Source organism: Leptodactylus fuscus, chromosome 2, assembly GCF_031893055.1.
Source record: "Leptodactylus fuscus isolate aLepFus1 chromosome 2, aLepFus1.hap2, whole genome shotgun sequence".
Classification (NCBI taxonomy): Eukaryota; Metazoa; Chordata; class Amphibia; order Anura; family Leptodactylidae; genus Leptodactylus; species Leptodactylus fuscus.
In genome coordinates this window covers 22,581,855-22,653,943 of record NC_134266.1, presented here as the reverse complement: position 1 = coordinate 22,653,943, position 72,089 = coordinate 22,581,855, and the positions used below count along the sequence as shown (strand labels likewise).

Sequence of the window (72,089 nt, the reverse complement as noted above, 5' to 3'; positions counted from 1 at the left end):
TTTTGTGCCCATGATTATCAGCAAGGAGTCTTAAGTCAGAGCAAGATCGAGCTGGACCCTTAGGGTAAGTTCACACGGGGTTTTTTGGTCTGGAATCTGAGGCAGAGGCCACCTCAGATCCCGGATCAAAAAAACGGTAGCCGCGACTGAATGCCAGTGCACTGCACCGGCAACAAGTCGCGCACTCCGCTCCGGAATAGGCCCAATGAATGGGCCTAGTCAGGAAGAGGGAGTGTCTTCAGGCCAAATCACGAGGCGAAATGGTCTGAACAATGAGCATCTTGCTTCTTTTTCCGGGAGCCGGAACAAACGGCTCCCGGAAAAAAGACCTCGGCGGCTCCCATTGATTTCAATGGGAACCATCTGTTTGGTCAGGATTTTGAGGCGGACACGGCCTCAAAATCCTGACCAAAAAACCCTGTGTAAACTTACCCTCAGGGTCCATTCACATGGAGGAAAATGGTGAGGAATTTGATGTGTAATTTCAGTGCTGAAAAAAAAGCCTTCCATTGACTTCAACGGGTTCTTTTTGTCAATGGGAGGCTTTTTTCTGAATAGACCCTTAATTTTGTCAGCACCTACTGCGATCTCTACAATGGGGGGCAGTATCTGGGCGGCATCTGCTGCTTATTCTTGGGCAGAATCCACCCCCAAATCAGCGGTAAATTCCCACGTGTGAATGGCCCCTTATCTCTGGGTAATTGTAGGCCCAGGGGGGGTGCAGAAGCATATTTAAGAATTGTACTCTCCGGTGCTCCCTTGGGGTCACTTTGGTGGTCTTCCGCCCACTTTTGGCTTTCTGGATGATGTCACCGGTTTGCGGGTGACCAATTACGGGATAGTAGGGGCCACTTAGATGTCACGATGCTTAGACATAATTGTCATCATGTTGTCACATTGCACATTAGTGCTGAGGCAAAATCACAGGCCTCAGCCCTTGGTGACCTGCGACGTCACCAAGGAGGCCAAAGGACCTCAGGAGAGGTGAGGGAAGGTGAATATAAGTGTTTATTAACCCTCTGCACCTTCCCTGGGCCTCCACTTATTATAGTCTGTGCCTTAAGACACCTCAGAGTATAATAGGGATTTGGGGGGGGGGGGGGGGTGAACCCCAAAAGTTTTAAGTTCAGGTCAAATCAGTCCAAACAGGATTGGTCATCTCTACTTATAATATGGACCCAATGTGTGAGATACGAGTCGTGGCTGAATTTTGTTGAAAATACCATATTTCATATCAATTATCCATAAGATGTGAACAGGTCCCGGCATCGTCTACAACATCTACTATGGCTGACTTATGATTGCTCCTTGTGTCTGGAAGAACAAGTTCAGACATTGAAGACACAACCTCATTGAAGCTAACCATCGTGTTCTCCGATGCCTCATCCATTATGGATGAGATGTAGCGTCTGATTCCTGGATCAGAGTCCTCAGGTGTCAGCATCTCCGTAACCTGCCGCTTCAGCACTGCTACATATCTGCAGCCGTAATGACACGTCTCATAGATATCGCTGCTTTCATATCACTTCCCATCCTCGCTCTCTGAATTTTATATTTTTGCCATCAAACCGTGAGATTCGGGCACAGACCTCTGTAAAAAGGACAAATTCAATCTCCTGTCGTATGTTAAAAATTATTGTGAGCTATTATGTTAGATCTGTTTGTGGGAAAGCTGGGTGACAATCAACATGGTCACTGTTACACCTCCAACAGCATGGACGCCATCTATATTCTTTGGACTTGGCAGGCGATAAGCCAAGACTTTATACTTACAAGTGAAATTTTTTGGATTTTTTTTTTTTGAATTAACTATTTAACATCTTTTTGTACAGTGCGTAACGCCAGCGGGTACAGTAACTCCGCCTACTTGACCTTCAGTGTTGGGTGGGAGGCTGTGAATGACCATCCAAGGAGTGGGGAAATGTTGACTCTGACACCTTTTGCCAGATTTTTCGTTGTGTTTTTGCTGAAAAAAAATCCACGTTTCGGGTTAGCCCGTATAAGCTTATGAAAAGTCCTGGTTTTTTATCTTGTTTTTTTCCCCCCAAATTTCCTTCTTTTTTTTTCAGGTGTTTTCGTATACTTCTTCATAAGAAAAAAAACTTCAATGAATGCTAAGCAATACTGCTAAAAATAAATGAACTGCCGCTCATTTAGACATGTATACACGTGTCCGAGCGCGGCGCTTCAAAACAGAGCCCATTGATTTCAATGGGAAGTGCACGAATATTGGCATATACGCGCTTACACCGTTTGAAGGGGCCCTTAGGTGTCTACTATTGCAATATAAAATTATTAATACTGCAGTGGAAAAAAATCTAAGTACTGCGAAGGCCTTTTTTATTTTACTGCTTTGCCTCCCCCAAAAAGGTAATAATAATAAAAAAAAGCAATCAAACTGTCACATATTTTCCAAAAATGGTATAAAAAATACAACTTGCCCTGCAAAAAATGAGCCCTTACACAGCTCTGTACATGGAAAAAGAAGATGTATGCAAATATTTTTTTTTTAAATTGTTTATTTTTAAAGGTTTTAACAAGGAAAAAGTACAACAAGACCGATAAGCCAGTACCGGTTTAAAAACGGTCAAACACATTTTTTTTTTTCTTTTTAATGTAGATTGTGAGCCCCACATAGAGCTTACAATGTACATTTTTTCCCTATCAGTATGTTTTTTTTGGAGTATGGGATGGAAATCTACACAAATACAGGGAGAACATGCAAACTCCTTGCAGATGGTTTTCCTGCCCTTGTCGGGATTTGAACCAAGGACTCCAGCGCTGTAGGGCTGCAGTGCTAACCACTGAGCAGCCCCCCTCAAACACATCATTTGCACATTGAAAGTATAAAAAAGAAACCAGAAATAATAATAATAAAAAAACAAAAAAACGATATTAACAGACAAAGACAAGACGAGACAAGAAAACGGGAGGGGAAGAAACAACAAAGGGATACCATGAGATACCAGGGGTCAGCGTAATCACAAGGGCTGGGTGGCCCAAAACGTGTCCCACAAATTCCAAACAGTACGAAATTGCTCCTCCTCATTATTAAGCACAGCCGTCAGATATTCCAGAGATCGCGCATTCCTGATCCTGCGGTATAATTCTTCGAGAGATGGAGGGGCCGGCTGACGCCAGTGCTTAGCAATCAAGCACCTAGCAGAGGTGAGAAGAAACAAGAAGAGACGTAGGGCTGGCTTGCGCCGTTTAAGGGTGCGTTCACACGATATAAAATGGAGCAAAATTACAGGCACAAAATAACGCAGCGTATACGCTCGTAACTCCCATTGAAATCAAAGGGATCTTTTTGAGCGCGCAAACTCTGACACGCCGTATACGTGCCAGATCATGCTCCATTTTACATCGTGTGAACGCACCCTAACTGGGGTACGTCCTAGGAGAAAGAGGGAAACACACTCCTAAAACCTAAGAGATCCTGGACCTGGCATCAATAAGGGACAAGGGAGGGGCAGGACCAAAACAAATAAAAGATGTGTGCGGGGCGAGCAATGCCAGCAGCAGTCCGGGATAGACCTATCAAAGGAATGGAGGAGAGCTGGTGTGTGGTACCAATGCATCAGCATCTTAAACGAGTTTTCCGTATGGACAACGCAGCTCGAGGTCTTAGACCCTCTATTCCAGATAATGAATCAATAAGAGCACGAGATGGTTTGTCCATCCATATATGGATGTTTAGGCAAGACATCAGGAGTGGGATCAGATAGAAGGCGATATACAGTATATCAGAGACCAGCCCCTGCGTCCCGGTGCCAGCCTTACATAGTCTCTCAAACAGAGTAGGAACAGGCGCAACTGGACCCTGAAAGACAGAAGAGGCGAGGTGAGAAATCTGAACATACGTGAAGTCACTGGACCCAGGGAGGCCAAATCTAGACCGGAGCTCAGCAAATGGCAAGAGAGCGCGGGTCGTATAGTCGATGATATCCGCTAGCCGAAAAAGGCCAGCCTTCAGCCAAGGCCAAGCCACAGGCCCAGTGAGTCCAGGCGGAAAGTAAGGATGCAGGAGGAAGGTCGCCATGGACGAGCCAAAGGAGGAAATAGGAAAACGGGCCAGGGAGGTGCGCCAGACATCCCTAGTGAGCGCCATAGGACCCAATAAACTAGACCCAGGGAGTGAATATGGGTTAGACCAAATTAACGAGCTAGGATGGTGCGGAGCCAACCACAACGTCTCGATTTCCATCCATCTAGAATAGGCATGAAGGGCGGACCAAGCCGGAATCCTACGTAACTGGGCAGCCCAGTAATACAACACCAGGTTCGGAGAAGAAAGGCTACCCTGTGCTCTTGGCATCAGCATTAGACATTGTGAAAGCCTGTACCTCCCCCCGGCCCACACAAACCAAAGAAGTGAGCCCTGTAGTGCCCGAAGGTCCTTAAGAGGGACTGGAATCGGGAAGGTCTCGAACAAATAAAGTAATTTAGGCAACACAGTCATTTTAACTGCGGCTATGCGGCCGAAGACGGACAAAGGCAGACCCCGCCATCTGGCCAGGAGAGCCCGAACATGCCTATAAAGTGGAAGAAAATTTGTATGCAAATATTTTTATTGAAAAGCAAAAAATATCTAAATTTGGTGTTATCGTGATTGCACTGACACAGGTACAATTTTTTTTCCGCCTTCCCAGTGCATCATATAAAATATTAAATAGTTCCATTAGAAAGTGAAATTGATTCTACAAAAAATAAGCCCTCCTACAGTTCTGTAAATGGAAAAATTAATGGCAAATGTCATGGCTTTTCGCAGTAACGCCAAATCTCCCCCAGATGGTGGGGCCAGTAGTAGGAGATGGGTACCTAGATGAAATGAGAGGAATTAGAGATGGACGAACCGCTTCTGTTGACCTGAATAGCCCAATTTGTTTATTTTCTTTGTTTTTTGGGGATTTATCTCAGCAAACTAAAACAGCTGCTGTAACATGCTATGCGGTAAATTATTATACTCTGGGGTCTCTTCACATCCCAGAGTATAATAGGTGGAGACCCAAAGGAGGTTAAAATTAAAAAAAAAAAAATTCATACCCCCTCATCTTTTGTGTCTCCTTGCAACATCCGGTGCTCTCCTGGAGATGTCATGTGCCCAGAATCACCTCAGATTCATGTGATTGGACTACAGTGGTCACATGGGCACACTGAATGTCATGATTGCGCCTTAGTGGTGACCGATCCCTGTTCCTGAGGGGCCACTATGGGACATTATACTGTGTGGAGGGGTCACTATGGGACATTATACTGTGTGCAGGGGCCACTACGGAACATTATACGGTGTGGAGGGGCCACTAAGGGACATAATACTGTGTGGAGTGGCCACTATGGGGCATAATACTGTATGGAGGGGTCACTATGGGACATTATACTGTGTGCAGGGGCCACTACGGAACATTATACGGTGTGGAGGGGCCACTAAGGGACATAATACTGTGTGGAGTGGCCACTATGGGGCATAATACTGTATGGAGGGGTCACTATAGGACAATATACTGTGTGGAGGGGCCACTATGGGACATTAGATTGTGTGGTGGGGTCACTATGGGACATTATACTGTTTGGCCACTATGGGACATTATAATGCATGTAAATGGGGCATTATACACCGTGAGTGTCAGGAGTAAGGGCACTATGCCATGGAGGGGGGGTCCCCAAGTCAATAGTTTGCTATGGGGCCCAGTCTTTGCTAGTTACGCCCCTGTCTGCAACATAGGTCAAAGCAGGTGACAGAAAATAAGTGCAAGAGCAAGAACATGGTGCGGGTTATCTTACTGCTTGGCAGCAGCCTGGACAGCATAGGTGAAATAAAGGTCTAATGCCAGGATGGCGGTAGCAGGTGGCTGGCACTGTGACAGGGACCACTAGACTGACAGGTAATTATATAAACTGCACCAGGAGGGTAATACGGCATCTGCTCCCATCTCCAAAACCTTCATTGCACAAAGCTGTGAACTATAATGTTTCAGCTAATCTCCGGCTACGGCCCGGGCATGTCTCCCATCGTAGGTGGTGGTCTACAACTCACAAAATAATTACTGTGACTTTCCAGTACTAGAAGGACTTGTTCACACAGGCATATTGTACGTGACCTGTGTGAGGTCAGATCAAGGATTGTCAGTGTGAAAATCAATTACATTTGTTAAAGAGCTAAAAAGGAAAGTAGATTGTTAGAAAATTGTCGCTTGTTATTTTTTTCATGATCTTATCGGCACTATACTTTCTTACAATAGACTTTTACAGCTTTTGTATGTGTAATATATGACAGTATTGGGTGGCGATTATAAAATGGGAGGTGTGGGCCCTTGTTTGGTGCAATCTTTGGGACATATATGTGTAGGACCTGAAAAAGGACCTACAGATCCTGTTACTGATGAAGGACCTGCACAGATAGGATCACATGACATGTGCAGGTCCTGAAACCCAAGGATAGAACCTCAACCCATCACAGAGGAAGAGTATGTGAGCTGCTATGTAAGTGTATAGGGTTTGTATTTAAAGGGTCAACAGTGACGCCCTGGGTCCTCTTTTTTTAACCACTGAGCCGGAAGAAGCTCCTGGGCACCACTGGTCTGTACAGTAGCAGGGAGAACGGAGTCCCGGGGACAGGTGAGTATGTTTGTTTTTTTTAGGATTCACCTTCTCTTGCTTCCTGCTCCAGTACTAAAATGGACAACCCCTTTAAGTAGTCTGTATGGGGTTCTATATTAGCTTAGCCAAAGATGTCTCAGCAGCAGTTGTCAGGAGGACTTGTCATGGTGATATGGGCCAGATGGAGAAGAAAAGCCTTCAATGAGATAACACATCATCTGTGAGTCACTGGCTCTATAGAGGAGCTGACACCTCTCCTGACATGTCTGTATAATACAAAAATTCTCTGTAGTCCAGACCTAATGGACAACCACATGTCACCATTTCTTTGGTCAAGGGAACCCATTACTATCAGTGAGTTTTAGAAACTGCCAGTGGGTAGGGGCAAACCTTTTAACCATCTAGTTGTCAGAGAAACATGGTGGTCATTGTAGACCTGGCATGGAAGCCCCGGGGAAGAATGGTGGTCAAGTTTTGGGTAAACACCAGAACCTATGGTTGACTTAATCTTCTACTGGCAATATAGTGTTACTATCCGACTACTTCACATAGTCCTCATAAAGCTAACATTAAAGGGATTAACCTTGATATATCCTTAGCATGGATCAGCTGTTCAGAACAGTTCCAACACCCGTACTATACACTGTACAGAGTCGGAAGCAGTTGGCTCCTTGCCTTGTATGGTGGCCGGGATATCCTAATGGAGTCATCCAATAGGCCTATAGGATAGCATCATTTATAATACCTGGACAATTCCATTAAATCTTCTCCCTGTAATGACAATGAGAAGACTCTGCTTATCACATCCCTTTCTGTACAGCAAAGCAGCCAAATGAGCTACAGAAACCAAAAAGTGTGGATACATTGTGTCAACTTCAGTCAATAATTCAGGAATTTTTGAGTATGGTTATATGTATATAGATTCCAATTATTTTGTAATATTTTGCTAACATAATATATTTAGCGATCCGGTCAGTGACTAATATTACAATTTGTGGTTCACAGATTTTTTTATTATTCATTTTTTTTCCATGACATTAACGTGACCTTGGACATTTATAGCCAGTCTATACGAATATAGGCACTAGAAGTTCAGCCAAAGGCTAGAGGGTCCGCTCTGGCAACCATGGCTCCTTTTCAATGCCAAACTTTATTACTGTACCATTGGAAACCCCCAACTACATCTTCATCTAAAATAAATGTTTCAGATTCTCAAATGTGCTTTGATGCAAGACAAAAATGTCTATGATAAAAGCTGCAGCGTGTTAGAGGACATTGTGGTGACTCACGGAAATTTTCGGAGATTTGTAATCTTACCCACATACAGCGGGATAGAAAGGACACGAGGGTTATTAATACGGATAATCTACCTGCTCTAATTATAATATATGGATTAAACCACCCAAAAATAATGGAGGTGTCCAAAGGTCAAGTGAATGGGGATTCAGAGAAAAAGTTGCAGTTGACCCTGGTTCCTAATGTGTTCCAAAAAGCATGAGAAGCCCAGTGACATCCCTAGTCTGATCAGCGCTGGTGCCCTGAGCATTTTTTGTTTTGTTTATTCAAATCCGTTCAGCTATTCCACAGATATAAACCCTTTTAAAAGGAACCTATCAGGTTGATTTGGACACTAAACCACCCACAGGAACTTACGGAGCAGAGGCCTAGTGTCTCTATTCATCCTCTTATAAGGCAATCCGTGGCCTCATTAAAAATTTTAAAAGTTTTATACTCACGTATCGCATGTACTCTCCGAGCCGGTGCATTTCTACAGTGAAGTATATCTCAGCTTAAGGGCGCATGCGCCCGACCTCATGTGCAAGTGCAGTGAAGTTGGAGTGTACATGTCCGGCTTGATTGAAGAACAGCACAAACACTATGACCATGAGCACCAGAGATGAGTCCGATGAGTCTCACCTCTTTCAGTGCTGCCTGGATCCCTGCTGGTCTCTACCTAATTGTTCTCGATACACCAAAAATGCTGCTCAGCCAGTCACTGACTTAGGCTGTCACCTTGGCTCCTGGTGAGTGGTAATGTCCGATGTGCAAAGGAAACAGGAAGTAGAGACCATCCGGGAACCTGGACAGCATCAGATGGGGACCAGCAGGGATCAATGATTGCTTCCATTATTTTTATTACTAGAGATGAGCGAGTAGTACTCGATCGAGTAGGTATTCGATCGAACACTACGGTATTCGAAATACTCGTACTCGATCGAGTACCACTCGCTATTCGAATGTAAAAGTTTGATGCAGAACCAGCATTGACTGGCCGAATGCTATACAGTCGGCCAATCAACGCTGGTTCTTCTCCTACCTTTAGAAGTCTTCTCCGTGCAGCTTCCCAGCGGCGTCTTCCGGCTCTTCATTCACTCTGCCAGACATCGGGCCTGGGCAGAGCCGACTGTGCATGTCCGCTTGTAGTGCAGATGCCTGGCAGAGTGAATAGAGAGCTGGAAGATGCCGCGGGGAAGCTGCACAGAGAAAACTTCTCGGAGGATCCAGCCCGACCCTCACTCGTGGACTTGGTAAGTGTAATTTGATCGAACGTTGCCTACCCCTGAAACGAGCATTTTCCCCCCATAGACTATAATAGGGTTCAATATTCGATTCGAGTAGTCGAATATTGAGGGGCTACTCGAAACGAATATCGAACCTCGAACATTTTACTGTTCGCTCATCTCTATTTATTACCCATTCTGAGCCATATACAAACATTTTTCCCCAATTTACAGGAATATTCTTTGGCTACAACATAACATTTGTGCAGTATACGGCATGGCAAGTATGGCGGTATTCAGAAAATAGTAAGTGGGCTGCTTATTATTAAGTTTAATAACCTCAACCTATAAAACCCCAATTGTGGACATTTCCTTTAAAAAAACCTACATGTTACTGATGGAATTTTACATTAGACCAGGAGGTCACGTGTGAATTCCAGCCAGGGATCCTTCCCATACCCAGCATGACTCTTCCATCCCTAGAGCCGCAGTGAAGGTTCCCTTGTTTCTTGATTTCCATCTATAGAAAGTGTGATATTAAAAGTTATAGCAGATGAAACTTAAATATAAATCAATGATGGCTGCGGCTGATATTTTGGGCGTGTTGCTGAGTGATTTAGCGATGTTTCCTTACATGATAGTGGAGGGATTTCTAATATGGGTTCAGAGGTGAGAATGAGACCCATTTTATATTCCTCATCTAAACTTCTAAGAATGAAGTGTGAGTCTTGTTGGTGAAGTTGGAGAGCTATAAGTGGTGGAGCAGGTGTCCGGGGCTTGTGATTAATAAATCCTCCAGCAACCAAAATGGTCACAGTCCTATCTGACATATACAAGTGCAGCAAGTACAGGTCCGTGTAGATGTCACCTCCTGCAGTCAAGGACATTATAGTTATACGTAGACTCCTCTGATGTCCGCCCTTTAGGCTGAGGCTCCTTGTTGCGGAAACGCAGCTTTTTTTGTTGCGGTTTTTGGAGCCAAAGCCAGGACTGGAAGGGAGAAGTCTAAGAACTTCTTAAGCTCACCAAACAAAAAATGAGTCAGGCATAAAGAAATCACGAAAATCATCATTTAATATCGTGTAACTTCGCCTCTGGCCTTGATAACCACCTGGATTCGGTTAGGAAGTGAGTCCACAAATCCACCAAATCACACAATCGCACAAATCACACAATTCCACCAAATCACACAATCGCACAAATCCACCAAATCACAGACCCACCTCCGGCTTAAAGGAGTATTCCCACGTTGCATGCTCACCAGTCTTCACTGCTGTAAAATCTTCTTTCTTCCTGGTTTCTTGTGTCATTTGGTCACTGGGCGGGGTTTCACATGCAACCTGCCGTTTAGCTCCGCCCCCAAATTAGTGTGTAGCTCCGCCCACCACATAGTGTGATCCTATGGGGCGGTTGAAGGGCCTGTGATGTCATCAAAAGTCCTCAAACAACACTATATGCACAATATTGGACTATGAAGTACAGGCAAGAGAAACTCCATTTTGTGTTACATACAGAGACTGCCTGTCTCTGCCATCATGAACACAATTGAATTAGCTAGCCTGATAACTGGGAGAACAGAAGAAATGAAAGCAGCTCCTCTCCCCTATCTGAGAGCAGGAAGCTAGGTCACATGGTGCAGACACAGGAATAGCTAGAAACACAGGCTCGCTCCTGTGCACTTAGCTCCTCCTCCCTCCCCCCTGAGAACAGGCAGCTACATCACTTGACTTTTGAGCTGATAAGTCAAGGGCTGTGTCATCAATGAATTGAATAAAGTAAGATAGTGGACAAACAAAGCAGTTTTGCTGAAGCAATGTATTTAGGAAAAGTCTTACATCCACATTAACAAGCAGTATAGATAGGATCCTTGTGATGGGACAACCCCTTTAAACTTGACCTTGCACACATTCAGGATTAAATGCTTCATTTGGCCTTCAGTGCACTCCGCAACGTGCGTCAGTGGGGTAAAGGCAGACCACATTACAGTCCATGTTTGGTGATTTCTAGCCCATTGACGTCGTGCAGCATTATGTGCCTACGTGAGCAATGGCCTCTTGCGAGGTGAACGACACCAAATGTTCTTTGCATGCAGTTGCTGTCGGGTTTGGAAGCGTTTTTGATCCACAAGCCATGAAACTCGTCTCCGGCCCTCTCAGTTAGGATACTTTTCCAACCACATTTCTGTTATGTTTCGTGGCCTTGTGTATTACACCACTGCCTGTGGACAAGTTGAACAGCCCTCTGCGAAGCACCAACAATTCCAGCAACTGCACTCACTGTATGACCATGGGCACGGCCAAACACGATTGCCCCATTTTTGCCCCTCTGTCACATCCTTACATTTACCCATGTTTACGTACAATTACGGCTTGAAACAAACTATCTAACTGATTGCTACTGTCTCATGACCACGTAGATACAGTGCGCGCGCAGTTGAGGATGTGACTCAGCCGCTGCCCCATCTGTACAGGCTTAATGATTCAACTGTGCTTGGGCACTTGGGTGACTAATTTTTTGTCTGGTGAGCTTATATATTTCCCTTTCCTTTTGTAGCCATTCTGGGCTTTGGCTCTAAAAACCACAGCAAAATCTGCAACAAAAAAAGTTGCGTTTCCGCATTGTGGGTCCTCAGGCTCAATCTCATCTATATCGCAGCCAGTAAAGGATCGTAGGATTGCCTTTTGGTGTTTAGGAATAGAATATAGACCCTCAGTCAGTCGAGGTCCAGTGAGTGTCCATTTTTTTCCCCCCTGAAATTGCTGGACGAAAAAGTAGGACTTTGTTGTGTGTGACCTCAGATGGACACTGCAAAACAGATGTGACGCACTGAGACTTTGACGAAGATGTGAATATAGTCTTACCAACTATATAGTTAGGCATTGGTCCCACGCAGCCAACAAGCGTTAAGGGTAAACCATGGTGTTTTTTCAGAAAGTCTGCAGAGGAATTTCTTCTTTCATTATACCAATAGGGAAACTGCCAGCATTTCCCTAGGTATTATTGACATGCTGCGATTTCCAAAAACATATTTTTGTAAAAACTACAGTGTTTCACAGCATTCCCACCGCAAGTATTTTTCTGCAATTTTTGAATTGGAGTTCTTATGTTTTATAGATAGTTTCCTAGGAGCCCTAACAGTGTTATACACTATGTTTTATAGTGTATAAAACATAGTGGATACAGCTGTCAGGGCTCCTAGAAACCTATCTATAAAACATAGTGTATGACACTGTCAGGACTCCTAGGAACCTATCTATAAAACATAGTGTAGAACACTGTCAGGACTTCTAGGACCCTATCTATAAAACATAGTGTATAACACTGTCAGGGCTCCCAGGAACCTATCTATAAAACATAGTGTAGAACACTGTCAGGACTTCTAGGACCCTATCTATAAAACATAGTGTATAACACTGTCAGGGCTCCTAGGATCCTATCTATAAATCATAGTGTATAACACTGTCAGGGCTCATAGGAACCTATCTATTAAACATTGTGTATAACATTGTCAGGGCTCCTAGGAACCTATCTATTAAACATTGTGTATAACATTGTCAGGGCTCCTAGGAACCTATCTATAAAACATAGTGTATAACACTGTCAGGGCTCCTAGGAACCTATCTATAAAACATAGTGTAGAACACTGTCAGGGCTCTTAGGAACCTATCTATAAAACATAGTGTATAACACTGTCAGGGCTCCTAGGAACCTATCTATAAAACATAGTGTAGAACACTGTCAGGGCTCCTAGGAATCTATCTATAAAACATAGTGTAAAACACTGTCAGGGCTCCTAGGAACCTATCTATAAAACATAGTGTAGAACACTGTAAGGGCTCCTAGGAACCTATCTATAAAACATAGTGTATAACACTGTCAGGGCTCCTAGGAACCTATCTATAAAACATAGTGTAGAACACTGTCAGGGCTCTTAGGAACCTATCTATAAAACATAGTGTATAACACTGTCAGGGCTCCTAGGAACCTATCTATAAAACATAGTGTAGAACACTGTCAGGGCTCTTAGGAACCTATCTATAAAACATAGTGTATCACACTGTCAGGGCTCCTAGGAATCTATCTATAAAACATAGTGTAAAACACTGTCAGGGCTCCTAGGAACCTATCTATAAAACATAGTGTAGAACACTGTCAGGGCTCCTAGGAATCTATCTATTAAACATTGTGTATAACATTGTCAGGGCTCCTAGGAACCTATCTATAAAACATAGTGTATAACACTGTCAGGGCTCCTAGGAACCTATCTATAAAACATAGTGTATAACACTGTCAGGGCTCCTAGGAACCTATCTATAAAACATAGTGTAGAACACTGTCAGGGCTCCTAGGAATCTATCTATAAAACATAGTGTAAAACACTGTCAGGGCTCCTAGGAACCTATCTATAAAACATAGTGTAGAACACTGTCAGGGCTCCTAGGAATCTATCTATAAAACATAGTGTAAAACACTGTCAGGGCTCCTAGGAACCTATCTATAAAACATAGTGTAGAACACTGTCAGGGCTCCTAGGAACCTATCTATAAAACATAGTGTATAACACTGTCAGGGCTCCTAGGAACCTATCTATAAAATATAGTGTAGAACACTGTCAGGGCTCTTAGGAACCTATCTATAAAACATAGTGTATAACACTGTCAGGGCTCCTAGGAACCTATCTATAAAACATAGTGTAGAACACTGTCAGGGCTCTTAGGAACCTATCTATAAAACATAGTGTATCACACTGTCAGGGCTCCTAGGAATCTATCTATAAAACATAGTGTAAAACACTGTCAGGGCTCCTAGGAACCTATCTATAAAACATAGTGTATAACACTGTCAGGGCTCCTAGGAACCTATCTATAAAACATAGTGTAGAACACTGTCAGGGCTCCTAGGAATCTATCTATAAAACATAGTGTAAAACACTGTCAGGGCTCCTAGGAACCTATCTATAAAACATAGTGTATAACACTGTCAGGGCTCCTAGGAACCTATCTATAAAACATAGTGTATAACACTGTCAGGGCTCCTAGGAACCTATCTATAAAACATAGTGTAGAACACTGTCAGGGCTCCTAGGAATCTATCTATAAAACATAGTGTAAAACACTGTCAGGGCTCCTAGGAACCTATCTATAAAACATAGTGTAGAACACTGTCAGGGCTCCTAGGAACCTATCTATAAAACATAGTGTATAACACTGTCAGGGCTCCTAGGAACCTATCTATAAAACATAGTGTAGAACACTGTCAGGGCTCTTAGGAACCTATCTATAAAACATAGTGTATAACACTGTCAGGGCTCCTAGGAACCTATCTATAAAACATAGTGTAGAACACTGTCAGGGCTCTTAGGAACCTATCTATAAAACATAGTGTATCACACTGTCAGGGCTCCTAGGAATCTATCTATAAAACATAGTGTAAAACACTGTCAGGGCTCCTAGGAACCTATCTATAAAACATAGTGTAGAACACTGTCAGGGCTCCTAGGAATCTATCTATTAAACATTGTGTATAACATTGTCAGGGCTCCTAGGTACCTATCTATAAAACATAGTGTATAACACTGTCAGGGCTCCTAGGAACCTATCTATAAAACATAGTGTATAACACTGTCAGGGCTCCTAGGAACCTATCTATAAAACATAGTGTAGAACACTGTCAGGGCTCTTAGGAACCTATCTATAAAACATAGTGTATAACACTGTCAGGGCTCCTAGGAACCTATCTATAAAACATAGTGTAGAACACTGTCAGGGCTCCTAGGAATCTATCTATAAAACATAGTGTAAAACACTGTCAGGGCTCCTAGGAACCTATCTATAAAACATAGTGTAGAACACTGTCAGGGCTCCTAGGAACCTATCTATAAAACATAGTGTATCACACTGTCAGGGCTCCTAGGAATCTATCTATTAAACATTGTGTATAACATTGTCAGGGCTCCTAGGAACCTATCTATAAAACATAGTGTAAAACACTGTCAGGGCTCCTAGGAACCTATCTATAAAACATAGTGTAGAACACTGTCAGGGCTCCTAGGAATCTATCTATAAAACATAGTGTAAAACACTGTCAGGGCTCCTAGGAACCTATCTATAAAACATAGTGTAGAAAACTGTCAGGGCTCCTAGGAATCTATCTATAAAACATAGTGTATCACACTGTCAGGGCTCCTAGGAATCTATCTATTAAACATTGTGTATAACATTGTCAGGGCTCCTAGGAACCTATCTATAAAACATAGTGTAAAACACTGTCAGGGCTCCTAGGAACCTATCTATAAAACATAGTGTAGAACACTGTCAGGGCTCCTAGGAATCTATCTATAAAACATAGTGTAAAACACTGTCAGGGCTCCTAGGAACCTATCTATAAAACATAGTGTAGAAAACTGTCAGGGCTCCTAGGAATCTATCTATAAAACATAGTGTAAAACACTGTCAGGGCTCCTAGGAACCTATCTATAAAACATAGTGTAGAACACTGTCAGGGCTCCTAGGAACCTATCTATAAAACATAGTGTATAACACTGTCAGGGCTCCTAGGAACCTATCTATAAAATATAGTGTAGAACACTGTCAGGGCTCTTAGGAACCTATCTATAAAACATAGTGTAGAACACTGTCAGGGCTCCTAGGAATCTATCTATAAAACATAGTGTAAAACACTGTCAGGGCTCCTAGGAACCTATCTATAAAACATAGTGTAGAAAACTGTCAGGGCTCCTAGGAATCTATCTATAAAACATAGTGTATCACACTGTCAGGGCTCCTAGGAATCTATCTATTAAATATTGTGTATAACATTGTCAGGGCTCCTAGGAACCTATCTATAAAACATAGTGTAAAACACTGTCAGGGCTCCTAGGAACCTATCTATAAAACATAGTGTAGAACACTGTCAGGGCTCCTAGGAACCTATCTATAAAACATAGTGTATAACACTGTCAGGGCTCCTAGGAACCTATCTATAAAATATAGTGTAGAACACTGTCAGGGCTCTTAGGAACCTATCTATAAAACATAGTGTATAACACTGTCAGGGCTCCTAGGAACCTATCTATAAAACATAGTGTAGAACACTGTCAGGGCTCTTAGGAACCTATCTATAAAACATAGTGTATCACACTGTCAGGGCTCCTAGGAATCTATCTATAAAACATAGTGTAAAACACTGTCAGGGCTCCTAGGAACCTATCTATAAAACATAGTGTAGAACACTGTCAGGGCTCCTAGGAATCTATCTATTAAACATTGTGTATAACACTGTCAGGGCTCCTAGGAACCTATCTATAAAACATAGTGTATAACACTGTCAAGGCTCCTAGGAACCTATCTATAAAACATAGTGTATAACACTGTCAGGGCTCCTAGGAACCTATCTATAAAACATAGTGTAGAACACTGTCAGGGCTCTTAGGAACCTATCTATAAAACATAGTGTATAACACTGTCAGGGCTCCTAGGAACCTATCTATAAAACATAGTGTAGAACACTGTCAGGGCTCCTAGGAATCTATCTATAAAACATAGTGTAAAACACTGTCAGGGCTCCTAGGAACCTATCTATAAAACATAGTGTAGAACACTGTCAGGGCTCCTAGGAACCTATCTATAAAACATAGTGTATAACACTGTCAGGGCTCCTAGGAACCTATCTATAAAACATAGTGTAGAACACTGTCAGGGCTCTTAGGAACCTATCTATAAAACATAGTGTATAACACTGTCAGGGCTCCTAGGAACCTATCTATAAAACATAGTGTAGAACACTGTCAGGGCTCTTAGGAACCTATCTATAAAACATAGTGTATCACACTGTCAGGGCTCCTAGGAATCTATCTATAAAACATAGTGTAAAACACTGTCAGGGCTCCTAGGAACCTATCTATAAAACATAGTGTAGAACACTGTCAGGGCTCCTAGGAATCTATCTATTAAACATTGTGTATAACATTGTCAGGGCTCCTAGGAACCTATCTATAAAACATAGTGTATAACACTGTCAGGGCTCCTAGGAACCTATCTATAAAACATAGTGTATAACACTGTCAGGGCTCCTAGGAACCTATCTATAAAACATAGTGTAGAACACTGTCAGGGCTCCTAGGAATCTATCTATAAAACATAGTGTAAAACACTGTCAGGGCTCCTAGGAACCTATCTATAAAACATAGTGTAGAACACTGTCAGGGCTCCTAGGAATCTATCTATAAAACATAGTGTAAAACACTGTCAGGGCTCCTAGGAACCTATCTATAAAACATAGTGTAGAACACTGTCAGGGCTCCTAGGAACCTATCTATAAAACATAGTGTATAACACTGTCAGGGCTCCTAGGAACCTATCTATAAAATATAGTGTAGAACACTGTCAGGGCTCTTAGGAACCTATCTATAAAACATAGTGTATAACACTGTCAGGGCTCCTAGGAACCTATCTATAAAACATAGTGTAGAACACTGTCAGGGCTCTTAGGAACCTATCTATAAAACATAGTGTATCACACTGTCAGGGCTCCTAGGAATCTATCTATAAAACATAGTGTAAAACACTGTCAGGGCTCCTAGGAACCTATCTATAAAACATAGTGTATAACACTGTCAAGGCTCCTAGGAACCTATCTATAAAACATAGTGTATAACACTGTCAGGGCTCCTAGGAACCTATCTATAAAACATAGTGTAGAACACTGTCAGGGCTCTTAGGAACCTATCTATAAAACATAGTGTATAACACTGTCAGGGCTCCTAGGAACCTATCTATAAAACATAGTGTAGAACACTGTCAGGGCTCCTAGGAATCTATCTATAAAACATAGTGTAAAACACTGTCAGGGCTCCTAGGAACCTATCTATAAAACATAGTGTAGAACACTGTCAGGGCTCCTAGGAACCTATCTATAAAACATAGTGTATAACACTGTCAGGGCTCCTAGGAACCTATCTATAAAACATAGTGTAGAACACTGTCAGGGCTCTTAGGAACCTATCTATAAAACATAGTGTATAACACTGTCAGGGCTCCTAGGAACCTATCTATAAAACATAGTGTAGAACACTGTCAGGGCTCTTAGGAACCTATCTATAAAACATAGTGTATCACACTGTCAGGGCTCCTAGGAATCTATCTATAAAACATAGTGTAAAACACTGTCAGGGCTCCTAGGAACCTATCTATAAAACATAGTGTAGAACACTGTCAGGGCTCCTAGGAATCTATCTATTAAACATTGTGTATAACATTGTCAGGGCTCCTAGGTACCTATCTATAAAACATAGTGTATAACACTGTCAGGGCTCCTAGGAACCTATCTATAAAACATAGTGTATAACACTGTCAGGGCTCCTAGGAACCTATCTATAAAACATAGTGTAGAACACTGTCAGGGCTCTTAGGAACCTATCTATAAAACATAGTGTATAACACTGTCAGGGCTCCTAGGAACCTATCTATAAAACATAGTGTAGAACACTGTCAGGGCTCCTAGGAATCTATCTATAAAACATAGTGTAAAACACTGTCAGGGCTCCTAGGAACCTATCTATAAAACATAGTGTAGAACACTGTCAGGGCTCCTAGGAACCTATCTATAAAACATAGTGTATCACACTGTCAGGGCTCCTAGGAATCTATCTATTAAACATTGTGTATAACATTGTCAGGGCTCCTAGGAACCTATCTATAAAACATAGTGTAAAACACTGTCAGGGCTCCTAGGAACCTATCTATAAAACATAGTGTAGAACACTGTCAGGGCTCCTAGGAATCTATCTATAAAACATAGTGTAAAACACTGTCAGGGCTCCTAGGAACCTATCTATAAAACATAGTGTAGAAAACTGTCAGGGCTCCTAGGAATCTATCTATAAAACATAGTGTATCACACTGTCAGGGCTCCTAGGAATCTATCTATTAAACATTGTGTATAACATTGTCAGGGCTCCTAGGAACCTATCTATAAAACATAGTGTAAAACACTGTCAGGGCTCCTAGGAACCTATCTATAAAACATAGTGTAGAACACTGTCAGGGCTCCTAGGAATCTATCTATAAAACATAGTGTAAAACACTGTCAGGGCTCCTAGGAACCTATCTATAAAACATAGTGTAGAAAACTGTCAGGGCTCCTAGGAATCTATCTATAAAACATAGTGTAAAACACTGTCAGGGCTCCTAGGAACCTATCTATAAAACATAGTGTAGAACACTGTCAGGGCTCCTAGGAACCTATCTATAAAACATAGTGTATAACACTGTCAGGGCTCCTAGGAACCTATCTATAAAATATAGTGTAGAACACTGTCAGGGCTCTTAGGAACCTATCTATAAAACATAGTGTAGAACACTGTCAGGGCTCCTAGGAATCTATCTATAAAACATAGTGTAAAACACTGTCAGGGCTCCTAGGAACCTATCTATAAAACATAGTGTAGAAAACTGTCAGGGCTCCTAGGAATCTATCTATAAAACATAGTGTATCACACTGTCAGGGCTCCTAGGAATCTATCTATTAAATATTGTGTATAACATTGTCAGGGCTCCTAGGAACCTATCTATAAAACATAGTGTAAAACACTGTCAGGGCTCCTAGGAACCTATCTATAAAACATAGTGTAGAACACTGTCAGGGCTCCTAGGAACCTATCTATAAAACATAGTGTATAACACTGTCAGGGCTCCTAGGAACCTATCTATAAAATATAGTGTAGAACACTGTCAGGGCTCTTAGGAACCTATCTATAAAACATAGTGTATAACACTGTCAGGGCTCCTAGGAACCTATCTATAAAACATAGTGTAGAACACTGTCAGGGCTCTTAGGAACCTATCTATAAAACATAGTGTATCACACTGTCAGGGCTCCTAGGAATCTATCTATAAAACATAGTGTAAAACACTGTCAGGGCTCCTAGGAACCTATCTATAAAACATAGTGTAGAACACTGTCAGGGCTCCTAGGAATCTATCTATTAAACATTGTGTATAACACTGTCAGGGCTCCTAGGAACCTATCTATAAAACATAGTGTATAACACTGTCAAGGCTCCTAGGAACCTATCTATAAAACATAGTGTATAACACTGTCAGGGCTCCTAGGAACCTATCTATAAAACATAGTGTAGAACACTGTCAGGGCTCTTAGGAACCTATCTATAAAACATAGTGTATAACACTGTCAGGGCTCCTAGGAACCTATCTATAAAACATAGTGTAGAACACTGTCAGGGCTCCTAGGAATCTATCTATAAAACATAGTGTAAAACACTGTCAGGGCTCCTAGGAACCTATCTATAAAACATAGTGTAGAACACTGTCAGGGCTCCTAGGAACCTATCTATAAAACATAGTGTATAACACTGTCAGGGCTCCTAGGAACCTATCTATAAAACATAGTGTAGAACACTGTCAGGGCTCTTAGGAACCTATCTATAAAACATAGTGTATAACACTGTCAGGGCTCCTAGGAACCTATCTATAAAACATAGTGTAGAACACTGTCAGGGCTCTTAGGAACCTATCTATAAAACATAGTGTATCACACTGTCAGGGCTCCTAGGAATCTATCTATAAAACATAGTGTAAAACACTGTCAGGGCTCCTAGGAACCTATCTATAAAACATAGTGTAGAACACTGTCAGGGCTCCTAGGAATCTATCTATTAAACATTGTGTATAACATTGTCAGGGCTCCTAGGTACCTATCTATAAAACATAGTGTATAACACTGTCAGGGCTCCTAGGAACCTATCTATAAAACATAGTGTATAACACTGTCAGGGCTCCTAGGAACCTATCTATAAAACATAGTGTAGAACACTGTCAGGGCTCTTAGGAACCTATCTATAAAACATAGTGTATAACACTGTCAGGGCTCCTAGGAACCTATCTATAAAACATAGTGTAGAACACTGTCAGGGCTCCTAGGAATCTATCTATAAAACATAGTGTAAAACACTGTCAGGGCTCCTAGGAACCTATCTATAAAACATAGTGTAGAACACTGTCAGGGCTCCTAGGAACCTATCTATAAAACATAGTGTATAACACTGTCAGGGCTCCTAGGAACCTATCTATAAAACATAGTGTATAACACTGTCAGGGCTCCTAGGAACCTATCTATAAAACATAGTGTAGAACACTGTCAGGGCTCTTAGGAACCTATCTATAAAACATAGTGTATAACACTGTCAGGGCTCTTAGGAACCTATCTATAAAACATAGTGTATAACACTGTCAGGGCTCCTAGGAATCTATCTATAAAAGATAGTGTAAAACACTGTCAGGGCTCCTAGGAACCTATCTATAAAACATAGTGTAGAACACTGTCAGGGCTCCTAGGAATCTATCTATAAAACATAGTGTAGAACACTGTCAGGGCTCCTAGGAACCTATCTATAAAACATAGTGTATAACACTGTCAGGGCTCCTAGGAACCTATCTATAAAACATAGTGTATAACACTGTCAGGGCTCCTAGGAACTTATCTATAAAACATAGTATATGACACTGTCAGGACTCCTCGGAACCTATCTATAAAACATAGTGTAGAACACTGTCAGGGCTCTAGAAGAATGCTGGACGCCAGGAGGTCCAAAAGAGGTAACAGAAGGTGAGTATAAATATTTTTGGCCTCCACCTATTATACTCTGATGTCTGAAGGGACCCCAAATATCATGCAGCAACTGTTTTAGCTTCCTCAAGATGAATCTCCATTTGTTTGGTTTTGAAAAAAATTGAACAATTTGGAATATTTGGGCTGAAACAGGCTCAGTACGAGTTGGTTCACACATCTCTAGTTACTACATTCCGTTTTATTGACATACAAACAGACTTGAAGCTCCTGGGGCCCAATACAAAATATGTAATAGGGCCCGCACTTTCCACATGCTATCTATAATCTTCCTATGTTGTAGAGAGGCCATGGGCCCCTGAGGTTCCTGGGCCCGGTTGTGATTGCCACCTCTGCACCCCCCGCATTTTGTACTGGATTAGCTCCGCTCTATAATAGACAGTGGGATCCGGGCAGGCATTGTTCCTGAGATCTAGTCTCCATGACACAGCATGTCTTCTGCAATGTGGCCAATGTGTTTTACCAGCATTGTGTGTTTACATTGCAATATATCACTCAATCTATGTATGTAAACAGACAACACGGTGACGCAGGCGATGTGCAGTATACACATATTTGCTGTCATGCAGGACGGGCTCAGCGTGTAAGGGACACTTGTTCCAGGCCCTCACAGTCCAGTTGGCATCTTCCCCCTGGGAGGGAATGCAGATAATCCCTGACGGCTTTTCCTGTAGAATGACATCATCAGCCAGGCCGCGGGTAACAGCCAGACTCTTGTGAGTCAAACGACGTTCCAACAATTGCACACAGAAAGCTGAGATAATCTACAAACAGGACACGATATGAAGCCTCTCACATTACCCTCCTCAAACAATATGACCCGTACGGCGGCGAAGAGGACCCTTGTATAGCGCAAGTTATTCATATCCTTCTAGATGAAAATGACCAATATCTGCTGTCTAATAAAACAGCTGTCGCCAGTATTTATAATCCTGAAAATTCCCCCGCAAGTCAAGAATTGCGCTGACGGATATATGAATAGATTATGTGGGAGCACAGAGAGTTAATGATGTCATCAGAATCAAACACCGCCTTACATTATAGGGGACGTAAAGGGGGTCTCCGCTAAAGTTCTACATCTTTCTTTATGTTTCAATTCTTCACCATTTTCACAAGTGGATACAGTGGTATAAAGTCTAGACAGTGCTCTGTGAGCTCAACTGCCTGCACTTCAGATTAATACATTGTGGGAAACGTCAAGGCAGATTTGTGCGGTTGTTGCTGTGTTGAGCTCACAGAGCATTGTCTATTAGCTACATACAGGGTTACTGCCGCTCTGAATATAAACCATAGTGTTTTCATTCACTGACAGCAAGCAGATGCCTGTATGCAATTCTATACAGTCTAGGCAATGCTCTGTGACCTCAACAACCTGCACTCTAGATTGGTACATTGTAGCAAACTAGAAGGCAAAAGTAACAGTCGGGCTCCCTAAAAATGGAAACCCAATCCGCTTAAAAAGAGGTTACCCGTGGAAACCCATTGACCCTGCGGACCCCATATTGGGTTCTGTCTGAAAAAATGCGGAAAGTCCTGCTGCATTTTTAAAATGGAATGGGGGGACGGAATCCCCGAACGGTCACCAGCCTTAGGCTCCGTCACCATGGCAGGTTTAAAAAGTTGCAAATTTTTTGCACATATCATATCTCTGCTCAAAAATTTGCAACTTTTTAATTTTTGTTCGGCCCTTGCCATTTCCTTGATTAGGGGGAAATGGCAAAAAATAGGTGTAGCAATTACTGTAGAGATTCGGCAGAATTATGTTTTGATATATAGTTTTTATTTTTATTCTGTAAAGGCAAAAAGTAACAGCGGTAGACAGCGGCTGAAGTGGAATTGTTGTTCTCGCCTATCTAACATAAATGCAGTCATTGACTGGGTGCACCAAGGTGAAAATGAGCGCGAATATCAGGAAGTTTACCTTCCATGTGAATATAGCGCTTATGAGTAGCACACCATTTACATGTCAGATTTCAGCCCATTTGTCAATACCATATAATATAATCAGGGCAGCATTAACCACAGAGCAAATGGGGCACTTGCACCAGGCCCTATGGTTGCAGGGGCCCCGGATCCGAACACCAGACTGATGGCAAATGAAGGGGGACATTAAACTGGGGCAGATGAAGGGCACCATTAAATTGGGGGCAGATGAAGGGGGGCATTAAACTGGGGGAAGGTGAAGGGGGACATTAAACAGGGGAAGATGAAAGGAGTACATTAAACTGGGGACAGATGGAGGTGGGTATTAAACGGGGGGAGATGAAAAGGAACATTAAACTGGGGGACAGATTAAACTGGGAGGGTGACACTAAATTGGGGGCAGCTAGAGGGGGACATTAAACTTGGGGCATTTTGGAAGGGGACATGAAACTGGGGGCAGATGAAGGGAGACATGAAACTGGGGCAGATGAAGGAGGGACATTAAACTGGGGGCAGATGAAGGGAGTGCATTAAACGGGGCAGATGGAGGGGGACATTAAACTGGGGATAGATGGAGGTGGGCATTAAACTGGGGGAGATGAAGAGGAACATTAAACTGGGGGGACAGATTAAACTGGGAGAGTGACACTAAACTGGGGGGAAGCTACAGGGGGACATTAAACTTGGGGCATTTTAGAAGGGGACATTAAACTGGGGCAACTGGAGGCGGACATTAAACCGTGGGGGTAGCTGGAGGAGGACATATCTGCCTCTAATTGCCTCCATTTTAATTTCCCCTCCAAGACATTAAACTGGGGTAGAACTAGAGACAAATCTACCAACTTCAGCTTGTTGATGGTTTCCATGTAGCAACAGGAGATTTCCGCGTAAAAAGAAAAAATTAGATAATGGAAAATTGGAGTCTTATTCACTTTGCAATGGTAACCAACTCTTTGTAATAATATAAGTCACACTAGATAAATATAGATGATATCACAATAACCAAAAACTCTGAGGATTTGCATCATGAGAGTTTTGTGAGGGATTTCCCATGAGTGGGAGGACGGGAATATCTGACATGGTCTCAGCAGGTCTGTAATAGGATTGCAAGATCTCTTCTCTTTATGAATTTCGATCTGACTCCACAACAGGAAATGTATATGCAATGTAATGTTGTAATGTATTACAGCGGGGTGCTGCGTACCTCATAGCCATGAGTGCAGCTGCTTACAAGTCCTGGTCTTGCAGATAAGACACACTGTATAATAAGACCTCTCATAACCTGACAATGTTATCTGCTGTGCTGTGAACTGACTATTACAGTCAAGCGTGATGTATGAGAGCGGCAGAATTGGCGCCGGCATCCGATACATTTGTGATAAATGAAATCTTTGCTAATGCCTTAAACTCGAGTGTTCTACACAAAACAGTCATAATTAGAGATGAGCGAGTACTGTTCGGATCAGCCGATCCGAACAGCACGCTCGCATAGAAATGAATGGACGTAGCCGGCACACGGGGGGTTAAGCGGCCGGCCGCCATCAAAGCGGAAGTACCAGGTGCATCCATTCATTTCTATGGAGCGTGCTGTTCGGATCGGCTGATCCCAACAGTACTCGCTCATCTCTAGTCATAATATCAAAACCTTTTATTGTGTAAGTCCTCCTTGTGCCCCAAGACAGATTTGACCTGTTGAGGCAAGGACTCCACAAACCTCTGAAGGTGTCCTGTAGTATCTGGAGCCAAGACATTAGCAGCAGATCCTTCTTCCCATGATACCTTATGATGTCTCTTCTTCTTGTAAGCAATGTTCACACACTTATATATTTGATGACCTGTTGTTAGGGTAGGTCATCAATATGTTACCAGCACCCCTGCCGATCAGCAGTTTCAAGAGGCCACAGACCTCACAAGTGCTGCTGCCTCTTCCCAGTACTGATGATGTCATGATCACATAATACAGCAACAGTTCAGTCCTATTCAAGTGAATGGGGCTGAACTGTAATACCAAACACAGCCACTATATAATCTATGGCACTGTGCTTGATGTTCCGTGAAGAGACCACAACACTTACCCAAAAGCTGCAGCCTCTTCAACAAACTGATCTGTGGGGGTCCTGAATGTGAGACCCCCATATTACATATTGATGACCCATACTAAGGGTAGAACTAGTGGCGTAGGGGGTGCAGAAGCAGCTATCGTTACTGGGAGTGAGTATCAGTATTATAGATAGCATATCCTAAGTAGGGGCCCCATTATATATATTACTTTGGGGCCCAGCAGCTTCACGTTATGCCTCTGGGTAGGGCAAGTCCTTGAAATCTCCTTCGCTGAATTGTGCAGATAGTCCAGACCTCCCATGTTATCTATATCTGGAGAAGGATAGTCCACGTAGACCACGTAGGCCCCACGGAGGTCAGCCATCTTCAGGGAGCCAGATCTAATATTTCTACGATGTACTGTCACAATAGTCTCATATCCTATGTCGATTCGTGGACTTCGTTGAGAGGACCACCGCTCTAGAAGACCATCTCCACCACAATTTTGTTTCTCAGCAGGTACCGAGTATATATAGTCCTTCTGTCTTCAGAGGAGTGACCAGAGTTGTCATCATGATGTCCTCAGACCGTAACGCTCCTTGTTTGTTGTCGTTGCTACGTAAAGGAATATTCATTACAGCACACATTTTATACATGGTTGTGCAATAAAAGATCAGACGATGAGTAAATAATCCCAACACATCAGACCACAATATGTAATGATATCCGAGTCCCGACCTAAATATATACAATATAGCATGAGCTATGCAACTCAACAGTATGCCGAGGTCAATGGCGGAATATCCTCAGGTCCATGTCACATCTATCCAGTGTCTGGTCCGGGACCACTTCTAGTACCTCTGACTGACATCAGTGTCTATGGATTGTCTTCAGAAGTCTGACACTTTCTCATCTCATTCCTGGTTATTTTATTTACTCCGTCACGTTCTAGAACGTTCTTTACTAGAGATGAGCGAGTACTGTTGGGATCAGCCGATCCGAACAGCACGCTCCATAGAAATGAATGGATGCACCTGGTACTTCTGCTTTGACGGCGGCCGGCCGCTTAACCCCCCCGCGTGCCGGCTATGTCCATTCATTTCTATGTGAGCGTGCTGTTCGGATCGGCTGATCCAAACAGTACTCGCTCATCTCTATTCTTTACAGTATTGGGAACGCTCAATGAACTTGCACTCACATGAACGTATCGGGGTAGAGTTATCAATACTGGCCGGTCTTAATGGAAGCTCCATGTACTGTATGTCCATTTTTCACACTTGTGTTAATATAGCCTAAATGGTTGACCTTGGTCAAGACAGAAAGGTCCAGTTACTTTGGCACCACCAGTCTGTCCTTGACTCGCATTGTCGACGAGGACCCTCATCATACCCTCACTAGATGTTCCCATTAGAGATGAGCGAACACTGTTCGGATCAGCCGTTCCGAACAGCAGCGCTCCCATAGAAATGAATGGAAGCACCTAGCACGGCGACCGGCCGCCGGCAAAGTGTACATGCCAGGTGCTTCCATTCATTTCTACGGGAGCGCTGCTGTTCGGAACGGCTGATCCAAACAGTGTTCGCTCATCTCTAGTTCCCATAGTTAAACAACATCAGGCCTGTAAAGGCCTCACCCTTATTATCGATTACCCCAAGGTTTGTATAGGTTTTTATAAGCCTCCTGGCTTATACTGGGAAACACCTTTAAATTCGGTCATCAATACGTGATCGGAGGGATTATGATATGATCGGCAGGGGTCCTGAGTGTCAGACCCTGACAATCGATTGATGGGTAGATAGAAATCCTGGAACACCCCTTTAATCCAAACACTGCCAAATCCAAAACATATTAGGGGGAATTATCGATCACTCTATGCACACATGGTGGCGGACAACGTGCTCACAAACCCCATTCTGTGTCCCACTCTTCACATTGTGCGAATGCGGATGGAACGGGGAGGGGATAGTGACATATTCTGGTTTAATCTACTGGTTCTTCACCAGTGTGCCCTTATTAAGACTGGTGAACGATATGTAAGTCGTAATAAGGCCTGGTTCACATCTGTATCGGTAATCCATTCGGGGAGTCCGCATGGGGCCCCACTGAATGGACTACCGAACGCATTGGCACTCGGTGCGCAGTGAAAGCACACGGACCCCATAGACTATAATGGGGTCCGTGTGCTTGCCGTGAGATCTCCGCACGAGTCATTTGGAGAGGAAAGTAGATCATGAACTACTTTTCTGTCCGCGTGTTTCGTGCAGAGACCGTGCGGAAAGCACACGGACCCCATTATAGTCTATGGGGTCCATGTGCTTTCACTGCACACCGCTTGCCAATGCGTTCAGTAGTCCGTTCGGGGGATCCCCATGCAGACTCCCCCGAACGGATTACCGACGCAGATGTGAACCAGGCCTCAGTCTGCCCCATTGTATTTTGCAAATATTAGGTTGCAAGGCAGAGACAGAGTAGGGGGGCGAAAACTTGGCGAAAGTCCGACCTATTCCAATAATTACATTATGTTATGGAATTGCTTGTAATGTAATTATATAAAATAATAATTAATGTTTTTCCTAATTGGAGTATTAGTTACAGTGATTGTATCCGTGCAGTATGTACGGTATGTGGCAATGTGTGGCACTCGGCCAGATGTATATATATATATCTATATGCTGCCAGCAGTAATGTGCCACTGACAACCCGTCATATACAAACACCACAGTCAACTCTCTATACGCCATTTACACATTACATCACTGTCGGCACACATTCTGCTAATGCACATGTCACTTACATCTACAGACCGCAAAACTTTTGGTTCTGACCTGGGCGATGCCGTGAACCTCCAGCGAACGTTTTTTTAGTACTAAGCTTTGCAAAGCTAAAAAGATCCGAGTCCTACCACAAAAATGTCAGCAATGCCAACCATGGATATTCATAAATCATTGCTATGAGCTTCTAAACATAACCCCGAGAAACACAGGCAGACCTTGTATGTAGAAAGATTAATATGCAAGAGGTTATTCTGCCCATTTATGGAGCCTCAATTTACATGTATTTGGGATTTAGGTTGGAGAGGACGACCTTGTGGTGTATAGGGGTCTAATGGCCGACTTTCAGGGACTACAACCTCCATCCTGCCATGGTTAGGGTAGGACGGAGTTAACCAGATAGAACAAATATAAAGAATATTACAAATTCCATTGCAGATTAAGGCTGGGTTCTCACCTGTACCTAAATGCTATTCGGGGTTCCCATCCCCAAATCCAGTTCGAAAATGCAGAGAGAGAAGTCCTGTAAGCAATGTCTAACGTCAACAGGGCGGTTCTTGTCTTTCTTCTCCAACCCAGGTCCGTCCACCTGACTGCAGAGAGCAGAATTGTGCTGAAACGAACAGAAATGTTTGCTCAGGAATGGTGGGGGCCAGAGAAAAAATTGCTACTACGTCAAAATAAATTGAGCGGCACCTCAGTGATACAATTTTTGCTCACGTCTTCTTTTTCCATTACACAACAATTGCGCCCAAACTGGTCATCTACTGCTATAGTCCAGCACCTCTCCAATTGTATGTTTTGGAGGCTTTTTGCTGTTCACAAGTCATGGCACATGGTGTAATGGGTTTTTGGGAAGAAAGTGACCTTAAAGGGGTTATGTTATGGACCCTTATTCCCTATCCGTAGGATAGGCAATATGTGTATGGGGTTATGGATCCCATAATGATCAGGAGGGCGAGGGACCAAAAGTCTCCCTAAGGGCCCGTTCTCACGGGCACTAAGGGGGGGATTATGGCACGTAATCCACGTCATAATCTGCCCCCTCACAATGGTTTTCTATGTAGACCGCCAGGATACTCTTTTCCGTGAGCGCTCACAGAAAAAAGATTTGGCCCATTCACTTGAGCCAACTCCGGGGGTTGGGGGGGGGGGGGGAGCCACGACCGCAACAGTCGTGGCAGACAGGTTTTGACCTGAGAGTGATGCGGCTCCCTGCGTCACTCTCGGTGCCAAAATCCGCCCCACCGCCCCCCGTGTGAATTTAGCCTAAGGGAGCCTTCACACAGAGTAAACGCTCGCTCATTTTGGCAATATACACATGTAAAATTAAGACTCCCATTGACTTCAATGACATTTTAGGAAGCCTTCACATGGAGTTTACACTCCGCTCATTCTGAACGTAAACTCATTCAGAATGAGCGGCGTTAAAACAGATCCCATTGATTTCAATAGGTGCCGGCATACACGCGCTACCCATTGATATCAATGGGAGGCCTTTTTTTCAGTGTGTGAATGGACCCTAAGGCCTCTTTGTGATTGGAGCACCAGTGCAGTTACTTGACCAATGCTCCATTCACTTCTATAGGGCAGCAGGTGGTGCCAGAGGTAGCGCTGGTTACACACGTATGCTGGTGCTACATTCACAAGGAGGCCCTAGAGGGACTTTTGGTCCCCTTTCCTATTGATTCTAATGCTTGACATGACAAAATTTGGGTTATATTTGTCAAACAGAAAATTTCTGCTTTAGGAATTTGAAGCAAAATTTTTCTGCTTTTCAAAAACAGTTGAAGATTTTGACACTAATTTTGAAACTGAATTCTGTCTTCATTGGGCAGGGCCAAATTGTACGCTGAAGGAAAAGGTATATTTTCTGCCTCGGGTGGAATTCACCTGCAGAAGAATCAGTATGTTTATTTTTTCCACTAGCTGATTCCAACTGGAATTTGAGGAAAATTTGGCTCTTAAAGGGCCATTCACATTGGGGAAAATTAAGAGGAATTCCTGTTAATTTTCTGCCCACCATTCTCCAGCCACCGGCCACCTGCCAATGAAGTACGTCAGAATTCCATCACGACTTTCTGCAACAGATTAGGCCCAGACAAGTAGACCTAATGGGCAGGGGGGCTGACTGGCTGAGCCGGCGCCGCACCTCCCATGAGGCGACCTGAAGCGACCGCTTCAGGCGGCGCTATGCCATGGCCCCGGGGAGGGCGGCATTTTTGCTTACCTAAGCCAGTCCATGACAAGCTGTCCTGGACTGGCTTAGCGTCACCGTCAACGAGCGGTGGATTGGGGAGACCCTGTGGACGCAGCGCTGCTCCAGCGGCCTCCCCTCACGCTCAGGTAGAGAGCAGGTCCTCTCCCTGCCTGCTCTCTGCCTGCTAACGCCGCTTCACCACGCCCCCTTCGCTCCGGCGGCTTTCTGTCGTCTGCCTCGGGCGGCGAAAAAGGTAGGTTCACCCCTGGGCTGAGCAGGTGTTTCCTGTGTGTTGAGAGAGAGCGCAGAAGGAGAGACCTATGGGCATCAAGTGAGCTTTGGCATGGGAAAAACAGGGGATCGGTGAGTACTTCATTTATTTTTAAGACAATTGTTCCCCAGTAGGAAGTAGAGACCAGCAGGGATCAGGTGAGTATTCTTAAGGGAGAGGCAAGGGATCGGGGAGTATTTTCTTTTATGCATTGTCAGGGCAGGACAACCCCTTTGATTTAAAGAGGACTTTTCATGGTTTGGTGCACAGGAAGTTCTATATACTGCTGGAAAGTTGACATTGCGCTGAATTCGCTTTCCCGATCTGTGCCCTGGGTAAAGTGCTTTCGGTCCCAGTACCGCAGCTCTTTACAGTCACAAGGGCGTTCTTGACAGTCAGTCAGGTACGTCCTTCTTCAAAGCAGCGCCTATCGCGCTATGCTGTGTGAGCGGGAAGGAACGCCCCCTCCCTCCGCTCACAGAGCTTGTCCATAGACGAGTATTATCAGGAGGGGAGGGGGCGTTCCTCCCCGCTCACACTGTACAGTGCTATAGGCGCTGCTGGGAAGAAGGATGTTCCTGACAGACTGTCAGGAACGCCCTTCTGACTGTAAAGAGCTACGGTACCAGGATCGATAGCTCTTCACCCGGGGCACAGATCGGGAAAGCCGACAGTGCGCTGAATTCAGCGCACTGTTGGCTTTCCATCAGTATATAGAACTGCCTGTGCCCAAAACCATGAAAGGTCCTCTTTACACATTTATTTCTATCACTTTTTTGTTATACATCTACATAGGAAGTAGAGACCAGCAGGGATCAGGTGAGTATTGTTATGGGAGAAACAGGGGATCGGTGAGTATTTTTTTTTTCATGGTTTTAGCCCATTGTCACGGTAGGACAACCCCTTTGATTTAAACATTTATTTCTATCACTTTTTTTAAAATTATATATCTACATAGGAAGTAGAGACCAGCAGGGATCAGACGAACATTGTCACGGGAGAGACAGGGGATAGGTGAGTACTTTTTTTCATGGTTTTAGCCCATATTGAGACCTTTGTTTCCCAGCAGGAACCCCTTTAGTTGGATGAATTATCTATTATTATGACCTTTATTATGCTATACCTCCACTCCTTACGTTTTCACATGACTGTACATATACTGTAATTACATCAGTTTATTTTTTGCTTTCGCCCCTTCTAAGAAGAGGCTGCATACCACCATGTAATCCATCCAAACGGAGCGAATACACGGCGGTAATTTACATTACTACATGGAGATTACAGGCTATCTATACCTTTAGCGCGGCTATTTGTGTCTTTAATATATTTGTCGCCATCTGCGCATAGAAGTATCTGATCTAATGCTGTATTTGAGTCTTGGAAATGCTGCATGCTGGAATTCAGACAAAGTGAACTCCCTGAAATAGCAACTTTCCTCCTAAAAATAATGGAACCTGCATTTAGAAAAGGGTAACCTTCTATTCTGGGGGATTAGGGATTAATCTTCGAGCTCGTGTGCATCGTGTATTGATTGACAGCTAAGTTTATCAACCAGGGCAGAATCTCATGTGTTACTGCTATTAATATCGAGAAAACCTTGACCTCTGGTTTTTTAGCAGTAATGTCATTTTTACAGTCATCCTGCTGTCTCCGCTGCTAGGAGTGCCTATAGAAATGGTCCTGGATAGTACTACCACACAAGTACCTACATTAGGTTAGGACCTGTACAGGTTCACACCACTCATTAGCATATAGGATGTAGCCACCCTGTTATGGGATCCCCGTTCTAGGGGCCCCATAGCAGTAACATGGTCTTCTCCCATGCCCATTCTCAATTAGCCCCTTGCAAAATGCATGGACCTCCTGGAAGAGTAGACTAGTCTACTGGAGTACTAGAATAGACATTGGTGGTCCAGTGATGGCAGCCCCGTCCGTGGTCTGCCCCGGCACCTGCACAGTAGGGTGTATATGAGGGTGTCTCTACTTGCACTGCTACACATGTTACTGCTGTCACTATATAGGGGACGATATGGGTGTCACTATTTTAGGGGGTCATTGTCGCTAATAGAGGGGGCACTTCAGCAGGCAGTTAGTGTATTGTGACCCTGTAGCTGGTAGTGATATAGTACACTGTGGATGCACGGTGACTAAATTATTTAGGGTACACTGTTCCTGGCAGTATTTAGGGGCTCTCTTATCCTATTAATATTACAAATGTGAAAGTTTGTGAGTTTGGATGTTTGTGGGTTTGTGTGTTTGGATGTTTGCATGTTCGGATGTTTGTTCCTCAATCACGCAAAACCCGCTCGACCGATTTGGCTGAAAGTTTCCACAAACATAGTTAATACACCCGATTGCGCAATAGGCAACTTTTCGTCACAATAGCGCACATACGTTTGTGCCAGGACCCCCACAAAACCCAAACTCACACCACCATCTCTGCAATCTCACACACTTTGGACCATAGCAAGCCACAAAATTCCTATTGCCCTCTACAGCCTCGCCCCTAACCCCACACAATCTCCTATACATATACTTTACCACTTTGCCCCTCACCTTACCGATACTCCAGGAGGCGCTCTTTAACGCTCCGGAGCAGCCATGTTTGCCGACCCCCAGCGCTCTGACAATCCGCGACACCGCCCACCCATGTCAATTCCCCTAGGAGGTCTAATACATGCAAAAAAAAAAGTTTAAAAAAAAGTAAAAAAAATATAAAAACAAATAAAAAGGATTAAAAATTCAAATCACCCCCCTTTCCCTAGAACACATATAAAAGTAGTTAAAAACTGTGAAACATATACATGTTAGGTATCCCCGCGTCTGAAATCGCCCGCTCTACAAAGCTATACAAATATTTTTCCTGTTCGGTAAACGCCGTAGCAGGAAAAATGGTTAAAAGTTCCAAACCGCCATTTTTTCACTGTTTTGATTCTGATAAAAATTTGAATAAAAAGTGATCAAAGCAATAACATTTCCCGAAAATGGTAGAACTACAAAGTACACCCCGTCCCGCAAAAAAAGACGCCCCATACATCCCCGTACACGCACGTATAAAAAAGTTACGGCTGTCAGAATATGACGACTTTTCAAAAAAAAATTTTTAAACACAGTTTTGGATTTTTTTAAGGGGTCAAAATGTAAATAAAACCATATAAATTTGGTATCCCCGGCATCGTAACGAAACACAGAATACAGGGGACAGGTCATTTTGGTTGTACAGTGAACGCTGTAAAACCAAAGCCCGTAAGAAAGTCGCAGAAATGCATTTTTTCTTCAAATCCACCCCATTCAGAATTTTTTCCCTGCTTCCCAGTACATTATATAGAATAAATAATGGCGGCATCATGAAGAAAAATTTGTCCCAGGAAAAATTAAGACCTCATATGGCTCTGGGAGCAGAGAAATAAAAAAGTTATGGGGTTTAGAAGGAGGGGAGTCAAAAACGAAAATCAAAAAATGCCATCGACGGGAAAGGGTTAACTTCAAATCCCTCTGTCCCAAAGTCACTATGTAAAGTTTCTCACAACACCGTATATATAGCGGCTCAAATACAAAGTAACTTCAACACAAAAGTCTCACATATTCTCTGAATTACAGCAAAACAAGATACAAAGTTACATTTCATATCCCATCCCTTATACACAGTACGAAAACCTTACCCGCGCCTGTATATACCCACTGCTACAATCACCGCAGACGAAGTCGCGGGTACCAGCTAGTGTGTAATAAGGGGACTTATATATATATAAATAACACATATTTTCAGGGGGTGCGCTAATCTTAAAGGGGTTATGCCGTAAGAAGTATATATCTTCTATCCATAGGATAGAAGAAAAAATACCTTATTGGTGGGGGTCTGAACGCTAAGACCCTCACCGATCCTGAGAACGGGGGATATTTTCCTTCCATTGGGCATTCACTCTGACTGCAGCCAGGCCGCATGTAGGCACTTCCTTGGTAAATGGACATGCGCCAGAGAAAGCGCAGAGCTTCTTGGGATCAAGCAGAGTGTTCTTGGGTTTGGTGAGGGTCACAGAGTAGTAAGTAGTATATGGTGCTGTGAGATGGGGGTTCAACTACGAGGGTCCCCCATGAGCACGACATTGGGGTCCCCAAGAGTCCCACAAGAAAGGGATGGTGGGATGCATGGCCCACTCACTTCTATGGGATTTTCAGACTGGTGATCTCAGTCATGTGTAGGGAACAAGCCAAGGATCTTTCCTATTAAAAGATCATTCTCCTTATACGTTACATATCCTACTATTCTGACTGATATTGGGAACGTAACCTGGAGAGGCTTCCACTTGGGCTAGGTGGGGGATTCTTCCTGTATTTTTTACATTCCCGTCTTGTAAACTGCTTTCATGTGAGTGGGATTGTATATAGGTCATTTCATCAAAGGAGGATTATGAAGATTACAGAAAGTACTTAATAATTGTTCCGTGTCAGGATATATTTAGCTCCTGGCGACTCAAGAGTCTAAATAAAGTGAGAAACCAATGACTTAAGAAGTTTATAGAAGTTCGATTCCTGGGTAAAGGAAAAATATGAAGTCATAGAGTAAGGTTACATTCGCATCTACGCTGGAGTCTCCATTGGACTCCAGATGGGGTCCGACAGGCTCAATGGCGTCCACCGAGCTCCATGTGTAACCAATATTTTGGTGCGGGGGATATTGTCACTCCTTAGGGAGAGACCACCAAATAGGTGTGTGGAGACTTGTTAAGCCTTTAGCACTCCACTTTGCAAGGAACTATGGGAAGAATATGCAAATCTGCCTTCCATGATGTAATTAGGAAGACAGTTGCTGCCTCATTGTTGCAAACCAATAGAGGGCGCTCACTGGAATGTGCAAGCCTGTCTTAAGACAGGATTCCAGTGAAATAACCCAATAATGGCTGCTCCCTTTAGCCTCATGCTAAAGCCTCAGGTTTGCAACAATGAGGCAGCAACTGTCTTCCTAATTACATCATGGAAGGCAGATTTGCATATTCTTCCCATAGTTCCTTGCAAAGTGGAGTGCTAAAGGCTTAACAAGTCTCCACACACCTATTTGGTGGTCTCTCCCTAAGGAGTGACAATATCCCCCGAACCCTGTCTAAGCCTCTCACCTCTACCAGGTTATAGTCCTCTCTGCATCGGGCTGAAGAGATCCAACCAGATCGAAACAGCTGTCCTCAATTGAGAGACTATACCTGGTATTAATCCCAGCGTCATTGCTAAACAAAGGCCTTTTGGAAGGTCGGGCATGAGGCTAAAGGGAGCAGCCATTATTGGGTTATTTCACTGGAATCCTGTCTTAAGACAGGCTTGCACATTCCAGTGAGCACCCTCTATTGGTTTGCAACAATGAGGCAGCAACTGTCTTCCTAATTACATCATGGAAGGCAGATTTGCATATTCTTCCAATATTTTGGTGGAACAACTCTCTATTGTTCTGGTTCTTCAAACAAATGCAAATTGACATATGACAGTTTCTTTGCCCACACATCCATGAAACTGGGCACCCAGACCTTGTCATGCCTCCAAGAAGATCTGCCATTTTGGTGATGTTCTGACCCAGTTATTTGGCCATCACAATTTGGTACTTGCTCTTACGCTTACCCATTTATCCTGCTTCCAACACAACCATTTCAAGAGTTGACTAAGTAGAGGCTTTCCTTCCCAAGCTCTCCACCTCCACCACTCATTGTGGCCTTCAATTGGTGACACTCTACTGATTCCAGCAAATTTGGAATTTTTCTCCAGCCCCCACCATTCCCAAGCAATGGAATGGTGGGGGCTGGAGAAAAACTTCCATGTACAGAGCTATCCCACCCTGGGTAACCAGGACCACACCCGGCATCACTAGGTCTCACCAAGGGAGAGCGATGGATAACTTCTCCTGCGGTGCAACCCATAGGAGCAATTTTGTGCCACCTCTAAGGAATCAGCGTGCAATACAGCTTCCAAAAAGTACTAGCACATTGGCCATGTGATGACTTGTAATGGGTAAAGTGACATGAGCATATAGCACAATGCATACCTCAAAGCAATTCATACACACAGGGCCGTTTTAACACATTGTTGGGCCCAGTGTATAGGTTTCATAAATGGGCACCCTATCACAACCCCTTAGAAATACCTGACCTGCATAAATTATACTGCCCCATCAGTGGCTCCCACGTGGTATTATGCTCTTTATTGGCCCTCATACATTTTAATGCCTAAGTGGTCCCATATAATATAACGCCCCCCAATGGCCCATCACACTATCAAATGTCCCTGTAAAGGCTTCAGACATCAACTGGTTCCTCTCAGTTGATGTATGGTTCCTCATACATTAACCTGTCCAACCCCGGTGGCCTCTCTGACATTAACTTGACCTACCCCACTGGCCCCTCAGACATTATATGCCTCCCTCCACTTTGATTCCGCAGTATAATGTCCCTTTGCAGTTTTTCCCCACAGTATAATGTCCCCTTTCCAAGTTGCCCCCAGAGTTTAATGTCACTTTTCCAGGTTGCCCCCAGAGTTTAATGTCACTTTTCCAGGTTGCCCGCACAGTATAATGTCCCCTTTCCAGGTTGCCCCCACAGTATAATGTCTCATTTCCAGGTTGCCCCCACAGTATAATGTCCCCTTTCTAGGTTGCCCCCACAGTATAATGTCTCATTTCCATGTTGCCCCCACAGTATAATGTCCCCTTTCCAGGTTGCCCCCACAGTATAATGTCCCCTTTCCATGTTGCCCCCACAGTATAATGTCCCCTTTCCATGTTGCCCCCACAGTATAATGTCCCCTTTCCAGGTTGCCCCCACAGTATAATGTCTTCTTTCCATGTTGCCCCCACAGTATAATGTCCCTTTTCCAGGTTGCCCCCACAGTATAATGTCCCCTTTCCATGTTGCCCCCACAGTATAATGTCCCCTTTCCAGGTTGCCCCCACAGTATAATGTCTTCTTTCCATGTTGCCCCCACAGTATAATGTCCCCTTTCCAGGTTGCCCCCACAGTATAATGTCCCCTTTCCAGGTTGCCCCCACAGTATAATGTCCCCTTTCCAGGTTGCCCCCACAGTATAATGTCCCCTTTCCATGTTGCCCCCACAGTATAATGTCCCCTTTCCATATTGCCCCCACAGTATAATGTCCCCTTTCCATGTTGCCCCCACAGTATAATGTCCCCTTTCCAGGTTGCCCCCACAGTATAATGTCCCCTTTCCAAGTTGCCCCCAGAGTTTAATGTCACTTTTCCAGGTTGCCCCCAGAGTTTAATGTCACTTTTCCAGGTTGCCCGCACAGTATAATGTCCCCTTTCCAGGTTGCCCCCACAGTATAATGTCTCATTTCCAGGTTGCCCCCACAGTATAATGTCCCCTTTCTAGGTTGCCCCCACAGTATAATGTCTCATTTCCATGTTGCCCCCACAGTATAATGTCCCCTTTCCATGTTGCCCCCACAGTATAATGTCCCCTTTCCATGTTGCCCCCACAGTATAATGTCCCCTTTCCATGTTGTCCCCACAGTATAATGTCCCCTTTCCATGTTGCCCCCACAGTATAATGTCTCCTTTTGATGTCGCCGTTACAGTATAATGTCCCCTTTCCATATTGCCCCCACAGTATAATGTCCCCTTTCCAGGCTGCCCCCACAGTATAATGTCCCCTTTCCATGTTGCCCCCACAGTATAATGTCCCCTTTCCATGTTGCCCCCACAGTATAATGTCCCCTTTCCAGGTTGCCCCCACAGTATAATGTCCCCTTTCCATGTTGCCCCCACAGTATAATGTCTCCTTTCCAGGTTGCCCCCACAGTATAATGACCCCTTTCCAGGTTGCCCCCACAGTATAATGTCCCCTTTCCATGTTGCCCCCACAGTATAATGTCTCCTTTCCAGGTTGCCCCCACAGTATAATGTCCCCTTTCCATGTTGCCCCCACAGTATAATGTCTCCTTTCCAGGTTGCCCCCACAGTATAATGACCCCTTTCCAGGTTGCCCCCACAGTATAATGTCTCCTTTCCAGGTTGCCCCCACAGTATAATGTCCCCTTTCCAGGTTGCCCCACAGTATAATGTCTCCTTTCCATGTTGCCCCCACAGTATAATGTCCCCTTTCCAGGTCTGAGTGGTAGCCAAGGAAGCTGCTGGAGCTTCTCTAATGATCCTCTCTCCTGGTGGCCTTTTGTGAGTGCCCTCCCATAACAACTTCTCGCAACACCTAACAGCTAAGTAAGACCGACCTAGAAGGTAGGCATAATCAAATTGTCCATTGTACTTCGCTCAGTCCAGTGATGCGCCCCCTCTCAACTTGGAAAAAAATATCTTTGAGTGTGTCATAATTACAAGTTTGGCAGTTTACAATCACCAAGAGGTACACTACCCAAAAGTAGCCCTTTTTTTTTTTTTTTAATAAAGAAGCACCTTTACGCCCTCTTGTGGCAATCATTGTCATATCTACCCGCTCTCCTCTAGCCGTACATGACCTCTCTCTCCTTCCCGCACAGTTGTACCCGTCCTTCTCCTGTCTCCTTTGTATGACACTGTCACTCCGGATCTTGTTAGATGACAAATGTTAGAAGTATTCGCTCCTCTATGACCTGAGCCGCTCTTGTCTTTTCCTGCCTTGTAATCACGCTTCTTATCTCTATGCTGGGGGCGGTGGCGGCGGCGGCGGTGGCAGTGGCGGTGGCGGTTACTGGTAACGTGTTGGCACTTGGACTTTTTTAGATAACCTGTTTGCACTCGGTCCAAGTTGACGATGTCATCCCTGAGTGATTGCCGCCCCAGACAGTTCTGCTGAGTGTAGTCGCTCTATCTTTGCCAGCTAGCTGGAATAGTCGCGGGCACTCATTGGGTCACGCTGTAAACATTCCTGCCCAGTGAAGTAAGTCCGTTTGTATTTTAGGTTTGCCAGGACTAATGAATTAAAAGCCTTGAACTCCGGTGGTTTGTCACTTTTTTTTTTAAGGACTTGTTAGGGAGATTTTGTTCTCCTAACCCCCCCCTTGAAAGCCTGACAACATACTAAACCAGAAGGAAGGAAGGGGATAAGGAGAGAGCGACGGGAAAGGGCTGAGGGTCCTCTGGGAAAGTGACAATCGCAGGTAGCCTCATGCTGCACTAGCAGCTGTCCCTGCCCCTCAAGCCTCGTGCTATGCTATGCAGGGCGAGCAGACTTTACTTCCATTGACTTTTTTTCTCCGTAAAGATAAGGACCAGCCAAGGAAGTGGCTGACCTAGGATTACTGAAGTGCACGCACGGCCGGCTGAGTGAGGTAAGGCGACAGGTGTGGGCACTGGGCTGGAGGCATGGAACATCACTTAATCTGCGCTGGGATACGGATTTTGCAAAGCGAACAGATGGCAAAATTGTAGACGGCTGCGTAGTGCTGAATGGTAGGGTCGTATCAGCTGGAGGCTCTTTAAGCCTATATGATTAGGGTATGTTCACACACGCAGAAGTGACAGCGCCTGTTTCATTCATCTGAATGGGGCTTGCAGAAATCCATGCACCGGCTGCGGACATCACCCCATGCAGATGTATGGAGCGCACTGTAAGTTTGGAACCTCACGGTGACGCGTTTAGCGTCAAAGGAGACAGGATCCGTCTACAGAAAGGTGGTTTTCAAGGAGTTAATTTATTTTTTTATATATAATGTAGATTGTGAGCCTCATATAGGGATCACAATATACATTTCCCCCCTCCCCCTATCAGTATGACTTTGTAGAAATCCATACAAACACGGGGAGAACATACAAACTCCTTGTAGATGTTGTTCCTGGTGAGATTCAAACCCAGGACTCCAGCACTGCAAGGCTGTAGTGCTAACCACTGAGCCACCGTGTTGCCACTAAGGCGTTAAAAATTTTTTGACAATTTTGTCATTCATTTATTTTAGGCATTGCGGAAACGCCGCCATGACAGTCCCAGAAATGAGAGATTTTATTTAATTTCATCTCCACCTTATTGAAAAAAAATTTCTGCAATTCTCCAACGGAGGAGGCAAAAATACAAAATCAGCCCCTCGTTGCGAAAAGCTTGTTTTTTTTACAGTTCCCGCCAAGTGGATGGGATTCTGTTTAATTCCATCCGCACATTGCAGAAAAAAAAATAATCTGCAACGGAAAAAGCTGCGTTTTCAAAAATTTTGCCGTTTTTGAAATTTGCAGCGTGTCAATTATATTTACAGAAACGCCGGCGAATCTGAAAAATTGCAACAAAAACGTTGCGGGAAAAAAATGCGATTTTTCTGCATTGATTATATGCTGCGTTTCGTTATGCGGGGCCTTAGCCTAAAAGACTTTTTGGGATTGCGTTTCCTGCTGCGTTTTTTAAATAAAAATTTGAGAAAATTATTTGTACAATCTTTTATTTTAGCATGAAGGTTTCTTTACATGATTTTTTTTTTTTACGTGATTCTAGAATCGCATGCCATTGGGGTATATTCAGATGACATAGTTGGTTCAATTTTTAAAAAAACGCTTCAAAGTTGCATGGGAAGAATTGTACATGTGGTTTTGCTGCAGATTTTTACAGGTGAAAATTTTACCTACATCAAAGACTATGGTAAGCGCTCACGCGTTTGATGTGGTTGTAAGTGTTTGACTGCTGGAGTCCATCTGCTCACAATTGCCCCTGATTGCCGCATGAGAATGGAGCTCAGGGGCATATGCCCACCCATCATGGCTATCTCCATGGTCCAGCATGTACTCCATTCTCATGGGGCCCCCATTGTTGTGACCACTGGGGGTCTAGCAGTTGTAAACCCCGCCAATGATCTAACTTTTATTACCTTTAGTCTTCAGTAGGAGAACCCCTTTTAGGAAATCCGTTTTAAAGGGATACATTTGCAGATCAGTGGGGTTCTAGACCCCCATTGATCAGGAGAATAGAGGAGTTTTATTCCCCATTATGAATGGAGTGGTAGTTGGGAGCCACATGCACTGCTCAGCTCATTGCATGGGGGCGCTGTAGCTAGGATTATGTCCACTCTGACCACCACACCATTCCAATTGGGAGACAGCACTCCACCATTCTCCGACCACTAAGACCCCCAGCAACCTGCTAATAACCCCCTATTCTATGTTTTTTAGGGATTGTTTTATCATAACAATAGGCCATCAATATCTGACCGGTGAGACCTTAAATTATCCACTGCTAGGAACTGCTGCCAGGTACTATACAGTGTACGGAGCCGAAGCAGGTGGCTCTGTACATTGTATAGTGGCTGAGCCACGCCATCACGGTTCAACCCCATTCACATCTGTGGGAACAGAGCTGTGATACCGCTGTACTGCCGCTATTCAGTGCACGTCTACTCCATAACCTGTGTAGTCCCGGGCCTGGCATCAGTTCTGAGCAGCTGATCGGTGTAGGGGCCAGGTGTCAGCCCCCTCACAATCTGACATTGATGGTCAAAAAAAAGGCCAAAAAAAGCCCTTTTAACAGATGTGACTACCAATGATTGCTGGGTCCCCTGCCAGATTATTTTTTCTTTTATGGAGGTTGCATGGCCAACCCTTTGAAGTCAATGTGCGACCTGGCAGCCACTGAAATAAGCTAAGTGGAGACTAAGTGGCGTGGCACTTTCCTACCGTACTGTGGCTTAGTCCACGTGATTGGTGGCAGCCACAGAAGTGAAATCCTCACTTTAAAAAGAAAGAGGAAGATTTATGAAGACCGACATTACTCATGCCAGTCCCAGAGCAGGAAGGAGTTGGACTGGGGTGCAGACAGGTAAGTACTGATACTCACCTCTTATACCACGCACTTTGTAGGCCACTACCTGCTTGTAGGACAACTCTACTAGATGTAGCTTTAAGGGCCCTTTAAATGAAGGCACCTGTTACTGCAATAGCTCGCATTGAATTTTCTCTATATTGTGACTGTTCCTTGTTTATGGCTCATTTGGGTCACACATTGATTTATGGCACTAGTCAGATGTGCCACGGTAATAGATGGGGTTCTTAGAAATCCCGAACATGTAATGAAGTCAATAACTGTGGTCTTCAGGCCATGCCGCACACTCATATAGTATCGGAAGCGGCCTTGTAATGATATCAGCCTATACAGGAGGCTCTGTATATATCTGTATATATATGTATGGGGAGAGGATGTAATTAGGTTAACTAAATAGGTACCTGCAGTCCTATGTAAAGGGGGGTATCGACCAGCTCATCTCTTTACATCTGTGTATTGCCACAGGTGGGCCATACGGTGATTTTGGCTGACCCTCAGGGTCACAGTGCAACTCTGTTGACCCACATTGGTGAAGGAGTGGTAGGGCAACGTGGCAATCTTTGGTCACATGATGGGAGTCTCAATCAAAGATGGCGTGTAACCCTAGTCTGTAATCTACATGAATTTGGTCTCTGTGAACAGTGACGTAACTAACGTCTTGTGGGCCCTGGTGCAGATTTGACCCGGGCCCTCTACCCCCTCCCTATATTGTATTCTTTATAGTGACGGTTATGGTTACTGCAGAGGTATCTCAGATACAACTACAGTACCCACAGCTGCTGGTATCAAGGATATGGTGGGTGAGCAGCGCCTGCCATGTAAATAATACTAGGAACTGTTTGCTCAGGGAAACATCTGATCTGGGGGCTCCTACAGTTTAAGTGATCTAAGGCTCCGTTCTCACAGAGTAACCCGCCGCTCATTTAGACATGTATACACGTGTCAGAGCGCGGCGCTTCAAAACAGATCCCATTGATTTCAATGGGTGCCGGCTTATGCGCGTAATACATTGAAATCAATGGGTTACAAAGCCTCCCATTGATTTCAATGTGTATGATAAGGTCCCTTCTGGTTCTATCTGACCTTGTTTGACCTGTAACGAATCAGGAACCCGAGCCACCTGAACCAGAAACTAATCTTATGAGTTTTGCCTAACTCCACAAGGCCAGTGAGCTGCTCTTACTCACGTCCATACAGCGCCCCCTTTTATAATTATGATATCTGTATCTCATAGGTACTCATGAAGCAACCCCTTTATTGCAGGGTACATGCCACAAAGTATAAGAAAGTCCTGGAGAACTTCCGTAACTTCTCTATAATCCCGCCATACAGCCCAATAAGATCATTAGAAATCTCAGGGCACTTGATAGAACGGCTTCATTCTATTAAGAAGCAGTGGTAATTAAAGGCAATGGCCGTGTATTTACCAGCCAGACAGGAAATAAATTGGGTAATATTTCTTATCCCTTCACTTCTAGAATAATAGATGAAGCTTCACAAGTGGTTTTAACACATCGAGTTACTGATAGAGGTCAGGAATAAATTACTGCTTAGAAAATGAGGCATTGCTTAGCGTAGATTACAGCGAGGGCCGGGGCGGGGGATGGTCTTTTTTATGGGCAATACAAATTTACTGACGAGTATACAATGGAAGAATTAACTAACATCCGTATATATAATAGCCGAGCGTGCAGTAACTATGAGAGCAATGCGACAAGGTCATGGAAGTCGCACAACTTGAGGGAAAAGAGACTGGAGGGGGAGAGGTATAGGGATACAGTACTGTGCAAAAGATTTAGGCAGGTGCAGAAAAGATCTGAAGAAGTGTAGCTAAACTTTTATTCTTTCCTAATTCAGTAGCTCAGGTGAAAGGAACAAACTTTGTAATATAGTTCGTTACAGAAAAGTGCTTGTGTCTTCCATTTTTTTGGCCTCCTTCTGACACTGATCAAATAGAAGTCTATGGAGAGGGGAGGAGGCAGCGCCGCACCTCCCATGAGGCGACCTGAAGCGACCGCTTCAGGCGGCGCTATGCCAGGGCCCCGGGGAGGGCGGCATTTTTGCTTACCTAAGCCAGTCCAGGACAAGCTGTCCTGGACTGGCTTAGCATCACTGAGCGGTGGATTGGGGAGGCCGCTTGAGCAGCGCTGCTCCAGCGGCCTCCCCTCACGCTCAGGCATAGAGCCTGCTAACACCGCTCCGCCCCCTCCCTCCACCCCCTCCTCCCGGAGGGGGGGGGGGCGGCTTTCTGTCGTCCGCCTCGGGCGGCGAAAAAGTCACGTTCACCCCTGGGAGGAGGGAGCAGGGGAACTCCTCAAACCAGAGAGACATCTGCACTATACAGAGGCAGTTCTCTTTTACAACACAGCTGGGAATACAAGGAATTACTATTCAGCCTTCTACTGATGAAAATGATTCATCTCATGGTGTAGACGGACTGCTACCTCTGTCTGTCTCCTCTCCATAGACTTCATTGTAAACTGACACTGCTTGTGTATGGAGAACACACTGAAATCACTCACACAAGAAGTAAAAATAGGAGAAATACTTAAAAACGCAGGCACTTTCTCCCTTCACCTAATGATTTCTGGAAAAATAAGTAAAAGTTTATTTTCACTTCAACAGTTTATTTTCGTCAATTAAAATGAAGTGAATGAAGAAAAGAGAAATGTAAATCTCATCAATATTCGGTGTGACCTTTGCCCTTTGCCTTCCATCAGTTCTTCTCGGTACTTGCAGACAGTTTTTGGCAGAACTCGGCAGGGAGGTTGTTCCGCCATCTTGGAGAACTAAGCCCAGATCTTCTGTGGATCTAGGCTTGCTCCAATCCGTCTGTCTCTTCATGTCATCCCAGACAGACTGGATGTGATGAGATCAGGGCTCTATCTGTGGAGGCTGTATCATCACTTCCAGCAAGAAAGGTGGAATTGTCCTATAGATGGGAGAGGAATTAGAGGATTGTTTTTCATGAAAATTTTTAATACTCAATTGAAAGCAGTGGCCCCCCTAAGGTCACAGGCCCTGTAGTAGCCACTAGGGCTACTATGGTGGTAGTTCTGCCACTGCTGTTTGCAGATCTTATTATGGATAGTGTAAATAACAAAACATGTAGTAACCCCTTCCCGGCACAGCCATTTTGCAATTTTTGTTTTTGACTCCCTGGCATCCGTACCCCATAACTTTGTTATTTTTTCCTTTCACAGAGCCATATGATATTAATGTTTTCAGGACAAATTGTTTTTCGTAATTGTACCGCTTAATATGTATTGGAAAGCTGGAAAAAAATTAGAAATTTAGTGGAATTGGAGAAAAATCGCCTTTGTGCAACTTTCTTACGGGCCTTGTTTTTACAGTGTCCACTGTACAGCAAAAATGACATGTTTAGAACAATGAGAGTTCCGCTGCTTAGCTCTTTGGAGCAATGAGGGTGTTGCTGCTTAGCTCTTTGGAGCAATGAGGGCGTTGCTGCTTACCTCTTTGGAGCAATGAGGGTGTTGCTGCTTACCTCTTTGGAGCAATGAGGGTGTTGCTGCTTACCTCTTTGGAGCAATGAGGGTGTTGCTGCTTACCTCTTTGGAGCAATGAGGGTGTTGCTGCTTACCTCTTTGGAGCAATGAGGGTGTTGCTGCTTACCTCTTTGGAGCAATGAGGGCGTTCCTGCTTACCTCTTTGGAGCAATGAGGGCGTTGCTGCTTACCTCTTTGGAGCAATGAGGGTGTTGCTGCTTACCTCTTTGGAGCAATGAGGGTGTTGCTGCTTACCTCTTTGGAGCAATGAGGGCGTTGCTGCTTACCTCTTTGGAGCAATGAGGGTGTTGCTGCTTACCTCTTTGGAGCAATGAGGGCGTTGCTGCTTACCTCTTTGGAGCAATGAGGGTGTTGCTGCTTACCTCTTTGGAGCAATGAGGGCGTTCCTGCTTACCTCTTTGGAGCAATGAGGGGGCTGCTCCTTACCTCTTTGGAGCAATGGGGGCATTGCTGCTTACCTCTTTGGAACAATGAGCGTGTTGGCGCTTACCTCTTTGGAGCAATGAGGGCGCTGCTGCTTACCTCTTTGGAGCAATGAGGGCGCTGCTGCTTACCTCTTTGGAGCAATGAGGGCGTTGCTGCTTACCTCTTTGGAGCAATGAGGGGGCTGCTGCTTACCTCTTTGGAGCAATGAGGGGGCTGCTGCTTACCTCTTTGGAGCAATGAGGGGGCTGCTGCTTACCTCTTTGGAGCAATGAGGGGGCTGCTGCTTACCTCTTTGGAGCAATGAGGGCGTTGCTGCTTACCTCTTTGGAGCAATGAGGGTGTTGCTGCTTACCTCTTTGGAGCAATGAGAGTTCTGCTGCTTACCTCTTCGGAGGTATTTTACCGCTCGCGGAAAAAAGAAGTGACCTGCCCGTGGCGTCCGTGTCAAGACAATCCCTCCGGACTAGGCCCATTCAGTTAGGCCTAGTGCAGAGCCGAAAGCCGCAACTGTTGGAAGCCGCAACAGTCACGGCTAGCTGCAGTAGGCGCATTTTGGTCCGGATTCTGATGCGGCTTCCCGCGTCAAAATCTGGACCAAATAACTACATGGGAACTAGCAGTAAAACTATAATTCACCCCACAAAAACAAGCCCTTATTTGGCTTCATGGACAGAAAAATATAAAAGTTACCAGCAACACAAAAATAAACTATTTTTTATAAATTTTTTAAACAATTTTTGTACCACAATGTAAGGGTGAGTTCACACGGCCGCAAAATAGCGCCATGTATTACGATCCACGCTCCCATTGAAATCTATCACGCGGCACGTTACTCCGTGTGAACTCACCCTAAAAAGGAAAATTAAACTTTTTTTTAGTATTTTCACAGTCATAGTTATCAGGTTATATTACACCACACAATAACATGTAATAGAAAAACCACAAAGAACAAGGGGAGATATGATGATTTTATTTGTATTCTTTCTAGAAAAAAAATAATAATGAAAAGTTAATCGATAAATGATTTATGTGTATGGTGACATTAGTTATATGTACAGTATGACCGTATTATTTATAAGTATTGTATGTCAGATATTAGTTATGCGTATGGTATGATACCATAGTTTATGAATATTGTATGGTGACTTTAGTTATATGTACAGTATAACAGTATTATTCATGAGTATTCTATAGTGATCTTAGTTATATGTTCAGTATAACTGCATTATTTATGAGTATTGGATGATAACATTAGTCACTTCTACAGTATGACAGTATTATTTATAAGTATTGTAAGATGGCATTAGTTATATGTACAGTATTACAGCATTATTTATTAGTATTGGATAAGAACAATAGCCATCTGTAGAGAATAACAGCATTATTTATGAATATTGTATGGTGATATTAGTTATATGTACAGTATGACAGCATTATTTATGAGTATTGAATAATAACATTAGCCACCTGGGCTAGTATTGAATGGGCAGATATTAGTTATGCGTATGGTATGATCCCATATTTTATGAATATTGTATGTTGACATTAGTTATATGTACAGTATTACATCATTATTTATGAGTATTGAATAATAACATTAGCTTCCTGTAGAGTATAACAGCATTATTTATGAATATTGTATGGTGACATTAATTATATGTACAGTATGACAGCATTATTTATGCGTATTATATGGTGACTTTAGTTTCCTGTACAGTATGACAGCATTATTTATGCGTATTATATGGTGACTTTAGTTTTCTGTACAGTATGACAGAATTATTTATGCGTATTATATAGTGACTTTAGTTTCATGTGCAGTATAACAGCATTATTTATGCGTATTATATGGTGACTTTAGTTTCCTGTACAGTATGACAGTATTATTTATACGTATTATATGGTGACATTAGTTTCCTGTACAGTATGACAGTATTATTTATGCATTTTATATGGTGACATTAGTTTCCTGTACAGTATGACAGTATTATTTATGCATTTTATATGGTGACATTAGTTTCCAGTATAATATGGCACAACATGCTAAATAGTGATGTTGCTTATCCTCATTGATGAATTCCCATATAGTGTACGCTCCTGATCTGCTTTGTTGGTCAGTTCAGGCACAGCTTTATTTCCTTCTTATCTGAGAATATGGCCGACAGATGATTACTATTTGCCGAGCGTTAAAAGGATTTTCTTTGAATGGCTTCTTAGTCTTTTTTCTCGCTCTCATTCTAGACTTATATTGCAGTTTGTTAGAATGAGTTTTTCTTTTCTGCATTACCAATTGTTCATGTGTTATTCTTCTCGTTCCAGTATTATTTCCGATAAGGCGGTTGAAGTCATTGTGCCCACATGATCACCACGGCAAGAATCCCCGCTGATAAACCTGTGCGCATTTCCTTCAGTCTTAATGACTCCGCAGGTATGGCATTTATCTGCTTCTACCTCAGTGAATAAGAAACAGACCACACATCCCGTGGCGGATAAAATCTGATATCCGTTATCTATATTTGTCACAAAGGCTTCCTTATAATGAATCCTGTAATATAAAATATGTATGAGCCGAGCCTGAGCTCATTCACTGCTTATGGAGATGTTCCTACCGTTATAGTTAAAGGGAACATGGTTATAGAAATCTGCTGGAGTGATATGCTCCAAATCGCGATGGTGGTACCCCTCTATATGCCATCATTGATAAAGGGGATATCCCAACTCCGCCATATGCAGGAGAAAATGATGGAGATAAAAATTGTGCTTCAAAGATGGACTAGATCAAATAGACCCTCACATAAGAGACAAACTTTATCTACAAGGGTCCCGCGGATTATAGGTTTCCTCAGACAGATTATAAGGAATAAACTCTAGGGTGTATCGAATATCGGATCTGTAAGAGTTTCCTTAGATACATGATGAAATAGATCCTTATAGAGATCACATGGTTCATTCAATACAGTATCTAAAAGGATCACTCGGATTATAGGTTCCCCTCACAGAGATTACGGGGCCTAGTAGGTTCTCTCAGATTATAGGTATACTCAGAGAGATTGTGATAATCCCCATAGAGATGATGAGTTTCTCTAATACAGTGCCGTCCGATTATACAGGTAACCTGATGATGGGGAACCTCAAGAGAGATCGCCATGTTTCTTTAAAAACCATCCCCAAAAGTATCTCTCAGATTACAGGTTTTGTTGGAAAGATCCTATGAAAAAGACCCTTACAGAGATTCCAAAATCCATCATATACAGTATATGAAAGGATTCCTCAGATTATACATTTCCCAAAATAGATTATAATTTTCCTCATATAGATTATATCAAAATAGATTCACTAAATCTGCGATCACACTAGCATTTGGTGACCATTTGGGGACTCCAGCTCCAATATGTGGAGAGAAAACTCCTATAAGCAGGACTTTTTTCTCCGACGATTTTGTTTGGAAACTGGGTGGAAATCTATGGGGTCTATGGAGTCAGCGAGCTTCTGTGGGTAATTGCTTTTTAGGACAAGTGGACCTGAAGAACGGAAACCCGAACGCTAGTGTGAACCTTGTGTCAGAGATTAGACAGATATCCTAAAACATTGATAGGGTTTCTCAGTTTATAGGGTTCTTGAGATAGATTATAGGTTCCCCTCACAGAGATTACAGAGCTCATGAAAGACAATAACTGGAATGTTCTCCCCCATTATGGGTTTACTCAGATGGATTGTATGAATTCAGATTATTGACAGGGGCGTAACTACTGGGGTAGCAGCTTCCACAGGGCCCGGGACATTAGGGGCCCGACGACAGCCGCTACCCTGAGTTACTCCAGCCGGTAATGGGCCCTATTTACTTACCGATCCTGGCAGGGGCCGGGGTCTTTGGCGTCAGTCAGGGGGGAACCCATGTCAAAAGTTCGCCACGGGGCCCCGCCATTCCTAGTTACGCCACTGATTATTGTTCCTCAAACAAGTGATATGGACCCTTCACAATACCTGAAGATGACAAAATCCATCATATAGAGTTTTCAAAAGGGTTCCTCAGATTTTGTAGAGAAAGACTCACTAAGAGATTACAAGATTGCTCTAAAACAGTCAGAGGGTTTCCCAGTTTTTAGGGTTCTTGAGATAGATTCTATGAGACATATCCTCAGATTCCAGTCTCAGGGCTCGTTCACATCTGCGCCCGGTCTCCGTTCTGCAGGTTTCCGTTTCCTGCACAAAACAGAGGCAGAAGACGGAAACCTGCAGGACTCTTTCATACCCATTCATTTGAATTGGTTTGAAAGATGTCCGGCCGTGAGTGACGGTGAGCGTTTTATGCTCTCCGCCGTGAAACCGTTTTTTTTAAAAAACTGAACACAGAGTCGGACATGCAGTACTCTGTGTCTGGTTTAAAAAAAAAACGGTTTCGCGGTGGAGAGCATAAAACGCTCACCACCGTTCACGACAGGACCCGGTCTGATAGGTTTTCGTCTTCTGCATGCCGAAGACGGAAACCACAGAACGGAGACCCGAACGCTAGTGTGAACCTAGCGACAGAGGAATTACAAGGTTTCTCTAATATAGTATATTGGATTATAGATCTCCTTTGATATCTCAGATAAATAGATCCACTGGTCCAAATTCATTTTCTGAAAGGGTCTCAGATTATAGGTGTCCTCAAGTAGGTGAAATGAGAGACCTTCAAAGAAACTATTGTTTTCCTTGAATATTATACCTGGAGGGGTCCTTCAGATTATAGGTTTCCTTAAAGACCCTCAAATGTCTTCAGACAGATGTATGACATACCTGCAGAGGTCCTTCACATCAACTATGGGGTTTCTTAAATGAGAGATTCTCTCATATGATAGTGTTTTGTTTTTTTTAGTTTGGACCCTTAAAGAGGATCTTTCTAGTTCTCAGAGATGGGTGGTAATACATATCGCTGATAAAATGGCAATGCATCTGGGTGCCGTAGATATCAGTGCCAAAACTTAGTTTCGGCACCAATATCTGTACACTGTCAGAATTGCGGTCCTTACAGCTCAGTGTTATTGGTGTCTACTGAGGAACACCCCTCTGACAGTACAAGGCTATGGAAGACTAATATCAGGGGTGGCATTCGTTACCACTCAGTGATGATGTAGGTTGTAAGGTCCTTCTTTATGACAGTGGAGAGATATCAGTGCCCAAACTTTATAGCAGTATGTAAGCAGTATGTAATACTACCCATCTCCGAGGACATGAAAGGTCTCTTCCATTAACCTTGTGTTCTGCATTTCTCTATCACTATGGTTCCGTGTCACATATAATTTATATTAGATGATCTTCCACAATATCTCACATTTTCTGCCGGTTCACTCATCCTCTGATGTGGCCTTCACTTGTCTCCCTGCATTTTGCTTGTCCTTGTTGATGTACAGTATGTTCCTTGCATGCAGTGGACTGGAAGCATATCCCATTTAAAATAGGTAAATAACAGTGTTGACATCTGCACCTGCATAATACTGGAGGAAAACAGTGAAAAATAGTAATAATGACTCCCAAACATAAAATACACTAAACTATACTTAAAGGGACTGTGTCACCATAACCCAGCTTATCACCCCAGCCCTGCAGATAGATAGGTTATTGTCACCAGAACCAGCATATCACCCCAGCCCTGCAGATAGATAGGTTAGTGTCACCAGAACCAGCATATCACCCCAGCCCTGCAGATAGATAGGTTACTGTCACCAGAACCAGCATATCACCCCAGCCCTGCAGATAGATAGGTTACTGTCACCAGAACCAGCATATCACCCCAGCCCTGCAGATAGATAGGTTAGTGTCACCAGAACCAGTATATCACCCCAGCCCTGCAGATAGATAGGTTAGTGTCACCAGAACCCAGCTCATCACCATACCTCCCAACCATCCCAGATTCAGCTGGACAGTCCCCACTCCTGTCATGTTTGGCTCCACTTCTGCCTGAAGATGCTGAAGAATGCTGCAGCGTCTCCTGGAGAAAATGTGGAGGCCAGACTGGACAGGAGTTGGGGATCAGTGAGTAAAATAACGACTGTTGGAATAATTTTAAAAAAATGCTGCGCCTCAGATTGTGCCAGAAGGTGCCACTTAAGGCTAAGGATGTGTAGAGGGGGTCTTGCGCCAAATATATACCACATATCTACGCCAGAAAAATGGATGAATGTCAGGGAAAGGAGGTCTCACCCACGATATATCCACTTACTGTATACCAAGTCTGTGGGGTATCCATAAACCTTACTCACTCACATACACACAAAAGGAGTAACAGTACCCTGGCTTCCTAAATAGGTGACCACTAACTGAATTATCATCTGGGACTGAGAAGCGGTTTGGAAATGACCATACACATTGGAGGCATAGCCTATACCGACTGTCACATTGCACCAAGAACCCTGACTGCAACAGTTATAACATAGCTAGCCACATCTAATAACAGAATATATAGACATTCCATCACAATGAATTTGCCCCAATGTTTAGATTTGCCTGAATACTAAGAAGGCCAATCTGGAATTTTTTGCATGGAGTCATCCTTCAATGTCTCCCGCCTTAACTAAGGTTTTGTATACAATGCTCGCCATAAATGAGCCCGTGTCGCGGCTGATACATTATTACACCGTAGAAATCTATCACCTTCTCGAATTAGACGGCATAGCGGTGCCCACCAGTCCATTAAGACATTTCCATGACACTGTATTTGCACCTTTGGTTTAAAGATGTCTTGGAGCGACTCGGCTAAAAATATAAATCGCAGCTGTTCAATAGATGCTCGGACAAGCCCATTAGGAAATGTACTATGGAATGCAATAACGCTCGGCACAGTGATCGGGACTATTTCTGCAGCCATTGACCCTGCCGCTTTGTGCTTATAACCTGCTCTTTCAGCCTATTCAGGGAACTAATTACGCAATAAATGATTGATTTACACCATTACATCGCAGTCCATAGACTTTACAAGCTCGCCGAATTCCTTCCAGTCACAAGGAGAAGAATAGAAAGACTCGCCAAGGTCAAACAATGAAAAACAATCATTGTAGATATATAGTATACAGATATAGTAAACAGTATATACTATATTTATCATTACATTCCTTTGTTAGGTTTTGTTCACACCATATTGGAGCTCCGTCTCCGTACTAAGTAGCTGTGTGGCCCCTGGGCATAACCATGTAGGATGCAGATCTGCAGCGCTCCCAAACATAAATTAAAGGGATTCTATCATTAAAATTGTATTTTTTCTGCCTACCAGAAAAGAAAGGCTATTCTACTCCTACCTTTAGAGGTCTTCTCCGCGCCACCGTTCGGTAGAAATCCCATTTTTCATCGGTATGCAAATGAGTTCTCTCGCAGCACTGGGGGCGGGCCCCAGCACTCAAACAGCACTGGGGGCATCCCCAATGCTCTCCAGCGCCACCTCCATCTTCATCTGAAACAGCCTCTCTTCGTGTCTTCTTCCGGCGCTGGGTTGAAAGTGTTCATGCCCGCCGGTCACAAGAAAATGGCCGCTTACACTTACTGTGTAAGTGGCCATTTTCTTGTGGCCTGTAAGCCTGCGCAGTCGGCTTTGCCCGAGGCCCAAGGCCTGGAAGTTTGAACCCAGCTCCGGAAAAAGATGCGAAGGCAGACGAAGATGAAGGTGGCACTAGAGATTTCTCTCACAGCATTGGGGACACCCCCCAGTGTTGTTTGAGTGCTGGGGCCCGCCCCCAGTGCTGCGAGAGAACTCATTTGCATACTGACGAAAAGTGAGATTTCCACCGAACAGCGGCGCGGAGAAGACATCAAAAGGTAGGAGAAAAGTAGCCTTACGTAAGGCTATTCCGATGTGGTAGGCAGAAAAAATACAATTTTAATGATAGAATCCCTTTAAATTGGAACCATAACCATTTAACCATAGGGCCAAAACTGCACTTGCACCGAGCCCTATAGCTGCAGGACACTACTGCATTTGTTGTCCTGCTGTTTCGGGAAGTGGGTTCAATGTTGCCCCCACTCCAACTCATTGGCGTCCTCTCCCTGCTTCACCATTCTGCCGCTGTCTTTGCTCCCAGTGTTCTGTTGCTCCCTGAAGACTCTGAGAACAGAGAGCCATGTGGGCTCCTAAATTTTGCAGGACAAATTGTACTTTGCAATGGTATCATTTAATTTTCTGTAAAATGTAGTGGGAATTGGGAAAGAAATTCATAGTGAGGTGGAATTGGAGAAAAACTGCGTTTCTGCAACATTCTTATGGGCTTCTTTTTCATGAAATTCACCGTGCAGCCAATATGACAGATCACCTGTATTCTATAGGGCCGTATGATTCCAGCAATACTAAATTTATATAGGTTTTTTTAATGTTTTAACCCCATCAAAAATTTGCAAATATAAACAATATCTTGGAGTTGTCCTACTGTGACTTCCATAACTTTTTTATATTTTCATGTACAGGGCTGCATAAGGCGCCTTTTTTTGCAGAGCCAGATGTAACAGCCTGTAATACAAGCAAATGAATGACAGGTCTGGGATCCTTTAATAGTAATGGATCACCTAGGATCTCATTCCCAGTGTCAGGGATCCACCCCAAAATGGTAGGAATTGTCCAGCGGGACAATGGTGCCTCGGTCAGCTTTGATCAAGGTATCAGGGGGGTGAAGGCCTGTGACCTTGTATTATACAGCAGAGATCCAGAATACAGCGGTATATGAATTAGAATACAGCGCTATATGAGGTAGAATACAGCGATATATGAGGTAGAATACAGCGGTATATGGATTAGAATACAGCGATATATGAATTAGAATACAGCGGTATATGAGGTAGAATACAGCGGTATATGAATTAGAATACAGCGGTATATGAGGTAGAATACAGCGGTATATGAGGTAGAATACAGCGGTATATGAGGTAGAATACAGCGGTATATGAGGTAGAATACAGCGGTATATGAGGTAGAATACAGCGGTATATGAATTAGAATACAGCAGTATATGAGGTAGAATACAGCGGTATATTAGATAGAATACAGCAGTATATGAGGTATAAGAAAGTGGTATATAAGGTAGAATACAGCGGTATATGAATTAGAATACAGCGGTATATGAGGTAGAAGACAGCGGTATATGAGGTAGAAACAGAGGTATATGAGGTAGAATACAGCGGTATATGAATTAGAATACAGCGGTATATGAGGTAGAATACAGCAGTATATGAGGTAGAATACAGCGGTATATTAGATAGAATACAGCAGTATATGAGGTAGAAGACAGCGGTATATGAGGTAGAAGACAGTGGTATATGAGGTAGAATACAGCGGTATATGAGGTAGAAGACAGTGGTATATGAGGTAGAATACAGCAGTATATGAGGTAGAAGACAGTGGTATATGAGGTAGAAGACAGCGATATATGACGTAGAAGACAGCGGTATATGAGGTAGAAGACAGCGGTATATGGGGCAGAATACAGAGGAATAAGAGGCAGAATATAGCGGGTTTCTTTCTTTCAAATGGGGCTAAGTAAGTTTTGTGTCCCAAACAAAATTCTCCCCGAAAAACAGGTCTTGTCTTCAGAAAGCTTGGGCCTAACTGTCGTACAATAAATTGTAAGAAGTAATATCCCCCATCCCTGTCCATGGGAATATGCTGATGGCTCCTGTATGGACCACAATGGCTGCAGGCACCCTAGGCCGCCATTCTCTTCCGGACAGGAGCCTGGCACACGGCTTTCATCTAGTTGGCAAGGTTCATGCGGAGCAGCTGGAGGAGGCGGATTGAGTCACTCTCAGAAGCCATCGCTGCTCAGCGTGATTCATGTCTCCGCTTTTAGAGCTTTCACCTATTTTTAAAGGAGGCAATTATGAATCTTAAAGTAAACACAGAGGAATTGTGGATTGACAGCAGCGTGCCTCGGAGGGAGGTAAATATATCCGCGATAACGCAGCGGAGAGCCGGGGCTGTCATAACTGATATTTATAGCCAAGACATGGAAATCTCATCCTCCTTCATCGTCTTGTTTAGTCTTGTCCCTTATTATTGCCGGTAATCCTTGTCCAAGGCATTGTCCTCTCCGCGGTGAAGTCGTCTTGTCACTTTTGTCTGCAATTATTGCTATTGAGTCTCGAAAAAAGTTTGGACACACGTTGAGGCGTTGCGACATTATTTGCTGGATTGCTCCATGCTATTCTGTCGTTTAGATCTGACACCTGTTTTTTTTAAATTTTTCCTACTTTTCAGCTTTTCTTATATAACCACAAGTGTCGCCATCTGCGTCTGATATAGCTGTGCTGTTATCTCTATTATATCGCCTCATGTACATGGCTGTAATATGGCTCCATGTTGTATGGGGGCACCTAGGTGAGGGGCATTGGGCCTTAACGTATTTGTGTGCCCTTCATTACGTACAAAGTCATATAGAGAGGTTTTGCAGCGTGCCATAGAGTAACACCGTATGACAACACACCAATGCTGTAGAGCTCCGTATTACGGATCAATATGCCTCTAGGTGCCTCCATATTGCCTCATGCCCATGTCTATGAGGCTTCTGACTGGGTATTATTACTACAACTAACAAACTATGGATATATCGTATGTCAATACACATGGTTTTGGTGCAACTTGTTGCTTTATTTTCTTCAAGGGAAGGTGTCAAGACAATAACCTACTGCTTAAAGAAAACATGTCACCAGGCCTGAAAAGCCCAAAGACATCATGTGATCGGTGCTGTCCCCCTGAGCATTTTGGTGTTAGGTATTCATATTTGTTCAGCCATTCCAAATATAAAATCTCTTATAGTATAGATACAAATTAAGTTCCACTAGTCAAGTAGGTGGTTAAACTAGGAACCCTCTGGGGCGGGGTCTCTGTGTGTTATATGGCATGCAGTGTTACCACCTACTTGGCTAATAGACCCTAATAATAGATATGAGATAGATAGATAGATAGATAGATAGATAGATAGATAGATAGATAGATAGATAGATAGACTATGGATGGATGGATAGAGATAGATAGATAGATAGATAGATAGATAGATAGATAGATAGATAGATAGATAGAAGATAGATAGATAGATAGATAGATAGATAGATAGATAGATAGGAGAGAGATAGATAGATAGATAGATAGATAGATAGATAGATAGATAGGAGATAGATAGATACTATGGATGGATGGATAGATAGATAGATATAGATAGATAGATAGATAGATAGATAGATAGATAGATAGATACGGTAGATAGATAGATAGATAGATAGATACTATGAATGGATGGATAGATATAGATAGATAGATAGATAGATAGATAGATAGATAGATAGATAGATAGATACTATGGATGGATGGATAGATATAGATAGATAGATAGATAGATAGATAGATACTATAGATGGATGGATAGATATAGATAGATAGATAGATAGATAGATAGATACTATAGATGGATGGATGGATGGATAGATAGATAGATAGATAGATAGATAGATAGATAGATAGATAGATGATAGATAGATAGATAGATAGATAGATAGATAGATAGATAGATAGATACTATGGATGGATGGATAGATAGATATAGATAGATAGATAGATAGATAGATAGATAGATAGATACATAGATCGATCTGCCATTCAAAATCAGCCCCGTACAGTTATTTCTGCAAAGGTCACACCACAACTTTAAACATAATAAAAAAAAAACCTACAATAAAAACAAATTTGAAAAAATAGAACATTTTTCAGTATATAAATTGAAATAGTAAAGGAATTCGGTAATACATTCCCTTTAACATTGGGTGAAATTGCTTCTACAAAAAACTAGTTCTCAAGTACCATGTGTACATTTTTTTTATATTGCCATTTTATGCTATTGCCGCTCCTGTCATTGCAATGTAAGTGCAAAATAATAAATAGATGTCAAAGTCAATGGAACAGCGCCCCCGGAGGATCATCCTGCACCACACAATAATTATTGACTAAAACAATAGTAATGAATATATTTTGTCTTCTAATTTTGCTAAAACTCTGCTTGCTTTTCACAGATGAGACATCTGCAGAGAATGCTTTCCCTTTGTCATTTCCAAATCTAGACCAACAACTTCAGGTAAGTGTGGCCGGGACCCTCTCTAGAGTCAATCAGCTGGATAAAGGGTTGTGAAGGCTAGATTCACACGTACACTTTCTAGTGCAGTTTTGTAGCTAAAGACAGAAATGAGTCAATAAAGAAGGATCCAAATTTTTCTTATTGATGACCTGTCCTTAAAGTGGAACTCTAGTCATAAAACAACTTTTAAAAAATGAATAGTGCAGGTGAATATAAGAAACTTAGTAATATATCTTTTTACAGAAAAAATACGTCTATCTCCATTTCTCAGTCTGAGTTACTTGTAACATAGAAGTTTATGGAAAAGACACTGCAGCTTCTCCACTTAGTAGCTAAGCTAGCACTAGTCAATGTACTATACCTAATAGTCATAATATTACTGTACCAGGGCCACATGGTGGCTCAGTGGTTAGCACTGCAGCCTTGCAGCGCTGGAGTCTTGGTGTTCAAATCCCGCCAAGGGCATAAAACCATCTGCAAGGAGTTTGTATGTTCTCCCCGTGTTTGCATGGATTTCCATCCCATATTCCAAAAAAGACATAATGATAGGGAAAAATGTACATTGTGAGCTCTATGTGGGGCTCACAATCTACATAAAGAAAAAATAATAATAATAATAATAATATTACTGTACCACTCTACAGAGTGAGCTAATACATCACTTACTAGTTCCCCTCTCCATAGACTTCTGTGTGTAGCTGGATACAGATACTATTAAAATAAGAATCTAAATAAAGGGAAGGAGGAGAAAAAAGGCCGATAAGTGGAGAAGGAAACATATTTCTTTAACCCCTTCTGGACCGAGACAATTTTCATTTTTGAATTTCCATTTTTCCTCCCCACAATTTTTTTCATTTTTCAGTTGAAAGAGTCACATGAGGGCTTATTGTTTGCAGGATAAATTGTACTTTGTAAAGGCCTCATTCAAAATTCTGTACAATGTACTGGCAAGTACAGAGCTGGGTGTGGCATCTGTTTATGCGGGACCAGCTGTCATTTTTATTGATACCATTTTGGGGAATCACTGATGACTTGATCGTGTTTAATAAAATTTTTTTAGGAGGCAAAGTGTTAAAAAAAAAATAGTCATTTGTGCATTTTGATTTTTTTTCCCTCAGTACGGCGTTCACCGTATGGGATACATTTTTATTATTAATTTATTTTTATATGTGATCTAGGGAACGGGGGGGGGGGGGGGGGGGTATTTGAACTTTTATATTTTTTGTGTTTTTTTAATACTTTTTACTTTTATTTTCGGACCTCTTAGGGACCTTGAACCCTGGGTCTGATTGCTCATACAATACACAATACACCGCCATACTATAATGTATTGCAGTGTATAGTAAAATCCATTGCTGTCTATTACACGCTGCCAATAGCAGTGTGTAATAGACCTATGGGTAATGACCAATCTGGAAGCCTTCAATAGGGTTTAGGTGCCACAGTTGCGTTTTGCTGCTACATCTAAAGCGTTGTCAGCAGGTATTGGCTGTATTAGGGTTCACATGGAGTTTTTTGAACCGGATTGTGACGCGGGTAGCCGCCTCCGAATCTGGCTCCAAAAAACGCCTCCCGTGGCTAGCCTCAATTGGATGCCGATGCAGTGCACCAGCATCCAGTCGCGGCATTCCACTTCGGATTAGGCCCAAATGAATGGGCCTAGTCGGGAGGGAGTGTAGTGCCGTGGTGGATTCAGTCGTGGAATCCATGGCAAGATAAAGCAGCATACTTCTTTTTTCCACAAGCGGGAAAAAAACACTAGCGGAAAAAAGAAGTGAACGGCTGCAGAAAAACAATGCAGTGTTTTACAGTCACTGCGACATGGATGGGATTGCAGCAAATCCCATCCACACCTTGCGGTTTTGGAAATGGTAGCATGTCAATTATACCTATAGAAAGGCTGGCGGTGTCCCTATAGGAGGCAGAAAGTTTGCAGAGGTTTCCTGTGTAAATCCCAGCCGTGTGTTGCCGTACATAGAAGTCTATGACAAACACAAGAATAGCTGAGCGCGATCTCTTCGTTGACTCAGCTGTTCACATAGGTCTAAAAAAAATCAAGCCCACGTGGTAAACTCAGAGGACAGAGGAACGGACACCCCCGATCTTCAGATTGTAGAATTCTCAGTGGTTGGGCCCCACTTTGGGCATGTCCATTTGATATGTCATATAGGCAACTATTCCACCTGTTTGTCTTTTTCATGGTAAGGCAACAAGATAACGCAGGATTCTATATATCTATATGGACAACCATATATTACAGAGCCCTAGGTAGGTTTTAGGACCTTCATAAAGGTGTGATACATGTGATATATGGTATTGGTTCTATACAGGGAAGTCTGTTAATTAGACTCCTAGTCTGGGACTGCCCACCTGACAGTATAGAGACTAATTAGCATATTTGGTGCTGAACCTACACCTCTGATTTCTTCATGTATTGATGTTCTTACGATTTACATCTTCAGCCTCTTCCACCATGTAACACATCCAAGGAGTCCATGCAAGTGTTCAAGGAGCACTGTAAGATTGCAGAGGAATACCACCAAGTGAAGAGAGAGATTACACTACTGGAGGAAAGGAAGTAAGTTCTACACATGGCCGTATACAATATATAAGGTCAACTGAACCCAACGATTTTGGAGGCAAAAGCCAACTAACTATCTAAGGCCTCGTTCACATCTGTGTTGGTAATCCGTTCGGAGGAGTCCGCATGGGAACCCCTTCGTACGGACTACCGAACGCATTGGCAAGTGGTGTGCAGTGAAAGCACACGGACCCCATAGACTATAATGGGGTCTGTGTGCTTTCCACACAGTTTCCGCATGGAACATGCGGACAGGAAAATAGTTCACGATCTGCTTTCCTGTCCGCAAGACTCGCGCGGAGACCGTGCGGAAAGCACACGGACCCCATTATAGTCTATGGGGTCTGTGTGCTTTCACTGTACACCACACGCCAATGCGTTCGGTAGTCCGTTTGGAGAGTCCCCATGCGGACTCCCCCGAATGGATTACCGATGCAGATGTGAGGCCTAACTTGCACTGGATTTTCACCAATGTTAGTAATAAAAAGGATTGGATGTGTTTAAAATAGTTGTTCTTGAGGAAAATGGGCCCTTCTCACTATGGGAGGTGTGGAAAAATTACAAACAGTTATACTCAAACTCCCTCAACTCTACTGGGCGGCCTCATGGCGTTCCATGCCTCCTTTGGGTCTTGTTCTAGCCTCCTGAGTGGCTTTTTGCACCCAGAAATCCACCTCAAAATCAACAGAAGATTCTGCCATGTAATGTTGGGGCAGTTGGGCCAAATTTGTCACTAATTTTCAGAAACAGTCCAGGCAAACTTGGGTATGTCCTGGACAAAAAGTTGGCATAGCTTATGAAACCCAGTCACAAAGTGGGCGGTCAGACTCTATATTGGGCAGGTCCATGCCCAGAGGGTGGTCCAGGGGCTGGGACTTGTACCGCCCTCTATTACCAACTATGTCATTGGTAAATATTCCTGACAAATTTCTTACAAAAATTTTGTCTACGTGGTGGTCATTTATTGAAGACAAAAAAATTGGTTCTGATTTTGTTTGTTTTTTTAATTTTTTCTAGAAAAGAGTTGATGGCCCGGCTGGATCAGTTTGAGAAGGAAAACTCAGATGCGGCTCACTTAGCACAAGAATACGAGGACCTCAGTAAAGAGAACCAGAGCCTGAGCCTGGCTCACTCCCGATGTAAAGAGCAATTAGAAAAACTGAGGATACAGTACCAGAAACGGCAGGGCTCGTCCTAACAGCGAAACGGCAAATGACAAGCAACGACCCTGTACAAAGTGATCAACACACCAGCACTTTCATTGTAAACCTATGTTAGACACCAAACGGTGGTACGCGAACCATGATGATGCTTCTTAAAGGGAACCTGCCACCAATATAGGCTTTTTTAAGATTATGACATGTTTTCATAACTGTAATCTAGGGGGCGCCATTGGACATATTTTGTAGAGGGCTGGTAAGCCTATTCGCCGTCATTTAGTAGAGCTGAGAGAGGTCACATGACGACACACTTTGGGAAATTTTTTAAACTGTCTATGCGAAAAAATGTCACCCTTGGCTGTCACCTTTGAAGCTGCCCCGTGGGCAATTACTATGGGCAACAAGGATATTTTTCTTTTAGACAGTTTCATACATCTCCGTCATGTTCTGCAGCCCTGACTACCTGACTACATACTTATTTTTCTTAGCCCCTCTGATCGGCCAACGTTGACTTGTACCCACTGTTTTAATAGGTATTGTACAAATGCCCTTAAAGGGGTTTTCCTACTAACACTGCAGGACACAGGACAGGGGTCTGATCACTGGGACTCCCAGAGATCACTAGAATGGGGGTCCTCGAGTACCCCAGTGAATGGAACAGCGGTGTACATATACATCCACTGGTCCATTCACTTCTATGGGACTGACCAAAGCCATAGAAGTTAATAGAGTGGTTATTAAAGGGGTTGTGCAGGACTTCAAAAACATGGCTGCTTTCTTCTATCCAGGAAGTGACATCACACCCATTTTAATGGGACGGAGCTATGGCACTGCCATGTGACCAATGGACCTGAGGCTACTTCCTAAAAAGAAGAAAGCAGCCATGTTTTTACAGTCCTGTACATGCCCTTTAAGTGTCCGCACCACAGCTACTTTCACACAGGGGATCCGGGATCCCCATTTTTGTGATCATCCACAGTGATCAGACACTTATCACTTATCCTATGGATAGGGGATGTGTTAGGAAAATCCCTTTAAGGGAAAGTGTCCTGGTGACAGCTTCCCTTTAATAACAAAGTGCAAATGTGTAAACCCGGAGCAATCCATTAGTAAGAGTGTAATTGACTCAAAACAAGTTTTATTTAATTTTTTTACTTTTTAAAGGGGTTTTCCAGGCTAAAAATATTTAGAACCTATCCTAAAGTTAGGTTGTTAATATCAGATCGGCAGGAGTCTGACTCCCGGCACCCCTACTGACCAGCTGCAGACAGAGAATGGAACAGGAAGCAGATAGCACTGTTTTCCATGTAGAACTGTGGAACTGAGTCAATGCAACTTAAAGGGATTCTATCATTAAAATTGTATTTTTTCTGCCTGCCACATTGGAATAGCCATAGGAAAGGCTATTCTTCTCCTTCCTTTAGATGTCTTCTGTGGGCCACCGTTCGGTAGAAATCCTGGTTTTCGTCGGTATGCAAATGAGTTCTCTCGCAGCACTGTGGGCAGGCCCCAGCGCTCAAACAGCACTGGGGGCGTACCCAATGCTGCAAGAGAACTCTCCAGAGCCGCCTCCATCTTCGTCTGGAACGGCCTCTCTTCATGTCTTCTTCCGGCGCTGGTTTCAAACTGCGCATGCCCGCTGGCCACAAGAAACGGGCCGCTTACACATATTGTGTAAGCGGCCATCTTCTTGTGGCCGGTGGGCATGCGTAATCGGCTTTGCCCGAGATCTAGAAGTTTGAACCCAGCTCCGGAAGAAGATGCGAAGAGAATCCGTTCCAGACGAAGATGAAGGCGGCGCTGGAGATTTCTCTCGCAGCATTGGGGACACCCCCATTGCTGTTTGAGCGCTGGAGCCCGCCCCTCAGTGCTGCGAGAGAACTCATTTGCATACCAACAAAAACCGGGATTTCTACCGAACAGCGGCGCGGAGAAGACATCTAAAGGTAGGAGAAGAATAGACTTTCTTAAGGGTATTCCTACGTCGTAGGCAGAAAAAATACAATTTTAATGATAGAATCCCTTTAAGTCCCATTCAAAAGAATGGAAGCCGATGTGCAGTACCTAGTCTGACCACTACACAGACAATGGCGCTGTCTGCTTCCTGCTCCATTCTCTGTGTATCAACTGATGACAACAGCTGATCGGAAAGGGTGCCAAACTTTCACTACTTTGTTATTGATGACCTACCTTTACAATAGGTCATCAATATTTTTAGTCTGGAAACCCCCTTTAATAACGGGATTGTCAACTTTGATCCATCTCTTTGTGTTAGACTGGTCCTGAGATGATAAGTCGATTATAAGGTCTTAGACTGCTAGGACCCAACCGTAATCTGGCAGTATGTGTTCAAATCCCCTGCAGCGCCCCCAAAGGTGAACTGAAGTATTACATATTTCACAATTTTCATAAATATTATATGGCCAGGCTATCCACACTGTATTTTGACCATTATAGCGAGAATCGGGATGTGACGGATTTTACATTTGCATTTTGTAATAAATTAACCCATTTTATCTTAATGTGATAGAAATCTGTAACTAACCTCGAACTTCTATGTTTTGTAAATGTAAATATAATTGATATGTCTCCGTTTGTTAGGATGACCGTTTCAAAAGACAGCTTCTGTAATAGTGACACCTTCAGGTTGTCAGGGGTATGACATCACCTGCCAAAAGAACCGTAAATATCCCTTAATCCAGATCCATTCTCAAAAGTACATTACAAAAGGTAGTTATATTTACTTTTCAATAAATTATATGTATATATACAGTATACGGGACTCCGGTCTTTGTTATTTGCACTTAGACACAGGGTCATAGCTATAAGTTGTACCCAGTCCCTGCTGTCTGAGTAGATCGAAATATGTCTCTGCCACATAAGAGTTCACCAATATTATCAATGGCACATGCTGGGGGGGCGCTGTTACTCACTTATCTCCAGCAGTCCCATAGAGATGAATGTAACACCACAGAATTGTGCGCCCATTGCTCCATTTGTGTAGAGGAACAGGACCCCGATTCTTGAGATCGCTGAGGGTCTTGGCACTAGATAGGGGATAAGTGTCTATGGTGGGAAAGCCTCTTTAGGACATGTCACCATATATGAAAAGCCCACTGATATACATCATCTGATCGGCGCTGTCACCCTGAGCATTTTGGTGTTTTGTTTATCCAAATCTGTTCAGCTATTCCAAAGATATAAGACATGTTGGTGTTGATACAAATCAGGGTCTACTAGCTAAGTGGGCGGTAACACTGTGGTTTTCTCTGGGGGCGGGGTCTATGTCATGCAGTGTTACCACCCACTTGATAGTAGACCCAACAGGGCTTATAGCTTTGGAATGGCTGAACAGATTAAGATGAACAAAAAAACCAAAATACTCAGGGTGACAGCGCCAATCAAATGATGTCGGCCATTGGGCTTTCAGGTCTTCTTCAAGCCGCTGGGGATCCCACAATCCTGACACTTTGCTAAGGACAAGGGTTACACGGAAACTAAATGTATACCTCCGAGCATACAAGTCCGTGTGATATATAAAGGTTATACATTTCTTAGGACTCCTTGACCGGAGTCCTCCAAGTAAAGAGGATTCTGTATATAGAGGATAAGGTCAGCGCGAAATATTCCAAATACTGATTCCAAAAAGTTATCATAGAAACAATATCTTCTATCTGAGAGAATGAAGCAATCCCTTACCGGAAATCAAGACATCGGTTTCTTCACAGCTGGTTATTTCTGAGTCTGGATGACAGTCACATTTATAGGGAATCTTACAAATGCCTTTAAAATGATAACAGAGCTCTTTAGGGTTCTTTAGTATGATCATTGGGATGTCTGGAAGGCCACAAGATGACTAGATACAGAGAAATCGATCTTTATCTGTATGCAAATTATCAGTAAGTGCACTGTGGGCGTTGCTTGGTGCTTAGCTCCGCCTCTTCAGCTGTGATTGACAGCCTAAGTCTCTGCATGAGACTCCTATTACGCCGGCTGTGATGTGGCCACAGTCATAGGTTGTCAATCATGGCTGGAGGGCTCATGTTATGCTCCGTTTAGCTTAGCCATCTGTATATGGTTATAGTCCAGTATTGCGTTTTAGAGGAATTTTAGGAGCTGATAGACTCCCCTTTCAAGGGATTGTTCCACAATAGAGGATTGGGTATACATGTCTGACCATCCTTCTATGGGACTTTGGTATTCTTTGTCAGTTTTTATTTTTTCATCACTGTAGCCATATGAGGGCTTGTTTTTTGTAGGACAAGGTGTACTTCATACTGGTACCATTTTGAGGTAGCTATAATTTATTGAAATATTTGTCTACCAGGAAATGACTTATTGTTTAAAGGGGTTCACCGGGCAAAAAAACATTTTTTTTTCTAAAAATGTCTGTTAGTGGTATTAATGGGTTAATAAGTGCACCCAAATCCCGTTAGCCATATTTTGAGTGATTTCTAGGTTTCTCTTGGAGCTCCTGGCATCCTCTGCATTTGTGTACACGGGTCGCTTACTGCTCTCTTATCCTACAAATACCATGATGCATTGCTCCTCACTCAGATCCCTCCCTCTTTCACACCCCCTCCCTGTTTCCCTAACTAGCCCATAGACTACTAGCCATACCCAACTAACTAACTCACCCCGTTCCCTATCCCATCATACTTACCTATCTTGCTGTCTTCTGGGCACGGGAGAGCCTTCTGTCCTTCTCCTCTTCACATCTGCTGATGCCTGCGCAATAGAGCCGGAGTGCAGCACTCAAGGTCTATTGCACAGGTGCCAGCAGAAGATCAGGACATGAAGACAGGTAAGTATGATGGGGTGGGGGCTAGTATTAGTGACGTTCCGTTTCTGGAAACAGAACGTCACCGGAAAATCAGAAAATGTGCTTAGGGCGGTCACATTTTAGGCTAGGGGAGGGTGACTGGAGCACTCACATTAGGTGGGGGGAGGCTTTCATTTAGGGTTAAACTATCATTTTATCCCAAATAACCATTTTAGGTTAAACATATTTTTAGGTGTAAACTGAATTTTATTGAAATTTTCAAAAATAAAACAGGAAAAGTCACAGAAGATTACAACAATGTAAAAAGGGAACAAACCAGGGGAGAATCCAATATCCTGAAAACAACAAAACAGCGCAGGAAGTGGGCCAAACAGGGCTAAACAAGTGCATGTGCCGGGAGCGAACAACACTGAACAGCACAAAAGGAAAAACTGCAGACACAGCACAGCCCCAAGAACGGGACTAACACAATGCAGAACTGAGGGAAGACTACACACCACAAGGACAGGAAACAATAGGGAGAGAGGAAAATGACAGCTGACGTAGAAGTAAAAAGAGGGACAAAAACGCCCATAAACCCCCTAGGGGGGACAAACCAAAAAAGTTAGGGGAAAAGGGAAGCAAACTCAGGCTGCATTCACACTGAGTTACGTTGGCGTTTTTTGTGCTGTTTTTGTGCTGATTTTGCACATAACGCCGCGTATACGCCGCGCTATTTTGCGGTCGCGTTGACCAGCGCAAACGCGGCGTATACGTGGCGTATACGCGGCGTTATGTGCAAAATCAGCACAAAAACAGCACAAAAAACGCCAACGTAACTCAGTGTGAATGCAGCCTCAGATGAATCCTGAAACATGAACCACAGCCACCAGAGGGTCTCAAATTTAGACGAGTCCACAAGGTCCCCTGCGACTATAGCTTCCATCCTCCTAATAAGGAGGAATTCCTGGAGCCACTCCGACAAGGAGGGAGCTACTGAGCTGCGCCAGTGGCATGGAATGACCGTTCTGGCGGCCGTGAGAAAATGTCGAAGTAAGTCACCCTTGACCCTAGAAATCTTTCCAGGGATAAGAGAGAGGAGGGCCAGTTGGAGGGAGGGGGACAGAGTACAGGGAGAAAACAGACGACCAAAACTCCTGAAGTTTTCCGCAGTCCCACCAAATATGGAGGAGGGACCCCACAGCGGACCCACAGCGCCAACAGTCATCCGACACAAATGCAAGAGGGTCGAGCAGCGGTACCATCGAGACAGTATTTTATAATTTTTCTCCTGCGCACTGCAGGGCATAGGCAGTTTGTGAGTCAATAGGAAGGAACGTTCCTAATCAGCAGCAGATAAACGGGAGCCCAGGTCGGAATGCCAAGCCCTGGTAAAGGGAGGGAGACCCGGAGCAGAAGCCGTGAGGAGGATATCGTAGAGGGTGGAGAGAACTCGAGTCGGCACTCCAGGGCGAAGGAACTCGTTCTCCAAAGCAGTCGGGGCAGAGGACAGAACGGGCTGTAGAGAAAACCGGCGAAGAAACGCAACAAGCTGGTTATACTCCAGCCATGACAGAGTAAGGTCCGGGAAAGATGCCTGCAGTAGACTGAGAGAGGGTAGGGGAGAGGATCCGACAATAGACCCCAGTCGGACATCATCGCCAACAGACCAGCAAAGAAAGCGGCGGGCAGTTTGACCAGGGGGAAATATGTTATTCTGAAATAGGAGGGTTAGGCGGCCCAGAACCTTGGCCAGGGAAAGAGAAGAGCGAACAGAGTCCCAGGTAGTAAGGAAATGGGAAGAGAGAAGGGAGGCATGTGTCAGAGCCGGCCGAAAATGGGGGGGGGGGATCCATGGGAGAGAGTCGAGATGGGCAGAGAGGAGCTCCGCCTCAACGGAAACCCATTGTTTATCCAAGGCCCGAAAACGCCAGTTGAAGAGACGGAGCAACACTGCCGAGCGGTAATACAAAAAGAGGTCGGGGAGCCCCGCCCCCCCCCATTAGTCTTGCGTCGGAATCCAATTCTACTACGAGAGGGACCCCAGACAAATCTACCCAACATCGATTGAAGAGTCTTAAAATAACACCTGGGCACAGGGACTGGGAGGGCCTGAAAAAGGTAAAGAAATCGGGGCACAACGTCCATCTTTAGTGCATTAATACAACCAAACCAGGATAAACCGAGCGACCTGTACATCCGCAAATCGACAGCGGTTCTCTCGAGCAGAGGAAGGTAATTCAGTGCAACCAGAGCAGTGGGGTCGGCAGAAATCTGAACACCCAGATACTTAATACAGCGGGGCTGCCACTTAAAGGGAAAACTGGCGGCCAACTTTAGAACCTCCAACTGCGCGAGGGAAATGTTAAGGGCCTCGCTCTTGGAAAGATTGACCTTAAAGTTAGAGGCATCACTATAGTGTCGGAATTCGTCAAGGATCGTGGGAAAGGAGTCACGCAGCCGGGCAACATAAAGTAGTAAGTCATCAGCGTAGAGAGCCAAGCGAACCTGAGACTGGCGCACTGAAAAACCCGAGATATCTGCGCGTGATCGAAGAGCGACCGCCAGGTGTTCCATTACAAGGGCATAAAGCAAAGGGAAAGTACCGTTGCGCACAGGGAAGGGATCGGATAATAAACCGTTAGCACGGACCCGCGCCGAGGCGTCACCGTACAGGGACAAGACCTTATGCAAAAAGCCAGGGCCAACATTCACTTGTTCCAAGGTGGCTCGTAGGAAGCCCCAATGAACGCGATCGAACGCCTTCTCAGCGTCAATAGATAAGAGGCACAAAGGAGGACCCTTGGAGCGCGCTGCACCTGTAACTAAAAGGGTGTTACAAATGTTGTCCCTGGCTTCGCGGCCAGGGATAAATCCCACCTGATCAGTGTGAATCAAACGGGGCATTAGAGGGGAAAGGCGAGTTGCTAGCAGTTTCGTGTATAATTTAATGTCAGGTTAAACATATTTTTAAAGAATTTTTGGTGATGTTTTTAATTTTCTAAATTATATCTATATAAAAAGTGGATGCTGTGACCCATTGATTGTGGGGGTGTCTGCTTTTGAACCCCCACCAATCTGATATGGATGACCTATTCTATGGTTAAAGGGTTTCTAGCACTACAGATACTTACCTCCTATCCATAGGGGGTCTAACTGCTGGTTTCCCGTGTTCAGTAGAATGGGGGAGTCCTTCTGATTCATCCCCGTGAATGAAACAACGGGGTGCTTGTGTGACTGGTACTCCATTAAAAGGGTTGTCCGGCCCAACGTGTATTTTGTGAAAGTGGTTATTTGTCACACGTAGGCACTCATAATGTCCAAATGAAAAATATATACGCAAAAAAGTAACCACTGAAACTCACCATATATTCACCATAATCCCCAAGGGTGCACGACCTAGAAGCTTCTGGACTCACGAAGCAAGACTTCAATAGTAAGATGCAAACAGGAAAGTAGGTCCGCAGTCCTTTTCGGATATGTTTAAAATTTAACTTTTAATCCATAGTTTAAAAAGTACAGATTTCCAGATAGAAGTCAAAAAATAAAGTTCCAAAGTGAAGAAAAAGTTAGGAAAATACACACATAGTGATTAAAAAGTATGGAACGCCGACGCGTTTCGAGGTAGAACTACCTCTTACTCATGGCAGGTCGAGGTAGTTCTACCTCGAAACGCGTCGGCGTTCCATACTTTTTAATCGCTATGTGTGTATTTTCCTAACTTTTTCTTCACTTTGGAACTTTATTTTTTGACTTCTATCTGGAAATCTGTACTTTTTAAACTATGGATTAAAAGTTAAATTTTAAACATATCCGAAAAGGACTGCGGACCTACTTTCCTGTTTGCATCTTACTCATAATGTCCCCCAAACACTTTTTTCCCCGTGTCTTTGCATTGTTGGGTGTTTTCTGCGCTCCTTCTCTGTTTATGTGTATCATGTAAGGCGCATGCGCATGGAAACTGTGCAGAAGTTCCACTCTTATTGTGTACGCCCTGTAGCAGATATCAGTGCTGTTTGCATTGCCCCTGTGGTACACATCACATATGACATTCTCAATATCTTCTCCCAACCTAGCCGCCCCTATTCTAATGAAGAGCCATGATGCATCCATCCATTCACAGGCACAACAAAAGCGAAATTGCTTTTGACATACAACGAGAGAAGATTGCATGGAACATAATACAAAGAATTTAGAGAACTATGACATATTACGTGTGTACTGCGTAGAGCTTTTTTAATTTTACCCCGGACAACCCGTTAGTTTCGATGGAGCTTCTGGGACGGTAATCTCCAGTAATCCCATAGAAGTGAATGGCGCATTGGTCAATGGAGGAGTCATCAGGGACTTTCTTTCCCCTTCTCCTGAACGCTGAGGGTTACGGCAATCGGACCATCAAATATCTGCAAAATGACTGACGACAACCAAAATTTATTAAAATAAACTAAAAATGGGAAAGTGTTGAGTCAGCAGAAGAAATTGTGAGATTTCCTGACGCTTTGCACTAATGACATCCAGATTTACGGTCACTGTGTTGCAATATTTTGTTCGGTTCAGTAGAACAGCTGTGTCTTGCAGAAAGCTTTAGATTTATTCTGAAATATTTTGCAATAGGAAAAGTTTGGTGGATTGCCATAATATGAGAGTAGCAGATCTGTGAGTGTAATACGGGATTGCACAATACGCTGCAGTGATATCAGAGGTAATGTATATGAATAGAATATCAGACCGTATCTCTAAAATGCCCCCAAAGGGCTAAGCTGGGTATAACACATGCCAACAGTGAATGCCCATCAGGACATCATCTAAACCAGGGGCCCCCAACCACTGGTCCACGGACCAGTCCCGGGGCGCGGGGCATGTTGCACCGGTCCACGT

The 72,089-nt window shown here is 43.6% G+C and overlaps 1 protein-coding gene across 1 annotated transcript; it reads left to right on the top strand.

The window, feature by feature from the left end:
* The first annotated feature begins 39,989 nt into the window (after nucleotides 1–39,989).
* On the top strand, nucleotides 39,990–63,293 carry MAP3K7CL (MAP3K7 C-terminal like). Its single transcript, XM_075263511.1, has 5 exons — nucleotides 39,990–40,210; nucleotides 48,948–49,056; nucleotides 58,647–58,708; nucleotides 61,171–61,286; nucleotides 62,307–63,293. The coding sequence occupies exons 2-5, from the start codon at nucleotides 48,987–48,989 to the stop codon at nucleotides 62,485–62,487; spliced, it is 429 nt and encodes a 142-aa protein (XP_075119612.1). The 5' UTR covers nucleotides 39,990–40,210; nucleotides 48,948–48,986; the 3' UTR covers nucleotides 62,488–63,293.
* The last annotated feature ends 8,796 nt before the right edge of the window (nucleotides 63,294–72,089 follow it).

What these genes read in the sequence shown, in the direction of transcription:
- MAP3K7CL (XM_075263511.1), top strand. Translation starts at nt 48,987, where the DNA reads ATGATCACCACGGCAAGAATCCCCGCTGATAAACCTGTGCGCATTTCC. An exon ending in ATCTAGACCAACAACTTCAG is followed by an intron (nt 58,709 to 61,170) that starts GTAAGTGTGGCC and finishes TTACATCTTCAG; the next exon opens with CCTCTTCCACCATGTAACAC. An exon ending in ACACTACTGGAGGAAAGGAA is followed by an intron (nt 61,287 to 62,306) that starts GTAAGTTCTACA and finishes AATTTTTTCTAG; the next exon opens with AAAAGAGTTGATGGCCCGGC.